This window comes from Acomys russatus, chromosome 19, assembly GCF_903995435.1.
Source record: "Acomys russatus chromosome 19, mAcoRus1.1, whole genome shotgun sequence".
NCBI classification, from domain to species: domain Eukaryota; kingdom Metazoa; phylum Chordata; class Mammalia; order Rodentia; family Muridae; genus Acomys; species Acomys russatus.
Genome location: NC_067155.1, coordinates 32,207,611 through 32,262,181, shown reverse-complemented (window position 1 = coordinate 32,262,181; position 54,571 = coordinate 32,207,611). Strand labels below are relative to the sequence as shown.

General features: G+C 48.6%; 1 protein-coding gene across 1 annotated transcript; it reads right to left on the bottom strand.

Moving 5' to 3' along the window:
• Positions 1 to 27,176: 27,176 nt before the first annotated feature.
• Positions 27,177 to 52,277, bottom strand: Tmem130 (transmembrane protein 130). Its single transcript, XM_051162975.1, has 8 exons — positions 52,094 to 52,277; positions 42,516 to 42,821; positions 39,338 to 39,497; positions 37,723 to 37,889; positions 35,467 to 35,551; positions 32,370 to 32,572; positions 27,723 to 27,827; positions 27,177 to 27,335 (listed from the first exon to the last, which is right to left on the bottom strand). Exons 1-8 carry the CDS (start codon positions 52,182 to 52,184, stop codon positions 27,184 to 27,186), a joined length of 1,269 nt encoding a protein of 422 aa, XP_051018932.1. The 5' UTR covers positions 52,185 to 52,277; the 3' UTR covers positions 27,177 to 27,183.
• Positions 52,278 to 54,571: the final 2,294 nt, after the last annotated feature.

Here is a 54,571-nt window from a genome sequence, read left to right as displayed (position 1 = left end):
CTAGAGGATTCTCTTTCAAAGGCTGTCCTAGTTTTCCTTCTGTTGCTGTGATAAAATACCCTGACAAAAAGCAACCTAGGGAGGCGGGGCTTCATCCTACTTACAATTCCAAGTAACAATTCATTGGTACAGGGAAGGCATAGAGGCAGGAGTTTTGAGACAGCTGGTCACAACACAGAGAAATGAAGACATCCATGCTCCCTATTTGCTTGTAAGCGTTATTTACCCTTATATACTGTAGGGGCCAGCCTAGGGAATGGTGTCACCCAAGATGGACTGGGTCTTCTTACATTAATTAACTGTTAAGACAATCCCTCCCACCAGCCAACTTGATCTAGACAGTTCCTCAGTTGAGGCTCTCCTCTTGGATTATTCTAAATCGTGGCAAATTATTATTTTTTTTTTTAATGTCTATGTGGGGCTGGAGAGATGGGTCAGAGGTTAAGAGCCTTGTCTGCTCTTCCAAAGGTCCTGAGTTCAATTCCCGGCAACCACGTGGTGGCTCACGGCCATCCATACTGAGTTCTGGTGACCTCTTTCGGTGTGCAGGCACACGTCTTGGTAGAGTACTGTATAAATAATAAATAAATAAATCTTTTTTTTTTTTTTTTAAGATTTCTATTAAGAATGTGTATATGCGCATGATGCATGCCTTGGAGGCCACAAGGGGGAGCCAGAGTCCCTGGAGGAGAGTTATAGGCAGTTGTGAGTCACTTCATGGGCACTGGGGACTGAACAAGAATCCTCTACAGAAACAGCACAATGTCATAAGAGCTGAGCCATCTCTCCAGCCCTGCAAGTTGACTTTTAAGACCAACCATCTCAAGTAGGTAGGTCTTTAACTCAGCTCTGGAAGTCTAGATACAGGTTTTTTTTATTCCATAAAACTTCCAGCTGACTCTCAGAAGTTACCACCTTCCCAAATTCAATGGCTGCTTTTCCCGTCACCTAGGCACTAGGGCCAGTGTGTATGTTTTGGCAACTGGTCCCTAGACAGAGCCTGGAGACTCAGGATGAAGGGTGGTGACCAGGCTGCTGAAAATTATGACGGGTGGCCCTAGGGGCACAGGACTTGGCAGGTTGTGAAAAACGTTGAGGGAAATAGGTGCAAGAACCTGGACTGGGTGACAGTTACTCACCAGTCTAGTGGCACACAGAAAAAAAAAAGCTTGTCATTGTCAGTGCTTGGCACAGAGATAGGAATCCCCTCTCCCGAGCTCATTCCAGGACCAAACAGCCAGGGAAACCTTGTGGACAGAACAGTTCAAGGCATGTGTTCCACCCCAGCTGTCGTGGGCCTCGCAACTGTCTGCCTGTCCTAGGGTTAATTTCCAGAGACTTGGTCATGGTTAATGATAATTACAATATTGCTAAAGAGACAATAATGAACCTGCAAACATCTGGAGACAGAGCAGTCGCCTGCCTCAGGGCCTAGCGTGCAGAGTGAATGAATCAAATCCCGTAATTAATACAATTGGATACCAGACATGGCAGAGCAAGCTTGTAATCCTAGTGCCTGAGAGGTAAAGGCAAGGGTTCAAGGTCATACTCAATTAGGTAATGAGTTCAAGACCAGCCTGGGTCACATAACACCCTGTCTTAGAAAAACAAAAACTAGACTGAAGAGTTGGTTCAGCTACTAAAACCTGTGCTGCTCCTGCAGAAGACCTGTTTGGTGCCCAGCACCCACATCAGACAGCTCACAACCACCTTTGACTCCAGCTCCAGGGACATCCGATGCCTCTGGCCTCCAGGGATGCATGCATGTGGTGCATATAACCACATGCACACATACACATAATTAAAAGTAAAATAATAAATCTTAGGGCTGGGGTAATGGCTCAGTGTTTATTAAAAGCCATTCTCTCCCAGAGGACCGAGGTTCAGTTCCCAAAACCGACATGGAGGCTCTTTTATTGTCTGTAGCTTCAGTTCCAGAGGTTTGGACCCCCTCTTCTGGCCTTCTGGGCACCAGGCATATGCACAGTGCACTGCCATCCATGCAGGGAAGACACCACACACGACTGTTTTAAAAGATTTTTTTTTTTAAATGTGCATTGGTATTTTTTTCCATGTGCTCTTGAGAGTGTGTGTGTGTGCGCGCGCGCACGCGTGTGTGTGTGTGTGTGTGTGCGCGTGTGTGTGTGAGACAGCGAGAGAGAGAGACAGAGACAGAGAGACAGAGAGAGACAGAGAGGCAGAGACAGACAGACAGACAGACAGATCCCTCTGGAACTGGAGTTAAAGACAGGTGTGAGATTCCATATGGGTACTGGGAATTGAACCCAGGTCTTCTGGAAGAGCAGTTAGTGCTCTTAACTGCTGAGCCATCTCTCCATATCCACAATTTTTTTAATTAAAAATAAATCTTAAGATGTGCATGTGCATGTTCATGCTTGTGTGTGTGTGTGTGTGTGTGTGTGTGTGTGTGCATATGCATGTGTGTGTGAGATGTACATGTTTGTACATGTATTCATGCTGTGGAGACCCAAGGTCATCTTATTCATTGAGGCAAAATCTCTCAATCAAACCCAGAGCTTATTGATAAGGCTAGTCTCTAATCTCTCTAGCTAGCTTGCTCTGGGGATCTTCTGTCTTCACCTTCTGAGCCTGGACCTCCAAGCAGGCCGCCAAACACACCTGCCATATACATGGGTTCTAGTGATTTGAACTCAGGTCCTCATGCTTTCCCAGTGAGTGTTTGTAACTGCTGAGCATCTCATCAGCCCTGCTACCTTATTTTTTGAGAGCTTCTCTGACCCTCAAGCTCACCGATTTGATGCCTGACCTGTCTGCCTTTCCTTGATGGAGACTCTGGTCCCTGGCATAGCTCTTCCCAGTCCCATGCTTGCTTGGTCATTCTGCGTGAAGGCTACCTCTCCCTGGAAGGAGCTCTTGGAATTCCTCTTGCTTGGGTGACGGGTGAGGTGTGGAGGGGGACATGTGTATCTCCCAATAGCCACCCTTTCTCCCTTCTGCATCCTCAGTATAAGGCTCGAGGGTTTGTTTGTTTTTTTTTTAATGATTCATCAAAAAAGGCCACACAGAATGAGCTCAGCTCTTACTCTGTAGTCAATCTGCCAGCTCACCCTTTAAGAAGCCCACACCTCAGTGGAGGACCCTCAGATCTCCCTGTCCTGAGGCTAAGGATGACTCAACTGTGAGTCAGGCATAAGGCCGGGGCGGCACTGCTGTCCTGAGCTGCACCCTGCCTTCCTGAGCTGTGTGTGAGGGACCAAGCTGGGGATGGTGTTCATCTGGTGAACAAGGATGTACCGAATGCCTGCTGGGTGCCAGGCACCAGGCTGGGACCTCTTGTAGATGCCGTCTGTGATGGTTAGCTTCATTGTCAACTCAGCACAACCTGGGATCACCTGAGAGTCTCAGTGAGGGGCTGTCGAGGTTAGATCAGCCTGTGGACAAGTCACTGGAGCTTGTCTCAATTGAGTTCATTGATTTGGGAAGACTCTGCCCACCATGGACAGCACCATTCCCTAGGCTGGGGGTTGGAGTGGGGCTGCTCCCGAGAGAGGGAAAATTAGGCTGATCACATGCATACAATCAATTCTCTTTGGTCTTGACTGTGAATGTCATGTGACCAGCTGTTTGGAGTTCCTTCCCTGACTTCCCCACAATGATGGGGTGTAATTTGGAATCTCATCAGGGCATTTTATTATAGCAACAGACATGACACTAGGAAAACATATTACATAATTTCCCTGTCAGTGCTGGGAGGAAGATGCCCAACACGTCCATCCTGTAGATATGGAATCTGAGGCACCAGGAGACAATTTCACCCAGCTGGTGCCTGATAATAATCCTCTGATTGTGGACACCTGCCGCCCAAGCTGGTAGGAGGCAGAGGCAAGTCGATTTGGCATTCAGGTCAGCCTACAATATGAAATGAGTTTGAGGCCAGCCTGGGCTACATGAGACTACCTCAAAATAAAACAAACAAGGGAGGGCAAGGTGGCCCAGCTAGAAAAATCACTCACCGCCAAGACTGGTGGCCTGACTTCAGCCCCTAGAACCATGATGGAAGGGAAATAAACAGCTCCCAAAAGTTTTCTAGTTTGGTGAACCTACGAATTTATTGAACGGGTACTTATAGTAGCGTGGATGAGGGCTTACTTCCAGGGGTGACCCCCCCCCAAAAAAGACCACTGAAAAGTCCAGACTCAAGAGAGGACTCCTGGAAGCAGCCGATATATTTTTAAATTTTACATGTGTTTATTTGTTTATTTATTAGTAGCAGCAGCAGTGGTGGGGTGGGGGAGTGGGGGGTTGCATGTCATGGCAGCCAGGTGGCAATCACAAGGACAACAACTTGCAGAAGTCACTTCTCCCCTTCCATCCTGTAGGCTGGGAAGACTGACTTGGGTCCTCCAGCTCGGAAGCAGGCGCCTTCACTCAGAGCCATCTTCCTGTTGAATTTCAGAGGGGACAGTCTCTCCTAACAGAATTCCACATCCCAGTAGACCTGAATCCACAGGCCTTCGAGAACCAGGCACCATGCTGGGCCCTAGAGCTACAACCGCTAGCCGCTCCCTTGAGGCCATTTCTCTCACGGAGAAACATGATAGTTCAAGGGGCACAAGTCTATTGTGACCCACCTCCACCCTGGTTCTCCACCCCTCAGCCAGAGGCTCTGGTCTGGCCAGGCGCTTGGCTATTCTAGAATACAACCCACTTTGTCCTGGAGCACGCCCTACCTGTTCTGGATTGGGCTCCGCCTCTTTTGGAGCCAGGCCCTGGCTTCCACCGCGTGTGTGCTCGAGGAGGCTGTCATGTTGATGAAAATCCCAGGGAGCCATCTGCAGGGCTCTTCCCCTCTCACTTGCTTCTCTGGAGCCTGAAATAAACGGAAAAGAGATGTTTCTGGCAGGGCCGGCTGAGGAGTTTCACGGCACGAATGAAAATTGGCTGCAGTAGCAGAGAAATCCTGGAAGCGAGAGGGATTTCTAGGCTAACACACCTCTAGGAAAGACCGCGTAGGCGTGAGGTTGCGGAGGAGGTGAGCCCACCGCCCCGCCCTCCCCCACCCCCACCGCCGCTGCAGGTCTGCATGTGCCTGCTGTGTGCGTGCAAATGGGAGCACACGCACCAACACTCACACAGGTGTGCGCACCTGCCCGCCACAGGCAAGTGTGAGCACGCGTTTGAGGAAGCCAAGAGACATTCCCACCTAGATTTCCTCACACCGCTCGCAGCCTCTCCCGTCACTTTCAAGCCCACCTAACATCTGCAGTCACCTTGTCCTGAAATATTTCAGCCAAACCGGGCTCGGCACCCATCCAGAGCCTGGGAGGAAAGCCAGGTTCTCCCCCCGCCCCCCCCCGACTCCCTGCGAGCTGGCGTGGCTTCAGGCCCACCTGGCAGCATGTTCTGGCTCCCCTCCTGTGTCCCCCATCTGCCCTGTGATGTGGCATGCCCCAAGGCCAGCCAGTCCCTCCTCAGCCAGATGCCACATCCAGCAGAGTAACGGACTCAAAGCAGTTGATAGGTGGCTTTTGCCAGGTTCTGTCACAATCTTGACCATAGACAAGCTGAAAGGAGAAAACCTTGACTCTAAATGTGCCCCTCAGCCAACCCGTTCCTACTGACCCTTTCTCCTCCCAACAGAATCTGGCCTCAAGGCTTCTTGAACCAGCAGAACATTGCTTAGTGATACAATGTGACTCCAGCATTCAGGAGTTGGGGGCAAGAAGATCAGAAATTCAAGGTCATCCCTCGCTACAGAAGCTCTGTCTAGAAATAACAACAAAATGGATGGCCCATCAAGGACTTGATAGTCCCTTCCTCCGTCCCTTGGGTGGAATCTCCAAGGTCCTGCTCTGGGTTCCCCCCCCCCCCTCACATTCCAAAGGGCAGTAGATCTCTGGGCCCTTTTAGAAACCGTAAGCCCGATAGCCCCACTGGTATTTGGCTGGGAAGTGCTGGCCTTCAGCTGAACTGGCAAGGATCCAAGGATTTACAAGCCGAGGCATACAGATCTGAAACGCCTGGTCTCACAGAGGGAAGGCTGAAGTCAGAAAGCACAGCACGTGCCTGAGGCAAGCCGTCCGTCAGTGTGTTTGTTGTTTGTTCATTTGTTTGTTTGGAGAGATACGGTCTCAAGCAGTCCAGGCTAGCCTTATATATAGGGCCAGGATGACTTCAAACTTCTGGCCTTCCTACCTCCACCTCCTGAGGACTGGAATAGCAAGTGTACCCCACCCCACCACCCTTAGCTTATGGGCTGCTAAGGATCTGGTTCTGGAAAACCAGAGTCTATATCTGCTGAGGTCTTCACCCCAGTCCATAGGACCAACAGAGCTTAGGGGTGGGGGGAGGGGGCTCTCCACACCTCAGAATCCTGCATGGACAGGGCCCTGTTGTAGCTAGAGGTTCGCAGTTCTGCAGAAAATAACCTCCCTGAACACTTTAGATCCGAGGACACTGGACCATGAGATGGACAGAGCTTAGTACCTTCCCGGTCCCTTCTCTCGGCTGCAACCTGAAAACCCATTCCCCTCCCCCTCACAGGAAGCATCTTTTTTTAAAACTTTATTTATTTAATTTATGCATATGAGTGCTCTACCTGCATGTACACCTGTAGGTCAGAAGAGGCCATTAGAGGGTAGAGATGGTTGTGAGCCACCGTGTGGTTGCTGGGAATTGAACTCAGAACCTCTGGAAGAGCAGACAGTGACAGGAAGCATCTTTGCTTAAAAAAAAAAAAAAAAAACCCACAGCACTGTTAAGAGTAGAACCCCTGTGCCCTCTTCCCAAACTCACATGCTAGAGACCTAACCCTCAGTGGAGCTGTAGTTTATACAGAGGTATAAGAAAGGTTAAATAAAGGCTCTGGTCCCAGGTTCAATTTCCCAGCACCTACATTGCAGCTCACAACCACCTACAGATCCATTGTAGGAGATCCAGTGCCCTCCTCTCACCTCCAAAAGTACCAGGCACACACACACACACACACACACACATATGTACAAACATATATGTAGGCAAAACACTCACATATATAAAATAAAATAAACAAATATTTTTTTAAAAAATTTAAGTTGGAGCCGGGCATGATATCACACGCCTATAATCCCTGCACTCTAGGAGACAGAGGCAGGCAGATCTCTGTGAGTTCAAGGCCAGCCTGGTCTAAAAAGTGAGTCCAGGACAGCCAAGGCTACATAGAGAAACCCTGTCTTGGGGAAAAACATTAAGTTTGTAAAAATAGTGTAGTAGAACAGGCCATGAAATTAATTTTTTTTTTTTTTTTTTTTTTAGATTTATTTATTATATAGACAATACTCTGCCTGCATTACACCTGCAGGCCAGAAGAGGGCATCAGATCACATTATAGATGGTTGTGAGCCACCATGTGGTGGCTGGGAATTGAACTCAGGACCTCTGGAAGAGCAGTCAGTGCTCTTAACCCCTGAGCCATTCTCCAGCCGCCAGGAAATTAATTTGATGGGTCTCACCAAACACGTTTGTGTATTTGTGTTCATGTGTGTACGTGTTTTGTGTAGGAAGGTACACCTGTGTACAAAGACCAGCGGTCAACCTCAAGTGTCATTCCTTAAAAGCCATCTGCTTTGTTCTGGGGGACAGTATCTCTCTCCAGCTGGCAGGCTGGCCAGCAGGCCAGAGGGACCCATCTGTCTCTGGCTCCCCCAGACTGGAATCACGAGTGTGCCCACCCCCCACACCTGCCTGTTTACATAGATGTCAGGGGTAGAATGCAGGTTCTCCTGTTTATACAGCAAGCTTTCACCTCTATGCTAAATCTCCAGCCCCACAACCAACGTCATTTTACAGATTTGTTTTCTTTCGTGTGTGTGTGTGTGTGTGTGTGTGTGTGTGTGTGTGTGTGTGTGCGCGCGCGCGCACGCGCGCTCGGAGATGGCTTATGATGCCCTGGAGGCAGAGTCACAAGCATCTGGGTTCTGAGAACAGATCTCACACCCTCTCTAAGAGCAGCACAAATGCCCTTAACAGCTGAGCCATCTCTCCAGCCCCAGCATTTCTTAGGAGGTAGAATAAGAGAGAGCGGTATAGACGAGACCACACCAGAAGGTATGGCATGTTATTATATAATTGAAAGTTTATAAAACTTTCTTTGGTGTGTGTGTGCATGTACATGCACTCACATGTGAATCTGAGTGTTGGCGAACTTCTCACTACAAGGCCGTGGTCCAAGGATCTGGAAGTTCGCCTTTCACAGTTGTTTTGACCATGGCCTTTGCCACCAGATTATATGATTCTAGCTCTGCCACTGACTGTGAGCAACTTTCTAAGCGTCTCTGTGCCCCGATTCCCTCTTCATCGTTAAAGCTAGCGATCACAGCATAGGGGGTTGGTGTGCAGATTAAGTGAGCCAAAGCCTAGGAAGCCGCTCCAAAGAAGTCCTTAAAACCCACCCCCGCAGTGACACACTTCCTCCCACAAGCCCACACCTACTCTAACGAGGCCACACCTCCTAACAGTGCCACTCCCTGTAGGCCCAGCATTCAAACAGATAAGTCTACGCCCCCCGCCCCCGGCTCCCACCCCCGGCCCCCGCCCCCGGCCCACAAACCTATTTAAATCACCCAGGGTCTTATTTATACCTTTCCCAGGCTGAACTCCGATCCTCATATCATCTCAAGTTCTAGGACTACAGGTGTGCACCACCACATTTGACTAAGAAACTCAACTTTTTAAAAAAATTATATATATATATATAATATATATTTATATATATATACACACATATATTTTTTTTTATATATAAAATCTTGGGTTTTTTAAAATGTATATGACTGTTTTGCTTGCATGTATGTATGTGCACCGTATGTGTACCTTTTGAGGCCAGAAGAGGGCATCAGCTTCCCTGGATCTGGAGTTGCAGGTGGTTGTGAGCCTTCAGGTGGGTGCTGGGTATTGAACTCAGGTCCTCTGCAAGAGTAGCCAGTGTTCTTAACTTTTGAGCCATCTCTCCAGCCTCAGAAACTCCATTTTAAATTTTATTTCACCTTGTGATCCCTGCCACCTTCTCCTCTGTCCCCCTCCACAGCCTCCTCCCTCTCTTCTCCTTCTTCCTCCTCCTCCCCCCTCCTCTTCTTCTGTTTTAATTGTGAAGGCCATAGTCTCACTATGTAGCCCTAGCCTGGCCAGAAACTCACAGAGATCTGCCTGTGCCTCCCAAGTGCTGGAATTGGAGTCTTGATTTCTTAATTGGAAGATTTAATTCTATTTGAAACAACTTAGGTTACAGTGTGTCCTTTCTCAACTGTGTATCTTATGGAGTTTAAATACAGATCAAGCTGCAATATACTGTAAGGAGAGAATACGCCAGATGGCAGGGACATAGCATTAAGGAAGTGAAAGAAAACATTAATAAGTTTTACCCTGAGGGTTAGCAAGATGGCTCAGCAGGTAAAGGTGCTTGCTGCCAAACCTAATGACCTGAGTTCAGTCTCCAGGTCTTACCTGATAGAGGAACACACACACATTAATTAATTATTTAAAACACTTGTGGCCGGGCGTGGTGGCGCAGGCCTTTAATCCCAGCACTTGGGAGGCAGAGGCAGGTAGATCACTGTGAGTTCGAGGCCAGCCTGGTCTACAAAGTGAGTCTAGGACAGCCAAGGCTACACAGAGAAACCTTGTCTCGAAACCCCCCCCCCCAAAAAAACTTGTAAAAAGGAAAAGATAAAATTATAGCCAGGCTTGATGGTATAATCCTGGAATCCCAGCATTCAGAAGATGGGTAGACAGTGAACTTGACAGCTCTGAAGGTTTCAGGGGCTGATAGCCATTTGAACTTCTTTCTTAGTGATGGGGAGCCATAGGAGATAGCCGTGCGGAGCAATGGCAGTGTCAGCTGTCGATACTTGGAGTATTTCGCTGGCAACTTCAGAGAGAGTGGCTTTGATTCGGAGAAGACCTCCAACCCTCACATGGCCATCGCACTGTGTTATGGTAAATATAAAAACATAACTAATAATGTTTATTATTAAATACCTATAATTACTGCGGAGGCATTATCTACCCTGCTATTATCATCAATAAAGGCAGATATCTGTTGTATTTGAGAATAGCCTCATTTAACCTGGGACTGGGCAGTAACCCTCTAAATGATCCTGATCACCTCCCCAGCCCCCAGCCCAGGCTATCTGCTTTAATTATTCTATCTGGGCTGCTTCCCACTCATGATCCCAAAACACTTGCTAATCTTCTCCATCTGGGTTGCTTTCCTCCATCCATGCCAAGCTAGCCTTGTGCTTCTCTCCATGGTAACCCATTACGACCTCCTCTTTCTTTTTTCCTCCTCCTGTACCTGTCTCCTCTTCTCCTCTTCCTCCCTCCTCCACCTCCTTCTCCTCCTCCTTCCTGCCCCCCCCCCCCCTACCCACTTCTCTCTCTCTCTCTCTCTCTCTCTCTCTCTCTCTCTCTCTCTCTCTCTCTCTCTGCCTTGTGGTTCCCAGACCCCAGGCCTGCCAACCCAAGCTTCAGCATTTTTTATTAACCAATCAACTTTAAGTAGGTAGAGCAAGGTTTGCACAAGAAGGACATGTGTATGTGAGAATGTGCCTGTCTGGGCAGCAACTAGAGTAGTAATTAGCATCAAAATACATAGCACCAGACCAGCCCCCAACAGGCCTGGTCTGTGGAGGAGAAAGTCAGTACACTTGCTGGTTATTGGTGAGGCGACTCCAGGAAAGGGGGACACATAAAATGGCAGAAGCCTGAGAATAAAGACCTGAGACATTGAAGTTCTGCAGATGTTGTTTAGTGGTAGAACACCCACGTAGGATCCCCCAGTGGAGGGCTGCAGGTGTGGCTCCGTGGTAGAGGCCCTGTCTAGAATCCCCCAGTGAGGGCCTGGGGTGTGGTTCAGTGGTAGAGCCCCTGCCTAGAATCCCCCAGTGAGGGTCTGGGGTGTGGCTCAGTGGTAGAGCCCCTGCCTAGAATCTCCCAGTGAGGGGCTGGGGTGCGGCTCAGTGGTAGAGCACCTGCCTAGAATCCCCCAGTGAGGGGCTGGGGTGCGGCTCAGTGGTAGAGCCCCTGCCTAGAATCCCCCAGTGAGGGGCTGGGGTGTGGCTCGGTGGTAGAGCACCTGCCTAGAATCCCCCAGTGAGGGGTTGGGGTGTGGTTCAGTGGTAGAGCCCCTGCCTAGAATCCCCCAGTGAGGGTCTAGGGTGTGGCTCAGTGGTAGAGCACCTGCCTAGAATCCCCCAGTGAGGGTCTGGGGTGTGGCTCAGTGGTAGAGCACCTGCCTAGAATCCCCCAGTGAGGGGCTGGGGTGTGGCTCAGTGGTAGAGCACCTGCCTAGAATCCCCCAGTGAGGGGCTGGGGTGTGGCTCAGTGGTAGAGCACCTGCCTAGAATCCCCCAGTGAGGGGCTGGGGTGTGGCTCAGTGGTAGAGCACCTGCCTAGAGTCCCCCAGTGAGGGGCTGGGGTGTGGCTCGGTGGTAGAGCACCTGCCTAGAGTCCCCCAGTGAGGGGCTGGGGTGTGGCTCGGTGGTAGAGTACCTGCCTAGAATCCCCCAGTGAGGGGCTGGGGTGTGGCTCAGTGGTAGAGCACCTGCCTAGAGTCCCCCAGTGAGGGGCTGGGGTGTGGCTCGGTGGTAGAGCACCTGCCTAGAGTCCCCCAGTGAGGGGCTGGGGTGTGGCTCGGTGGTAGAGTACCTGCCTAGAATCCCCCAGTGAGGGGCTGGGGTGTGGCTCAGTGGTAGAGCACCTGCCTAGAGTCCCCCAGTGAGGGGCTGGGGTGTGGCTTGGTGGTAGAGCACCTGCCTAAATTATTCTCAATGTCTCAACAGATGTGGTTTCAGATTGAGAAGCTAGAGGCCCATAGTAGCCAGAGGACACACACATGCATGCACACTTTATATATGAGTCTCAGCATCCAGTATTAACCATTCTTTTCCTCATGATACTGAAGTTGGAACCCAAGGCTTCACACACGTCATCAAGGTCTTTACCACCGAGCTACAAAGCCAGCTTTGTTTCTTTGTCTTTATTTTGAGATGCTCTGTAGCCCAGGCTGGACCTGAATTCATTCTGTGTTCTACAATAGTCTTCGACTTGTGGTCTTCTTGCCTCGGTCTCACAAATAGCTGGGATTACAGACCTGCTTTTTGTTATCTTGCTTGTTTGTTTGTTTACTGTGGGAGGCTCACATGTGCCTGTGTGGAGGTCTGAAGCTAAGTTTCAAGAATCAGTTCTCTCCCTCCTTGCACCGCTGGGTCCTGGTGACTGAACTTGGGTCACCAGGCCTGGCAGCAGGCACCTTCCCCCTCTGACCTACCTTCCTGACCCTTATGCCTTATCAACTGTTAGTCCCAAAAGCATTAGCAAAAAGTCAGGCTCAGAGAAGCAGAATGGCTGTCCCAGCTTTGCAAAGCCTGCCTTTTCCCTAGGCTACCACCCACCTGGGCTCCCATCGCCTTCCCTCCTCCCTGCCTGCCCTCCCCCCTCCCATCCTCCTGTTTTTGTCTTTAATGAGCCGAGTTCTTTGATAATAGCAGTGGGCCTTTTATGAGCTAAACAAACTAAAGCTGAGGCTCTTTTTTTTTTTTTTTTTTCCTCTCCCCCTTTCACAAAAGAGCTCATTGAATAAGCAATGGGCTTGTCTGCAACTATTTTTAAAGATGGAGCTGCAGGCGAGGCAATGTGGAAAGTCACAGAGAGCCAGTCCACTCTTGAAGGTCAACCAGAATTCAAGGATGAGAGCGAGGGTTGGTAGCTACCCTGTGAACCCCATGTACCGGGTTGTATTACAGCATCTTCTCACCGTCCCTCAGTCTCCTTGGAACAGCTGTGGCAGTAGTGCCCCTCCATCCTCTACAGTGTCCCCCAGCCTGGTCTCTTGGAGCCAAGGATTTTGTGATTCTTAAACATTGGTCTCCTTGCCTCCTCTGTCCCTCGGGACATTGCACTTGACTTCATAAAGCACCAAGCTGTGGCCACTGTTGCCACAAGCAAAGCTTTCCCACCTCTCCTTCTTGGCTACTTCATTTTACTTGACGTGAACACGTCTTATGTGGGAGTATGCGCACATGAGTGCAGTGCTTACAGAGGCCAGAAGAGGGTGCTGGAGTCCTTAAAGCTGGAGTACAAGAGGACCCGGATGCTGGTCCTCTACCAGAACAAGTGCTCTTAGCTCCAGAACCGTCTCTTTATTCCCTAATTCTCAACTACTTTTAAGGCCTCATTCAGGGAAACTGAGGCCAAGAGAGCGCCACATACCTATGTTTAGTCAAGATACTGGCAATCAAACCTGGGGTTCTCTGCTTCATTGTGGCTCTAGCTTTCAACATTGCTCTCTAGCCTACTATAAATTACTTGAAAAAGGTACTGGAACTTTGAAAGCCTGTCTGGGCCATGCCGGTAGCTGACGTTTTATTCTAAACTGGGTGGAGAAATCTTACTTGCTGTATACCAGTTACCTAAGATCCCTGATCTGTAGATTGGATTGTTGTTATAAAGAAAGAAAATCTCAAACATTCAATTTTACCAGTGAAGACTCAGGAGCCAGATGCTGGGGTGAAAACCTACTAGCTATGATGGGCATGGTGGCGCACACCTGTAATCCAAGCACTCGGGAGGCAGAGGCAGGTGGATCTTTGTGAGTTCGAGGCCAGCCTGGTCTACAAAGCAAGTCCAGGCCAACCAAGGCTACACAGAGAAACCCTATCTTGAAGACACCCCCACCACCACCCCCAAAAAAGAAGAAAAGTAAAAGAAAAAATCTACTAGCTCAGAGAGGCAGAGAAAGCACCCAGATGATTTTCCTTGTCAGCTGACATCCCAGAAGGAAAAAGCCAAAAGCCCCTTCTTCTTTTCCACACTACCTTTGTTTATTTGTTTGAGACAGGGCTTCTCTGTGTAGCCTTAGCTATCCTGGACTTGCCTTGTAGACCAGGCTGGCCTTGAACTAACTCACAGGGAACCGCCTGCCTCTGCCTCCCTGAATGTTGGGAATTAAAGGCATGCACCTCTGTGCTGGTTCTCCATGCTGTCTTTTTTTTTTTTTTTTTTTTTTTAAAGACACGGTTTCTCTGAGTACCCTTGGCTGTCCTGGACTCGCTTTGTAGACCAGGCTGTCCCTGAACTCACAGCGACCCGCCTGCCTCTGCTTCCCAAGTGCTGGGATTAAAGGCGTGCACCACCACACCTGGCTCTCCATGCTGTCTTAAATACGCTTCTCTCATTGTTGCCCCCACCCTTCCCTTTCTGTTTTATCCCTTTTAGCTGGTTGCTTGCTATGCCTCTTGACCCAGGGTTAACTTTACTTAATTCTGTTTATAGAAAGCTCTTGGATTACAGGTGCGTGCTAGAGATGAGGCACACCACAAGTACTTGTTTACAGTAAACAGAAAGCTCTTGGCTTAAAGGTGTGTGTGTTAGGGCTGAACCACACCAAACAAGAAACAAGTTTTTACCGTTCCCTTTCTCAGGGATCTCACAATGGGACCAAATAGCCTGCAACATTGAGTTGAGAGTAGCAAAAGTGACATTTACTATTTTCTGAGTCCTCAGCTCATAGCTCACAGAATCCACTAGAAGGCGTCTTTGTGGGCTGTCCAAAGTCACAGGGCTTACAGGGGTGTGAGCCCAGGCAGCCCTGCTGGCTTTACATACATGATTGTTAAGAGCACATATTTTATTATAACATTTATTTATTTGTGTATGTGCTGGGGCATGCACATGCTACAACATCGAAGTCAGAGCACAGTGCTCAGGAGTGGGCTCTCTCCTTCCATCGTGTGGGGATTGGACTCAGGTCACCGGACTTGGTGACAAGGGCCTTTACCTGCCAAGGCATCTCACTGGCTCTTGAACCTGGATTTAAAAATAAATCAGTGTCTTCCTCTGTCATTCTTCACCTTATTTTAAAATAATTTTTTATCATATTTTGGTTTTATTTTAATTTACTCTGTGTGTGTGTGTGTGTGTAAATGTGCATGCTGTGGTACGCTTGTGGATCAGCAGGCAACCTGTGGGAGTCACTTCTGTCTGTATGCCATGTGGGTCCAGCCTCAGGTTGCCTGCCAGCAGGCACCTTTATCCATTAAAAAGTAAGTGCCAGCCGGGTGTGGTGGCGCACGCCTTTAATCCCAGCACTCGAGAGGCAGAGGCAGGCGGATCGCTGTGAGTTCAAGGCCAGCCTGGTCTACAAAGCAACTCCAAGACAGCCAAGGCTAACACAGAGAGACCATGTCTTGAAAAACCAAAAAAAAAAAAAAAAAAAAAAAAAAAAGCAAGTGCCACTATCCTCTAAGCTATCTAGACAGCTCCGCCTTATTCTTATTTAGCCCTCACTGAAGCTGAAGCTTGCAGTTCTGGCTAGGCTGACTGACAAGAGAGCCCCCACCCTCTAGAGTTTTACAGGGGTTCTGGGGATCCGAACTGAGGTCCTCAACAGAGAGCCATCTTCCCAGAGTTTGAATCTGGTATTTCCACTGGAAAGTCCTTCTTCCTACTTTGGAACCTTGATGCCCCCTGGTGGTCACAGACAACCCTGACTTTTTTGTTTGTTTGTTTTTGTTTTTCGAGACCTGGTTTCTCTGTGTAGCCTTGGCTATCTTGGACTCGCTTTTTAGACCAGGCTGGCCGTGAACTCACAGCGACCTTCCGGCCTCTGCCTCCCGAGTGCTGGGATTAAAGGTGTGAGCCACCACGCCCAGCTTTAGCCATTTCTGGATCCGGCTTCCACCTGGCTACTCCCAGCACAGGTGAGCCTTAGGCCTGTGAACTTCCGGTCGCTCTGCGGAGCACTGGGGAAGGCCACCATGAGGGTATCGAGGAGGAATCCAGAGTTAATCTCAGCTGTGCCATCCCCGGCTCTCCTGCTTTGGTGAGATAGATAGGTAAGAATAAATCACCACCACCACCGCCCCGCCGTCATCTTCAACGTCGTCATCTTCCTCGTCTTCTTCCTCATCCTTGTTGTCATCATCATCATCACCAGATAATGTGTGTGTTTTAATGCAATTCTCCTGTCAACTTTCATGCAGAGACAGGGGGCGGGGGGAAAGCAGTGTTGAGTGGCCTCTGTGTCTTTGAATCAGACAATCCCTCTTTCCTGACAAGTATCTTTCACAGCAACCTCCTGTTAATGGGAAAGAGTATTCCCCTGGCGCGGGGGCCTGGGGGGGGCGGGGCTACAGAGCCAGCGTCTCTGTGTTGGTGGGACCTCTGTGCTTTTGTAACTGTCCCGGAAGGAAGGACGAGGTTCTAAAGAGACACTGGTACACCCTCCCCGCCACTCACTTATCAAACTCATGAAACAACGGACCTCCAAGAACTAGAACGTTCCACCAGGAATCTCATGCTGAGGAAAAAGCAGGCTGAGGCCGGGTGATGGGTAAAGCATGTCTCCCAGGAAGAGATTTTACACAGTCGGACCACCTTGCCGGAGAGACTGTAGTAGAGACCATGATGGACAGGTGGCTGTCGGGGCATGGCCACACCTTAGGCCATGGCTACTTAATACCTCTGTTAAACCTAAACCTCTGTAAGTGCCCAGAGGTGGGCTGTGGGCTTGGGAGGAGGTCACTGTACTTCTTTGTTCCTCTTGTTAATATGGCCACTTTGAATAAACACACACACACTCACACATCTCTCTCCCTGCCTTGCAAATCAGGATGTAGCTCTCAACTACTTGTCCAGCACCTTGCTTGGCTGCCACCATGGGGGAACAGCACTTTGTCTGTAGAGTGGGAACCTCCCACCCCACCCCCCACCCCCATCCTCATCCCCCTGGCTCTCTCTTTTACACAGGGCCTTGCTTGGTGTATCTGCTATGTAAATCAGTCTGGCCTGGAATGCTCTGCCTCTCAAATGCTGGGATTAAAGGTGTGTGCCATGACACCTTGCCTTGGCCTGGCTTTTTTTTTTTTTTTTTTGCCTGTACCTTTAATTGTTTTATTGAGACGCCAGCTGAGCCTGGTTCATTAAGGTTTGCCAGGGCCCAGGCTCTGACCCTAACAATTCTGGTAACAAGAAACCCCTTTGTCTCAACAACTTTGGGACCCCTGTGCTCCCAATTCTTTGGGGGGCTGGGGGAGGGTATGGGGCAGAGTCATTAGGCATCTCAAGGCACCTGCTGGTCTTTTGAAACCTAATTCATCCTGGTACTCTCTGAGAGACAATGAGAAACAAATCCGGCTTAGAGCAGAGAGCTTTTTACAGAAAGATCGTTGCCTAGGACCTATGCCCTATGGAAAAGAAAGGGGCAGCTGTCACAGGGCCAGCCTCGCACTATGAGATTGGCCTGTGGCTCAGAAGCTAGACACACACAAACAGTGTGGGGTTTGTTCTGTTGTTTTATTACATACACTTATTTATTTATTGTCAGAGAGGCAAACATACAGAGGTCAGAGTACAACTTTCAGGCGTCGGTTTGAAGAACCAGTCTTCCTCCATTGTAGGCTTAAAAGCCATCTTATGCTAAAGGCAAACTAGGCTCATTCCTGTGTTTTTTTCTTAATTTATTTATTTATTAATTCATTCATATTACATCTCAATTGTTAGCCCATCCCTTCTATCCTCCCATTCCTCCCTCCCTCCCACCTTCACCCTATTCCCCTCCCCTATGACTGTGACTGAGGAGGACCTCCTCCCCCTGTATATGCTCATAGGGTATCAAGTCTCTTCTTGGTAGCCTGCTATCCTTGCTCTGAGTGCCATCAGGCCTCCCCATCCAGGGGACGTGGTCAAATATGAGGCACCAGCAGAGTTCATGTGAAAGTCAGTCCCCACTCTTCACTCATCTGTGGAGAATGTCCTGTCCCTTGGCTAGATCTGGGTAAGGGTTCGATGTTTACTGCACATATTGTCCTTGGTTAGTGCCATAGTTTGAGCTGAACCCCTGGGCCCAGATCTGCCCATCATAATGTTCTACTTGTAGATTTCTAGGACCCTCTGGATCCTTCTATTTCCCCATTCTCCCATGCTTCTCTCACCTAAAGTCCCTCATTCCTGTTTTTAATTAAATCTCTGTTTCTTCAGGATTGGACTAGGCCTCACCTGTAACCTTAACTGCAAACGGTGCTGTCCTGCCTGCTCCAGGAATGCCAATCATGTCTTCATTTCAAAAGTTATTTGTAACCATCTTGCGGCCTATGCCCGCCCTGTTATGACTGCTACATTCTGACCACCTGCTAATTAACGTTTGCTCCTGGAACCCTGCCTGTTTCCCCCATTTGGAACCCCACCCCCACCCCCCGCCTCTGAGCCCTGCCTTCCTTGTCTTTGTTAGTGTACAGGCAATTCTACTGGCCTGCCCCTCAGAGACCTAGCAACATCTTACGACACCACCTGCCACCGCCGCCAGCCAGGTGTGGGCTGCTGGGTAAAAGGACCCTCTGCCACCCCAATTCTCTCTCTCTCTTTCCGGCTCTCTCTCTCCCCCACTTTTTGTCCTTCTTTGTGCCCCTGCCTCCCATCATGGCTCTATTCTCATTTACCTGCCTGTGTACATGGCCACTCTCCTGCCTCTACCCCTTCCCCAAGCCCTCCTTTCTCTCCCCCCAGTAAACCTGCTTATACCACAGCCGTTGCACGGCAGAATTCCTCAGGGGCATAACTTGGCATGGGCCCGCCATGGTACCCTCTTGCCACATAATTATATTTCATAGCAGTCTTCCTCACAGCCAATGCTGACTTCTCGAACCCTGCCTTGGGGGAAGGCAGCCCATGTACATGAATTTAAAAAAAAAAAAAAAAAAAACTTGCTTTAATTAGTTTGTCCATGGTGATTTGTGTCAGTGGTCTTTCTCCTCCAACCTTTGGGATTAATGGGTTCTCTCCCTCTGCCATGTGAGACCTGGGGACTCACCCACTGAGCCTTCTCCACGGCCCTGCTTTTTGGTTTCTAGTTAGGAAGAAGTGAAAAATGATAGGACAGACAGGGTACTTTGTCCCTAGCCACCCAGATGTTACCAAGACACACGAGCTCCACCGAAGGGCTGAACGGGCCAGCTGTGCCTGTAATTTCTGCACTCTAAGAAACAGAGGCAAGAGGGTCGCTACAACTTAATAACTAGCCTGGTCTACATAGCAAATTCCGGGCTAGCCAGGGCTACTTAGTGAGTTTTGTTTAAACACATATGCACACACATGCATGCGCGCGCGCGCGCGCGCACACACACACACACACACACACACACACACAAAGGGGGTAGGGTAGCTAGTGAATATTTGTTCCAATCGGCCAGTGGGACAAATCATTTATTTAACCTCAGCACATACCTCATCTTCTTCATTTCTGTATTATTTGCAACAGCCTGGGACTCTTAGGCCCCACAATCCTTATGCCTCACTCTCCTGAGCAGCTGGGATGACAAACCTGTACCACTGTCCCCAGGTTAGTCAAGCATTTCGGAGGCAAAGAAAGAGAAGTTTGAGGGATATTGTGATCTGACCTTGTTCTTTTTTTTTTTTTTTTTTTTTTAGATGTATTTATTTCTAATTATGTATACAGTGTTCTATCTGCATGTGCACCTGCAGGCCAGAAGAGGGCATTAGATTTCATTACAGATGGTTGTGAGGCACCATGTGGTTGCCGGGAATTGAACTCAGGACCTTTGGAAGAGCAGCCAGTGCTCTTAACCTTTGAGCCATCTCTCCAGGCCCCTGATCTTGTCTTATAAATGAGGTGAAGAGGAACCTCCATGAGATTTTTTTTTTTTCTAAGTCCTGCCTAAGTCCTTGCTTCCTTTCCTGGGCTACACAGTCAAGGAATTTTTTTTCACTTTATTTTATGTGTATGAGTGCTTGCCTGTGTGTGTGTCTGTGAACCACAGGTGGCAATGCCCACAGAGGCCAGAAGAGAGCTCCAGCTCCCTTGAAACGGAGGTTACAAATAAGTGTGAGCTGCCATGAGTGCTCCGGAAACCCCAAATTCCTTTACCTTCAAGTATTTACTAAACAGAGGTGATGTCTGTCCTGTATCACACACCCTGAGTGCCATCACTGGCAATCTGTTGCTGTCTCCATACCCTTTTGGGAAAAGTGGGGACCTGCAGAGTGAGGAACCACCTCGTTAAGAAAATCCTTGTGGGGGCTGCAGAGTTGGCTCAGAGGTTAAGAGCACTGACTGCTCCTCCAGAGGTCCTGAGTTCAATTCCCAGCAACCACATGGTGGCTCACAACCACCTGTAATGAAATCTGGTGCCCTCTTCTGGTCTGAAGGTGTACATGCAGGCAGACCACTGTATATATAATAAATAAATACATCTTAAAAAAAAAAAAAAAAAGGTTGAGAGGTTTGAAATCTGTCAATAATGAAAACATTGATTAAAGAAAAAAAATTAAAAAAAAAAAATCCTTGTGGAGCCCAGTGCCTCACTTGCTGCCTCTCCTGCGGAGCCATACACCCAGCCTTCACTGGGACACCCCAGGCAGGAGCTCTGCCATCGAGCTACACCCCACCTTCTCTTTACTTCTTATTTTGATGGATTATCATGGGAGTTGCTGGACTAGAACTCATTCTATTACCTTTTATTTTGAGGCAGGGTCTCATTAAGTTACCCAGGCTGACCTTGAACTCACTCTGTAGTGCAAAGTGTGGACCTCCTGCCTCAGTTTCCCCAAAGCCAAGAATGACAGACCTGTGTCACCAGGCCCAGGACCTTGTGGCTTTCTGCCCAATAAGGCTCATATAGTTAAACGTTTGGTTCCTAGTTGGTGAACTGTTTGGAAAGGATTAGAAGGATTAGGAGGTGTGGCCTTGCTGGAGTAGGTGTGGCCTGGCATTCTCTCTCTCTGTCTCTGTCTGTCTGTCTGTCTGTCTCTTTCTCTCTGTCTCTTTCTCTCTTTCTCTCTGTCTCTCTCTCTCTTTCTCTCTCTGTCTCTCTCTCTGTGTCTCTCTCTCTCTGCCTGCTGCCTGTGGTTCATGATAGAGAGCAGAACAATAGGACAGTGACTAAGACAGTCACCAAACCTCATTACAACTGTTGGGGCCAGTGAAGAAATTTGGTCTTTTCTGTGACAGCCTTCAAGCTGGTTACTGGTCAAACTTCGGTCATGTTCCCCCAGGCAAGACAAAGAAAAGAGGCCTAGGACCCATGATGCTCCCAAATCCTGAAACTGTATCTGTGTGGGGATGCTGGCCCTGCTTCGCTGTCCATTGCTGTGATTAAACACCACAACCAATAACAACGTGAGGATGAAGGGTTTACTTCATCTCAGCGGCTACTGTCTGTAACAATCAGGCTTCTCTAAAGGAAGAAGCGATGGATGAGCAGGCATTAAAAGGCTATCTGTTGGGTCTGTATACGGGATGCAGTCCAGGTGGTCCACCAACGGCTGCCTCGTGCTGGAGAGGCAGAGAATCCTGTAGTCACTCAGCCTACAGGCTAGATGGCTTAGCAGTGTCAGTCTGGGGCTGAAGGCCTGGGGTAGCAGTTTCCCAACTGTCCTTTTAATAGAGCTCCTTATGCTGTGGTGACTACTTCCTCCAACCATAAACGTACTTTGTTGCGATGTCATCACTATAATTTTGCTGCTGTTACTAATCGTGAGGTAAACATCTAATATACGGGATATCTGATAAACGGCCCCTGGGAAAGCTTGGGGTGTGGTCAAGTTGACAACCAGGCACAACAGTGAGGGAAGTCAGGGCAGGGCTCCAGACGGGGCTGGAACTTGAAGCAGAAACTTGGAGAGAGGCTGCTTGCTGCCTCATTCTCAGGCTCGAGGTCCCCGCTCTTTCTGATATAGGCCAGGTCTACCTTGGAGTCGGGGAGGACCTCTCACAGTGGACTGGGCTTTCCCATATCGATTAGCAATTATGACAGTCCCCGCGGCAGTTATGCCCAGAGGGCAGTGTGATCCAGGCAACACTCCCAAAATGAGACTCCTTCATATAACTGCTGGCCTATGCCAAGTTGGCAGCTGACCATTATTAACCAGGAGAGGTGGGAAGATGTTGAGGCTACCCTGGCTTTGCTCACTGTTGCACCCTCAGTGTGGGAATCAGGAACATCTCCCCGAACGGACGAGGGATAAACTGTGACGCCAAATGCTGTGTTTTGTGCAGCTCTGTACCCTGGGTGTCAGGTGTCCCTCAAGACCCACACTTGTGGGTTTTGGAGGGGAGGTTTGCTTTGATTTTTTTTTTTTTTTCTATTTTCATGTATGGTCAGGTATGTACTTTTTTTTTTTTTTTTTTTTTTTTTTTGCATGTGTGTGCCTGTGCACGTGGAGGCCCCAGGCCAATGTCCAAAATCATCCTCTACCACACTTGCTTTTTTTTTTTTTTTCAGTGAGACAGAGTCTGGGTCAAACCAAGAGCTCATCAAGATGACTAGCTCCCTAGACACCTGGCTTCAGGGATCCTCTATCCAGGATAACCCTGGTGCGTGCTTTAACCACTGAGCCATCTCCTTTGCCCTCGTTTGCTTTTTGAGATAGAGTCTCACACATCCCAGGCTGGCCTCAGACTCAACTACGTTGCTGAGGATAACCTTGAACTCTTGATCTGCCTAACCTCCAATCTTGGACTGGAGCGTCCAAAACTCAATGTTGGATCCTGGGAACTTAAACTAGTGCTGAAGGCCCAGGGAGTCGTTGGGGGGGGGGGGTTTGAAAGAGAATGAATTGATCGATAGTTTTAGAAACAGCATGGCTGCAGTTAAACCAGACTATGGCCCCAAAACCAAATGCTCAAGGACCTAAGAGTGAAAGACTGGTCACCTCCTACTTCTTGCAAAAGCTTGTAGCACCCTCTGGTGTCCATTATTTGAATTGCACTGGGATTTCATGGAGGGACCAGGCAGTGAGAAGTTTGGCTATGGTAGAAGATTTCAACTTAAAGGACAAGTTTAGGGTAGACTGGAAACTAGTTCTGGACAGGGAAGAGGTGAGAACTCAAAAAAACGGGCCACAAATAAATAGGCTCATCATGGGCTTGGTATAGTCTGAGCTGGTCATTTCGATGGAAAGTGTGCTGGCTAATTTTATGTTCACTTGACACAAGCGAGAATCATCTGAAAAGAGGGAGCCACAGTTGGAAAAAAATTCCCCCAAAAGTTCGGACTGCAGAAATGCCTGCAGGATATTTTCTTAATTAGTGATTGACAGGAGAGGGCCCAGGCCTTTGTGGGTGATACCATCCCTCAGCTGGCGGGCCAGGATTCTATAAGAAAGCAGGCTGAGCAAGGCACAGGGAGCAAGCCGGCGCGGCGCCCCTCCACGGCCTCTACATCAGCTCCGGCCTCCAGGCTCCTGCCCTCACGACTTTTGATGATGAACTGTTATATGAAAGTGTGAGTAAGATAAACCCTTTCCTGTCCAAGCTGGTGTCTCATCACAGCCATGGGCTGTCTGCAAGGGGCACCTTCCAGCACAGAAAACACGGAAAAAAGCTGGAAATAAAAATAAAAAAAAAAATAAATAATAAAGATAGAGTTCTGTAAGAAGAGCAAGGCAGAAGTCAGAACATCCCTGACCCTTGTGGGCATCTGGGTTACAGACAGGGTGACAGAAAACCCACCGTGAGCAGGCTGTCCCACAGAGGCATGAGGAGAGATGTCCTCCCTGTCTGGGCCATACCTCTTGCCTCTCCTGGAACCAGTGTCCCATCCTCTGCTGTTGTGTGCGTGTTCATGTGTGTTTGTGGAGGCCAAAAAGGAAGCCGTCGGGAGCCCTGTGCTACCACTCTGTTTTACTCGTTTGAGTCAGGGCTTCTCTCTGAACTTGGAGTTTGGGCGGCAGCCAGCAGCCAGCCTCCTGTGGCGTTTTGGTTATAGGCCTGTGTGCAGCCATGCCTGGCCTTTCGTGAGCGTGTTTGAAGCTCTAAATGGTTTTGTGCTGGAAGGGGCTGAATGTTCTCGAAGCTGATTGCCAAACTGGCTGTCTCAGCTGTAAGAATGTGAGCATGCATGTGGCATGTGTGTGCGCTGCAGCTGTCGGGGTGCCATGGGAGTCTACACCCCTCTTGGACTCTTGGGCTTGGCCAATGCTTGGCAAGAGAAACTGCCAGATAGGGCACGCGGCCAAGTGAACACTGCCACCTGCTGGAAATATTGGGAAGTTCAGGCTGGCACAGGCTCTCCTGGATTCCAACTAACCTGTTCTGTTCAGCAGTAAAAAACAGGGTCCTCCCCCACACCCTGTGGTCTCCAGGGACCTCTCTACATAATAATTCACAGAGGCGTAGTTTTTCAAAAGCATAACAATAGTATTGCAAAGGAAAACAATTGTATTAAAATTCTAGTATGTGCTTGTTTACCTATGTGAGTGCTTGTGCACGTGTGTGCACATACATGTGGATGCTAAAGGTTAACCTCAGGTGCCATTCTTCAGTCACTCTCCCCACCTTGTGTTTGATTTTTGGTTTTTGGTGGTGGTTGGTTTGCTTTTTTCGAGACAGGGTTTCTCTGTGTAGCCCTGGCTGTCCTGGAACTCACTCTGTAGACCAGGCTGGTCTTGAACTCAGAGATCCACATGCCTCTGTCTCCTGAGTGCTGGGATTACAGGTGGGCACCATCACGCCTGGCCCACCTTGTGTTTTTTGAGACACCATTTCTTGCTGGCCTGGAGATTGCTGACTCAGCTAGTATAGCCAGCCAATGAGTGTGTCCCAAGGATCCTTTCTGTCTCCCCAACCACCCTGCCTGGCTTTTTGTTTTTGTTTGTTTGGGTTTGTTTGTTTGTTTGTTTAGCAAGACAACAATAACAGCAAAGAAACAAAAAAACAAGCAAACAACAAGCCATGGGCTCTCAGAATCCAACTCCCGGCCTCAAGGAAAACACTTTCCCAGTTCAACAGGTGGGGGACCTGTAATGGGTAATCTTTTTGTTGTTGTTGTTTTGTTTGTTTGTTTCAAGACAGGGTTTTTCTGTGTACCCTTGACTGTTCTTTGTAGACCAGGTTGGCCTCCAACTCAGCAATCCGCCTGCCTCTGCCTCTGGAGTGCTGGGATTAAAAGCGTGTGCCACCATCACCCGGTTTGGTTAATCTTGATTGTCAATTTGATGGAACTTAGAAGCACCTAGAGAGATTTAGCAAAGGAGGGAAGAGCCTCTCTGAATGTGGGCGCAGTTCCACAGACCCATGGACTAAACTTAAAAAAGAAAAAGTGAGGCTGGAGAGATGGCTCAGTGGTTAAGAGTGCTGCCTGCTCTTCCAGAGGTCCTGAGTTCAATTCCCAGCAACCACATAGTGGTTCACAGCCATCTATAATGTGATCTGATGCCCTCTTCTGCAGCTAAAACACTCATGTACAATAAATAAAGAAATTAAAAAAAAACTTTGTTAAAAAGAAAAAAGAAAAAAGAAAAGAAAAAGTGGCCAGCTAGCGACCTGCCGCCGCGTGCTCCTGTTGCCATGGGCGCCCCTCTGTGATGGACTGTCTGCCTACATACACCAGGAGACAAAACAAAGCCTCCTCTAGGTTGCTTCGGTTGGGAATTTTAATGGTGATGAGAAAAGGCGCTGACACTCCTGGGTCATGCCACCTCTGAGGGGTTAGTCCCCATCACTGCAGAGTGCCCCAGGGACAGCCTGCTGCTGCAGAGCTCTTACGAAGCTTCATTGGCACACAGGGAGAAAAAAAAAAAGCCACTCTGCCACACAGAGTGTGCTTGGTGAAGCTTTTATTCAGGAATGATGGCAGTACATCATAGGGATGAATGGTACGAGAACACTATATCAGCAGGATCTCCAAGGGCCAACAGTCACAGTGACAGAGATCTAGACAGTCTTGACCATCCTTAGCCAGCAGGTGCAGGCTTCCTTGGCACACCTGGATGTGTGCACCTGGGCCTAGTCATCCAGCAGGTGCAGGCTTCCTTGGCACACCTGGATGTGTGCACCTGGGTCCAACCATCCAGCAGGTGCAGGTTTCCTTGGCAACCTGGATGTGTGCACCTGGCCTAACCATCCAGCAGGTGCAGGCTTCCTTGGCACACCTGGATGTGTGCACCTGGGCCTAACCATCCAGCAGGTGCAGGCTGCCTGAGTATGCTAGGTACCCAGGTAAGCCTGGATGCTTCTATCTGTACCTACTTACCATCTCTCTCTCTCTCTCTCTTTTTTTTTCCTTTTCTTTTCCTTCCTTCCCTTCTTCTTTGTTTCTTCCTTTCTCTTGGCAGAGGAGGGGGAGGGAGTTGTGTGTGGGCTAGAACTCCCTATGTAGCTCTGGCTGTCCTGGAACTCACTATGTAGACCAGGCTGACCTTGAACTCTGATCACAGATCTGCCTGCTTTGGCCTCCTCAATGCTGGGATTAAAGGTGTGGACCACCATGCCAGGCTTCTACTTATCTTTCGGGGCATCCTCTGCCTCCAGCTTCTTTCTTCTGCTACTTTGGGAGCAACTGAGTAAGCAAGGTGTCACAGAAAGAAGGGGGAGGGGGAGGCAGGGAGAGAGAGAGAGAGAGAGAGAGAGAGAGAGAGAGAGAGAGAGAGAGAGAGAGAGAGAGAGAGAGAATATCCAAGTCCTTGCTAGACTAACCTTCCTTTCAATTCTCTTTTTTTCTCAGTGGACATTGATCTTAGGGGTTTCAGTGAAAAAGAGTCCACTTATAAAGCATTCCACACTCACAGGGTGTTCATTCTGCGCCCCACCCTCACCCCCGTCCCCGGCCTAGCTCCCAGCAAGCAGGCAGAGAATAGAATTGCCTGGTTATAGAACTGCAGAGATAAAAGACAGAGGTGAGGCTACACTCATGTGCCCTCGTGTCCTAGTTCAGGTCCGTCACAGCCACAAGCTTTACAGACACACAGCAAATCATCTGAGATGCTCCATCCTATCCCTGTATATCCTTCCTTGCTGTGGGTGTGCCCATCTGAGCATCCTTACCCTCTGGGACCTCCCTCCTAGTTTCTCTCTGGTTGGGGCAGAACTGCATTGCTGAAGGCCTCACGAAACCCCAGTAAACAACAGACGCGAGAGGCAGCCCGGCCCACTTGGGAGACTCTTAGACAACACACCAAATGCCAGAATCCTGCTTGGTGGAGGGGTGGGAGGGCAACCGAGGAAAGCTTTACAGAGGTAACTAGACTGTACAGATGAGTGGGTGACAGCTGGGAGGATGACACAAAGGACGGATGACAACAGTTGGACTGTACAGCTCAATGACCAGTCTGGGCAAATGGTCACACATGGGTAAACCCCTCCTGCTCACTAGCCTATGCCACCCTGCCCGGAGCTCCCAATGGGTGATCAGCAAACACTGAGAGGTGGGGAGTTCACACGTTGTAAGTTTTCACAGGTTTGTAGAGGGGCGGAAGCAGCCCGTGGTTCTCTCGGACGATTTCCAGGTACTCGGATGGTGAGTCCAGAAAGAGGGAGCCGCAGCACACCTGGCAGCAGCACTTGAGGCCGGTGGCCTCCGGGCTCTTGTCAGACGCGGGAGGGGGAAAAGTTAAAATCAGCCACCAATGGTGACTAAAACCCCACGGGTCAATTACCACCCCGTCCCCCCCCCCCCCCCGCCCATGGGAGACTCCCCCCCCCCCCAGCCCACTCGGTGGGCTTGAGAGCTCGGTGGAAAGGTGATGATGAGTCAGCTAATTCTACACCGTCTAGCCACGCCTCTTCGGTGCATCAGTCCAAGCTTCCGGGTTTAGCAGGGCTCCGCCTGTGGAATTCTGGTCTGCTTACCATACCCTCTCCTAGCTAAGGCTCAGTGGTCCAGCCTCCATCCTACAGAGTACTCAGTGGTCTAGCCTCCATCCTGCAGAATACTCAGTGGTCTAGCCTCCATCCTGCAGAGTACCTACCTCCACGTCTTTCTGGTTAGTGGCGTTGCGCACAGTCATGTACATGGTGAAAACCAGCAACACGGTGATCAGCGTGGCGCAAGGGAAAGCAAAGACAAATGGCTGGAAACCTGAGAGAGAGAGAGAAAGAGAGAGAGAGAAGAGAGAGAGAGAGAGAGAGGAGAGAGAGAGAGAGAGAGAGAGAGAGAGAGAGAGAGAGAGAGAGAGAGAGATTACAGGATTGGATAGCCGGGGTTGAAACACTGGTTCGTGGGGAAAGGCAGGTTCTGCTAAGCCCGAGGACCTGAATTCTACCCCAGGAGCGGACACAATACTGGAAGGAGATAAGTGACGCCCCAAAGTTGTCCCCAGGCCTCCACGTGTGGGTCATAGCCCTCACATATAAGTACGCACAGTAGCCAGGTGGTGGTGGCACACGCCTTTAACCCCAGCACTCGGGAGGCAGAAGCAAGCGAGTCTCTGTGAGTTCGAGGCCAGCCTGGTCTACAGCCTGGTACAGAATGGGTTACAGGACAGCCAGAGAAACCCTGTCTCAAACCAAACCAAATGAAACAACAAAAACAAATACACACAATAAGTAGGTTTTTTTGTTTTGTTTTGTTTTGTTTGGATTGGTTTTTTGAGACAAAGTTTCTCTATGTTATCTTGGCCTGGAACTCACAGCAATCCGCCTGCCTCTGCCTCCCGAGTGCTGGGATTAAAGGCATGCACCACCACGCCCACCTTTTGCTAGCATTCTTACACTGCCCTTACCCTAAACCTCTCCCTCCCAGGGCCTGAGCTTCCACTTCCCTTCTCCCAGCCTGATCCATCTATAACAGCTATTTTGGCTATACCAGTCTCTTGGTCTCTTGGCCCAGGCCATCTTTCTTTCTTTCTTTCTTTCTTTTTAATATTTATTTGTATGTATGAGTGCTCTATTTGCATGTACACCTGCAGGCCAGAAGAGGGCTCCAGATCCCATTATAGATGGTTGTGAGCCCCGTGTGCTTGGGGGGAATTGAACTCAGGACCTCTGGAAGAGCAGACAGTGCTCTTAACCACTGAGCCCCCAGGCCACCTTTCTTACTCTCCCTTTCTCTCCATCTCTCTTCTTCATGGTCTGGTTTAGTCTGGCAGCCGTGTTCATCCTGGGCTCTTCTCTCTGCCTTCTTTCTCCTTTATATCAACCATTTAAAAAAAATCTTCTCCATAATTTAGGAGTAGTCATGTCCTCCTTTTATTTCTCTTAATAAAGTCATTCAATAGTATCTTCTCAGGGGCCCCTGGTGTGTGTGCTGGACTCAATGAGTAGTCGTTAAGAGTGAATGGCGTGACTCCAACCCCTACATCATAAGCAAGGGAAGGACCCTGTCATAGTTAGCCCCTATGGCAACTGGATTGGACTGGAAGATGTGCCAAGTACATCTCTCTGGGCATTCCCGTAGATGACGAGCTTCTGAGTGCTCTGGCCTAGTCACTGGATTAATCTTTTGATAGCATCACAACTGGATGGCATTGTTGGGAGACCGTAGGAGGGAAGCGGGAGGGGCTTTGGAGAAGATGTGATGGTTAACTGTGAATCTGTCATGACCTAGAATCAGTCTCCGCTGAGGGACAACCCAGATCAGGTGACTCGCCCACGGGCCACGATGACTGGCCTCCGTGTTCTCGGAGCTAAGCAAATAGGGAATGAACTCTCGGAATCCTTCCTCTCAAAGCAATTTGTTGGTTTGGCCAGGTATTTGGTTAACAGAGATGTAGAAATAACTAGCGCACCCCCCTGCTAATCAGGGCTGGGCCTCCGCCCCAGCTTCCCACCACACGGCAGCCAGCTCTGGCCTGACTCACAGAGCCTCTTGCCGAGGAAAGCATGGTGGAGTGGAAAGAGGTCGGTGTCTGTAGTGAGGAGGTCATGGGTTCAAATCCTGACTCTGTCTAGGCCATGGATGCTTATGCTGAGCTGTGAGGCTGCCAAGGGAAAGTGATGAAGTAAAGGAGGGATGTGAATGTGCTGGCTCACGGGTGACCACTCTTGCTACCCCAGCATGAGGCTGCTTCCCAAGAAAAGGCAGTGTACATGAGTGTATGTGTGTGTGTGTGTGTGTGTGTGTGTGTGTGTGTGTGTGTGGTGTATTGCCCTGTGCCCGCATGTCATGGAGGCCAGAGGTGGACACCAAGTGTACATTCTCTACCTTGTGTTTCAGTGGGCTTGTTTTGTTTTGTTGGGTTTATTTTTAATTGTACGTATGCATTATCTATTTATTTACATCCTTACTTGCGAGTATGTGGAGGTCAGAAGACAACTTTGTAGAGTTCGTTTTCTTCTTCCGCCATGTCCCTCCCTGGGGCTAGACTTCAGACTGTCAGGCTTAATGTTAAATACCTTTACCCACTGAACCATCTTGTCAGCCCTTTTTTTTTTTTTTTTTTTAATCTTGGGTTGTTTGTTTAAGAGAAGGCCCCACATGGTAGCCCTGGCTGGCCTGGAACTTCAACATAAACTAGGCTTGCTTTGAACTCACAAAGCTCTGCTTGCCTCCGCCTCCCAAATACTGAAATTGTAGATATGCACCACCACACCCTGCTTCTACCTTATTTTTGTTTAGACAGGGTCTCTTACTGAATTCCGAGCTCACCAATTTCGCTAGAATGGCCTGCCGGGGAGCTGGAGGAATCCCCCATTCTCCACATCCCTTCCCCTTGTACTGGGGTTACAAACACAGGCTGCTGCATCCCACTACTTTTTTTTTTTTTTAATGTGTATGGGTGTTTTGCCTGTCTGTCTGTCTGTCTGTGCAGTGTGTGCATACAGCCTACAGAATCCAGAATAAGGCATCAGATCCCCTGGAACTGGAGTCACAGACAACTGTGAGCTGCCATGTGGGTGCTGGGAATTGAACCAGGGTCCTATGGAAGAGCAACCAGTGCTCTGAACCATTGAACAATCTCTCCAGGCCCACACCCTGTTCTGGGGATCGGAACTCAGGTCTTCGTCCTAGTACAGCAAGCACTTTACCTACTGAGCCATCTCTCTAGCCTGGGACCACTTTCTCCTCCATGGAATTCACGGGCTTCTGGACACTCACCAGAGCCTGCTGGAGCCAGCAGAGACCAAGGTACCCAATGAGGCCCCTGAGGTCATCCAGGGCCTGGATTGGGATAGAGCATCTTCTCAGTGTTCAGAAAGGGACCAGAGAATAGAGGGAGCCGTAAAGATGATGGCAATGAGTTGGGATCATGTGGGAGCTTCATCGTTACTCTTAATGATGCTGATGTTCATGAGGGCGTTGGGAGAGCTGATGGGTGTGTTACTAGGTTGGCAGAGTGTTAAGGATTGTATTGCAGAGTCTGGTGGGTAGAGTATTGTAAATATTATTTAGTGGCGGTGATGAAGTTGGTAGACTGTCAGGGATGGTATTGATGGAATTCGGTGGTAACACTGGAGATGATAAAGTGTTGGTGGTGGCCCAGGCATTGGTGGTGCAGTCCTTTAATCCCAGCACTCAGGATGCATAGGCAGGTGGAACAGAGCAAGTTCCAGGATGGCCAGGACTAGACAGAGAAACCCTGTCTCAACCCCGCCACCAAAACCAAAGTGCTCATAGTGGTAATTAATGGAGTTTGGTGGTGGTAATGAAAGGACCAGACAAACTCCATTTTGAAAAAGAAACTCCATTTTGTATTAAACCTAGCCAAGGGCTGAACCCAGATTCCAGAAAAACCACAAACAAGTCTAAAGAGAAAAATATTCCCTAGCAACACAATCAGCTCACCTTGGGAAAGTCCAAATATACTCTTTGCTGGTCAAGCTGACCAGCAGGGGGTCTGGCACATAGCAACAACCAATTAGGAGAAGCCAGGCCAAAGTTCCTAACGCCCCCATGACTGCTTCAACCAATCTTCTCTACAGGCCAACTTGCCCTTACACCTATTACCCAACCATGGAATGCCAAGGCTCGTAACTCCCTGCTTGCAAGTTTTCTGCCCAAATGTCATCCAATCATACACTGTAAAAACCCATTTCTTTGCCTAAAACCTATTTTTAAAAATCCCTCTCAATTGAGGTCACTTCCCTGTATCTGCTGTGTCGAACCGGTGTCCTTGGTTCGAACCTGCAACAAAGACTGCCTTGCCATTGCAGTTGGACTCGGCTCTTGGGTGGCCTGTTCGGGGAGTCTCTCAAAATGTGGGCATAACAGTGTAGAAGTCTGTACGGCATGATGACCTTGGTAGAGTTTGGTAGTCTGTTAAGGATGATTCTGGTGGTGTTTGGTGTTGGTGCTGAAGTTGACAGGGTGGCAGAGATGGCACTGGTGGGGTTGGTGGTGGGGCTGAAGTGTGCCATTGATGATATTGGTGGAGTTCATTATTGGTACTAAGGTTGGCAGGGTGCCCAGGATAATAATGGAGTTTTGAGTTGGTGCTAAGATTGGTAGAGTGTTGGTTGTTGGTGGAGGCTGGTGATGACGGTGTGGATGCTGGTGGGAGCCTTACCATTTGGTCATTGCAATGTGAGTTGTTTCTTTCCCCAGGAGAACTACTCACGACCTTAGTGCTGGTGGGATCAGTTCTTGATGACCTTGGTAGGATCAGGCTACCAAAGGATTCAGCTGGTCACCGGAGGTGGGGGACAGGGCTTTGATGCCTGTGTGTGGCAAGGTGTCACTTACTGGAGGGCCACACCTGGACCCTGTGGTACTGGTGAGTCTTGCTGATGGCATTCTCCGCACGGAAGGTGAAGCAGTAGTCCCCAGGGTCCTGGAAGATGTGGGTCAGGTTAAAAGACGTTTGCGTCACCAACACAGGATGGCACTCTCTGTCCTCCAGTGGGAGACATTCCGGCTTGAGGCCCCAGCACACGTGCAGAGGCGGGCTACAGAAGAACAGAAAGAAAGCATTTTTGGAAGTGGTTTGGTCAGGGGCAGGAGCCTAGAGCAAGCCTAGAGTAGGGCAGAAAGTTCGAAGTCCTTTCCATACAGGATACTAGGCTGCCCCGTTCAATGAATCGCCATGGAAACAAACCGGGGTATGGGTGTGGGAGGGGCATGCTTGTGCCAGGGTTTCTAGGTTAGGTTAATTAACGTGGGAAGACCCACCCTGAATGTAGGCAACACCGTTCAGTGGGTTACAGTCTTGGGCTAAATAAAAGGAGAAAGATAAGCACCTGCACTCACCTCTCTCTGCTTCCTAACTGTGGACGCCATGTGACCAGCCATCTAAAGACCCTTGCGCTATGCTTGCCCACCATGGACTGTTAGCCCAAACAAGACCTTTCTTCCTTCCTTCCACTGCTTTCATCAGGGCTTTTGTCCCAGCAATGAAAAAAATTAGCTAACACATCTTAACATCAAACATGCCAGATGCCAGAACTCAAAAGCACAAAAGGGTTGGCCTGGGACCCTCAGGAGATCCCGGGCTAATGAGGCAGAGATGTGTCCACAGCACCAGACAGCGGCGGCAGGGGACAGAACAGTGTTCAGATGGCTCAGATGACAGGGGTGGCTTCGTGGAGGAGGTGACAGTGAAGCAGCATCTGAGAAGCTATGCAAACTTTTGCTAGGGTAGAAAGGGTAACAGGTGTCCCATTATCCACGTGCCACCATGGAGGTCAAAGTGCCAGTCCGTAACTTAGCTTCTCTCCCGCTGTCCTTGGCCTCTCTGCTCACTTTTCTTTCTTTCTTTGTTTTCTAGACTGAAGAATCAAATCTATAGCATGCTAGACAAGCACTCTGTCATTGAGCTATACCCTCATGGGGGGATTCTAGGCAGGTGCTCTACCACTGAGCCACCGCACCTGCCCCTCACTGGGGGATTCTAGGCAGGTGCTTTATCACTGAGCCACAGCACCTGCCCCTCACTGGGGGATTCTAGACAGGGGCTCTACCACTGAGCCACACCCCAGCCCCTTACTGGGGGATTCTAGGCAGGGGCTCTACCACTGAGCCACAACCCAGCCCCTCACTGGGGGATTCTAGGCAGGTGCTCTACCACTGAGCCACAGCACCTGCCCCTCACTGGGGGATTCTAGGCAGGTGCTCTACCACTGAACCACAGCACCTGCCCCTCACTGGGGGATTCTAGGCAGGTGCTCTACCACTGAGCCACAGCACCTGCCCCTCACTGGGGGATTGCAGGCAGATACAGACCAAGACCCACGTCATTCACAGAGGGCTCTGCACAGGATGGAGTCCCCTAGTGTCTTGCTAATTCTCATATTGCAGACAACCTCAGAAGACCCATCATCACTCCCCAGGGCCTTGAGAATGGAGGTCAGGCAGGCAAGTATAGAAGACAGCTTATCCCAGGACACTGCTTGGTTTGGGTTATATACCCCACAATACCCTTTCTAATGATGCATTTGGCAGCATAGCTCCCTCACTTGCATACACTATGCACATGTGCACACACACACACACACACACACACACACACACACACACACACACCTCTATACAATCCACCTAGCAACCTCAGAACCTCCTAAACCCTGTTCACAAGGCTATGTAAACTCCCATCTCTAAACAAAAGTATGGTTTCCCTGTCCCAAGCAATAATCAAATACAGTTTCTATCCAAGTGTATCACTGATGAATTGGGGAATGAGGAATAGAAAAGTCAATCCAGCAACAGTTTGGGGTGCACGGCTGTAAATTAAAACTGTGGCCTCTAGCAATCCCTTAGGAAGAACCCTTTGTTTATCGTCTTCTGCCGATGTACCATGGGCTGGAGCGACGGCTCAGTGGTTAAGAGCACTTACTGCTCTTGCACAGGGCTCAGGTTCCGTTCCCAGCACCCACACATCAGCTCACAAACCATTTGTAACTCCAGTTCTAGAAGACTGGATGTCCTCTTCTGAACTCCCTGGGCATCAGACATTCATGTGGTACATAGACAAACGTGTGGGCAAAACACACATACATGTAAGAGAAATAAATCTAAAATAATTTTTAAATTAAAAAAAAATTGCATGAGAGAATAATAAATAAAAATTGAAATATATATAATTTGGTGGACATACAGTTAAAAATCAGATGCATTGTGGGAAGGGGTATGTGTGTTGGGAAAAATGAATATACGATCTAGCCTATCAGTTGAAGTAGAGAACCATCCAAACTGTGCCTATTAATAACCAGGCCCTCCTGCTTTTAAACTTCATAAACAGAGACTCTAGGCTGTAACCTGGGGGCCCTTGAACACTCTCACTCGTGTTGCCTGCCATCCATCTTGACAACGTGTCACTCTACTCTAACCCAGGGCTCTCAACCTTCCTAATGCTGCGACCCTTTACACACAGTCCCTCATGGTGTGGTGACCCCCAGCCATGGAATTGTTTTCATTGCTACTTCATAACTGTAATTTTGCTATTGTTAGGAATCATACTGTAGATATCCCATATGCTAGATATCTGACATGTGACCCCCTGTGAAAGGGTCATTCAACCCCCTCCCGAGGGGTCTCGACCCACAGGTTGAGAACCAAGGCTGTGATCTGTATGGCTGCTTAGCTCTGAAGTACCTTGCTTCTTTTTAGAAATCTGTGCCAGCCCTTATTTTCAATCATTTGGCTAAGAGACCAAGATCCTGGAAATCTCCGGTGCAGGTCCCTAACAGCACAACTATGCCCACAGTTCTTTCCAGCTCACAGTCACAGGACAGAATGGTATCATCTTTTCCCTGGGCTCCTTAAAGGACACGGCAGGCTCTGTGGCATCACTGGTAATGGAGAGAGGCCACAGAACACCTGTACAACACTCTGTGTGTTCACTCACCTCCCGAAGAAGTTCATGGTCATTGTCAACTTTTGGAATGTCTGCATTAGGGTGGGGCCCAACACCTGCATGCCTTGAAGCATCTCTGTAAGAAAGGAGGGACCCGTTAGACCCAGTGGCTAAGGAGTGACACAAAGCGCACTCCCCTTTAGGCTGTGTGGTCATCTCTGTGTCCTTGACTCTGTTCCTGGTGCTGGGTCAGAGGGAGGCAAGTGGAGAAGCAAGCAAGAGCCAAGTCTTTGAGACACCGTCTTACCCACTGTCACTAAGCCACTACCTATGCCACAAGAAATGCATCAGCCATTACCAAAGACAATAGCTCACAAGTGCATGCTGGAGAGTCCTAGTTAGTTGGCTCTGTCAACTTGACACAGCCTAGAGAAGAGAGTCTTAACTGAGGGGTTGTCCGGATCAGATTGGCTTGTGGGGTAGGAGGAACCAGTCCACTGTGGGCAGCACCATTCCTTAGGCAGGAGGTCCTGGGCTGTGTAAGAAAGCTAGCTGAGCAAGAGCTGGTGAGTGAGCCGACATGCCTCCGTAAGTTTCTTTTGTTCTTCCCTGACGTGAGTTCCCTGGCTGGAGGTAATGTTTTGGGGAATAGCAAGCAGTTGGGCTTTCAGGTTCCCACCTCGGGCTCTTGCCCTGACTTCCCTCAGTGATGTGCTGGGACCTGGAGTGCACACCAGATAAAACTCTCCCTCCCCTGAGTGGCTTTTGGTCAGTTAGTGTTTAATCACAGCAAACAGAGACCAAAATAGAACAGTTGGTAAAGTATAGAACTGAATTCCACCCTCGGCACCTCAAAAAAAAAAAAAAAAAAAGTTGGGTATGATGACACCTGCTTCAAATCCCAGAGCTGAGGTGGTGGAGATTTGTGGATCCCTGAGAGTCACTGCCCAGCCAGGCTCAAATATGAGGTGAGTTCCAAGCCAGTGGCAAACACTTATCAAAAGAAGGTTGTTGAGCCAGGGCTGATGGCTCATTCCTTTTTTCTTAGCACTTGGAGGCAGAGGTAGGGGGAAATTTCTGTGAGTTCCAAGCCAGTCAGGGCTACACTGACAAAAACAATTAATTATTAGTTTTTTAAAAGGTGGGTCGACATCTGAAAATTCAAGGCTTTCCTCTGACCTCCACATGCAAACGCACATATGGGCATACCCACCTACACACATGTGTTGAATGTGGACTCAAGGTGCACATGAACACCGTGCATATCTGCTTGCCCCCACATATACACACATACAAAGAGATCTCTGAAAACTGCCCAAAGCCAGGCAGCTAGACCGAGGCTTCCCACCCTCCATAGCCAGCTTTGACCTGAACTGAAATGTTGCAAGCTATTTGATCCCAATGTGATCCATGAGACTGCGAACTGTGAAAACCCGTCATGAATCCCATTGCGGTCCCTGAGACTGAACTGTAAGTCCCTGTTTCTTGTGGCTTTGAGCCCTTAACACACCTTTGATCCAAAACCTTTCTGTTTATTGTAAACAGGTGGTTACGGTGTGGTTCAGCCAGCCTTACACACACCTTTAATCCAAGAACTTTCTATACACAGGATTTAATAAAGTTAACCCTAGGTCAAGAGGTAGAGCAAGAAGCCAGCTGACAGGGAGTAAAGAGCAGGAGGGACTTTGAATTGAGGGGGATTTAAGACAGTATGTAGAAGTAGAAGGGGTCTTTGGCACTTTAGCTTGGGATTATAGCTTAGCTTTTGAGCTCTTGAGCTCCTTAGCCCCTTGGCCTTTGGCTTTTTGGGCCTTGAGCTAGCAAGCCTTTGGCCTTAGGTTTTCTGGCCTTTTCCTCCTGGGCTTGCTAGCTGAGCTAGCAAGCCTCTGGGCCTTCTCCATCGGGACGTGAGCTGAGTAGGAAGGTCAGCTAAGGTGCTTTCTCTGCCTCTCTGAGCTAGCAGGATTTTCCACCTCAGCATCTGGCTCCTGAGTCTTTATTGGTAAAATAGGATGATCTGGGATTTTCAATTAAAACAACAACCATGGAACAAAGAGCATCAAAGACCAGCTCCCTTGTGACAGGTGTCTGGTCAAGGTCAGGCTCTGGGGGTTCAGGGTGGCCTGAACTCAAATGCCAGCTCTGCTATAGAGTGGCTGCCTGTGGCCTTTGGCAGACTCTCTGAAGCAAACAGGGCAGTGGAGATGCTTCTGAGAATACCCATTCAAGAGCAGCCGGATTCTAGCTGGAGAAACTTCAATCTGGAAGGACAGTTGTTGGATAGAGCCAATCTGGCGGGAGACCTACCCCGCAGTCTTAAGGATGCTGAGAAGTCACCGGTCCTCTGCAGGATGCCCTTTCCAGCATCTGGCTTTATCTGCTCCCATTCTGCCACCACCCTGACTTTCGCCGTGAAGGTTCCGGCACTTGAATAGTTGTAATACACCACAGGGTTGTCGGTTATTGACAAGGTCCTATCAGATGACAAAGAGAAGGGACATAGTCATCACTGTTCCCCCTTCTGGTAATCTGCAAGGGAACCCAGCAAGGCATCATGGAAATGCCTGTAGTTACAGCACTGGAGAGGCTGAGGAAGGAGGAACTTTTTTTTTTTTTTAAAGATTTATTTATTTGCCTCTTACCTCTCTCACTCTCTTCCTCTCCTTTCTCTCTTCTCACTCTTGTTTCTCCCTTGCTGTTTCTGTCTCTTTCTCTCTGGGGTGCCCCTCTCCCTTTCCTGCTCTCCCACATTCCTACAGTAAACTTTTTCATATATATACATATAAAAAATTAAAAAAAAAAAGAGCAGGGCAGTGATGGCACATGCCTTTAATCCCAGTACTCGGGAGGCAGAAGCAGGTGGATTGATGTGAGTTTGAGGCCAGCCTGGTCTACAGACCAAGCTCCAGGACACAAAGAAATCCTGTCTCAAAAACAAAAACAAAACTATTTATTTATTTTATGTATATGAGTGCTTTGTCTTCACGCCATCAGAAGAGAACATCAGACCCACTACAGATGGTTGTGACCCACCATGTGGTGGCTGAGAATTGAACTCAGGACCTCTGGAAGAGCAGCCAGTGCTCTTAACCTCTGAGCCATCTCTCCAGCTCCAATAGGAAGGAGGATCTTAAATTAAAGACCATCCTGGGCTACACTGACAAACTTTGTCTCAAAAATCAAAACAAAGATCCGTAGCTTTTCCATTTGAACTTGTTGGTTCTAGCTTTCTACGTTTGTTTGGTTTTGTCTTTTGAGGTAGAGACTTATAAGTCCAAATTAGCCTTGGTCTGGCTCTGTAGCCCAGGACGACCCGAATGCACACACCTCTCGAGTGCTGAAATTAAGGCCTATACAATGATAACAGGTTTTCCTTCTTTCTTAAGGTTGGAAAGATTTTCCCCCCCAGTGGTTAAGACCATGTACTGCTCTTACAGAGGATCTGAGTTCTGTTGGTTCCCAAAACCCATGCTGGGCAGCTCATAACCAACAACCCTAGGGGATCTGTCTCCCTCCTCTGGCCTCCATAGGCTCCTGGCACTCAATAACACATATCCACAGACATGAACACACGTTCACGTGATTAAAAAGAATAAAAACAAGTCTTTAGGTGGCGGGGAAGGCCAGGCAGTGGTGGCACACACCTTCAATCCCAGGACTTGAGAGGCAGAGGCAGGCACATTTCTGAGTTCAAGACCAGCCTGGTCTACAGAGCTATCTCTCTTGCCCCCAGGAAACATCTTTTACAAGAATAAGTAGCTGGTTACAGGAGCCCACACCTTCAGTACTTGAGAGGCACCTGGTCTGTATATTGAGTTCCAGGGCAGCCAAGACCCTGAGACCCTGCAAAGAGAGAGAGAAATGGAGGGAGGGAAGAAGGGAGGAAGGGCGAAGGGGAGGGAGGGAGAAAATAAACGCATACCCGTCTCCGAAGTCCCAACGGTAGAAGAAGGTAGCCGACTTAAAGAAGTCGCTCGGGTCATGGAGGAGAAAGGCGAGTCTAAGGCTTCTCTTGGTAATGTAGGCGTTCGGCCAAGTCACGGAGGTGTTTTGGGTAATGACTAGGTTCCCCACAAGGGACTCTGGGAAAGACAGAGGGAGAGTGAGTTCTCAGAGGCACAAGGCAGAAAGAGCCTGTGTGTGACCTTGAGCTGGAGCAAAGCAGGTATTCCCTGGCTTGGCCTCCTGCCGCCGGTGCAGAGCCATGTAAGATCTGAGGACCCCAAGGATCCTTCAACGCTGAGACATCCCAGTCTCTGGCTGCTGGCAGTGACTCACAGTAGGTGTCAGATGCTCCACCTGGGCCTCTCTCCCCGCCTCCTCTCACAGGGATGCCCACCAGGAAGAAACACACAGACTGAAGCAGGTTGTGATGCCCACACTTGGCATTCCAGCACCTGGGGGTTGGGGGTAGGGGGCTGAGGCGAGAGGATCAAGAGTTCAAGGCCATCCTTGGCTACACAGTGAGCGGGAGGTCGGCCTGGGGCTACAGAGGACAAGCCTCAAAACATAAATTTGTGTCAGAACTGAACACACACAGACTATTCCTGCTGTTCTTAGTCTCTAGGCAATAAAGTCTAACAGTTACTCAATAGTGTTTACATTGTATCTGACACTGAAATGCAGTAGGAGACATTTAAAGGAAACAGGAGCTGGGAATGTGGCTCAGTGGGGCAGCAAATGCTTAACCCTCGGGAGGCTTTGAGTTCCACCCCCAACACACACACACACACACACACACACACACACACACACACACACACACACACACACGCAAGTGATGGAGGGGTTGAACTGGAGAGATGGCTCCAGAGGTTAAGAGCACTTTGTGCTGTATCATGAGGACCAGAGTTCAGATCCCAGCATCCACAGTGGACGACCCACAGAGCATCTGTAGCTGTGCCTTTGAGGTACCTGACGCCCTCTTCTGGCCTCCAATGGCAACGCATACATTTACATTAGCCAAGTTTACGGAATTAGTTGCATAAGTCTATGCTTGCTTTCCTTTCTATATAATTTTACAGGCATGAGAATTTTAAACTCAGGACATTATAAACTCACTGTAAGGATCATGATTAACAATTACAAACACTGGGGCTATTGAGCTGGCCCCTACCATCTCTCTCTCTCTTTCTCTCTCTCTCTCTGGTTTTTTGAGACAGGGTTTCTCTGTATTATCTTGGCTGTCTTGGACTCGCTTTGTAGACCAGGCTGGCCTGGAACTCACAGAGATCCACCTGCCTCTGCTTCCCAAGTGTTGAGATTAAAGGCGTGCGCCACCATGCCTGGCAGCTCCTACCATCTCAATAGGTAAGACACCTACCATCAAGGCTGATGATATGAGTTCAATCCCCAGGTCCTACACAGTAAAAAGAGAAAATCAACTCTTGCAGGCTGTCCTCTGACCTCCACATGGCCCAGGAACTCACAGGCATAAACACCCTCCCTCAATTAATTAAATAACTAATTAACATAGTGAAAATGTAAATAGTTCCATAAATTAGCTGTGTGTCATAGCATATGCCTATAATCCTAGCACTGAGGAAACTGAGGAAGAAGGATCTTCTCCAGTTCAAAGCTAGTCAGGGCTCTATAGCAAGACTCCCTCCCATCCCCCAACCCCCCAAAAGGCACATAAATTGCTGGGCATGGCGGTGCACGCCTTTAATCCCCAGCACTCAGAAGGCAAAGACAGGTGATCTCTGTAAGTTCAAGGCCAGCCTGGTCTACAAATTGAGTTTCAGGACAGCCAAGGCTACACAGAGAAATCTGCCTTGGAAAGTTATTTTCCATAAGACTCATAAATTATTTCAGTTGTCTTTAGTCAGTCCCCTAAGGGTTTCGTATTTCACTTGTTTATACATTTTTTTTTATCACCTTGTGCCTAAAGCATTGCCTAAATAAAGGCTTATTTCCTGAATAAAAAAAAAAAAAAAAAAAAAAAAAAAAAAAAACCCTCATTTTTGACTGTAAGGCCTGCGTGGGTGATGGGATTCGAACTCTGGTCCTCTGCAAGGGCATCAAGTGCTCTTAACTGCTGAACCATTCATTTCTCCAGTCCTTGATTCTTTATTTTATTTTTGTTGTGGTGTGTGTGTGTGTGTGTGTGTGTGTGTGTGTGTGTGTGTGTGTGTTTTGCCTGCTTGTATGTATGTGCACGGCATGTGTGCCTGCTGCCTTAGGTCAGGAAATGGTACAGGGTCGCCTTGGGCTAGAGTTCCAGGCAGGTGTGAGCTGCCATGCGGGTGCTGGGAACTGAATCAGGATTGTCTTTGAGAGCAGCATCCACTTCTAAGCACTGAACAAACTCTCCAGCCTTTCTTCTTCTTTTTAAATAAAATGTTTTGTTTAGATTTCTTTATCTATTTATTTATTTATTGTGTGTGTGTGTGTGTGTGTGTGTGTGTGTGTGTGTGTGTACCCCTGCCATGCTGTAGGTGTTCAGGTCAGAATATAACTTTGAGGAGTGGGTGCTCTCTTTCCATCATGTAGGTCCTGGGGTTTCAAACTCAGGTCATTAGGCTCTGCAGCAAGCACCCTTACCTGCTGAGCCATCTTGCCAACCCTATTCTCTGACTCTTTTTAACTTAATGAGCAACCAAGAAAGAATCCATGCTTATAATTTGCGTCTATTTGTTTACTGTCACACATCAAGGCTGGATATTTTTCTCTGTAGAGAGCTTGACAAGGCAGGAGATGGCTCAGTCGGTGAGGCGCTTGCCTTGAAAGCATCAAAACCTGATTTTGATCGCAAGAAGCCAAAAAACCCGCGCACAGTAGCGGATTGCATTTGTGATCCCAGCTGGAGCTGGGTCCTGTCTCAAACAAAACAAAACAAAACAAAACCAGTGGGTGCTGCCTGAATAGCAACCCCAGGGGCTGTCTCCTGCTATAAAAGCACACATATGCACACACTCACATGCATACACACAAGAGACCACGTACACACATACACACATACACAAGGTTTGATTAGGCAGGCCTGCTGTTGTAGCTCAGTGGTGAAGCGCTTGCCCCGTTTGTTGGAGGCCCTGGGTTCCACAACGTGAAAGAGCTTGAAGGCAAACAGGTAAACGAGAGAGGCCCTCAGACACCCTCACCTTTGATGGGGACCACCAGAGAGCTCCTGGCTAACGGCTTGCACATCCAGCAGTCGACAGCAGTGACCCAGACAGAGACTGCGAAGTCCCCAGGTGCGCTGCCTACCACTCGGATGGTGGAGGTTAGATTCTTTTCGGTCTTGGCAGTGAGGGTCAGTGGCGTGTGGATCCAGTGGAAACGGTAGAGGTGGGTGTCCACAGGCAGAGGCAGGCTGCTGTTGTCCTTGACCACCAGGCTGGCTGAGATGGTCACTTCCGTTCCCATGGTAGCAGGAGCATCAGTAGTGAGACTGAGATTATAGAGACCTAGGAGACACACGCAGGCCAGGGTTCAGGAAGACGGCAAGGACCCCTTCGCTTACCTTTCCAGTCATCAGTTACAACAGTGGGGCCAGCAAGATAGCTCAGCACACCAAGCCTGATGACTTGAGTTTGATTCCCTTGTCAAAGAAGAAAACAAACTCCCCCAAATCTTCCTCTGAACCCCTCTCCTCCCCACCCCCCCACACAAAATAAGTGTAACATAACAAAATGCCCCCCCATGGTAAGGGGGTCCTACTAAGACCCCCTACTTGGTGTCTGAAATCAAATGAAAGAAAGCTCCTGACCCAGTATATCCTGTGGGTTTTCTTTTTTCCTTGTTCACTCACTCTCCCTCACTCTCCCTCCCTCCCCTCCCTCCCTCATACAGTTCATGGTAAAGTTTAAATCAGGCAGAGTAAGAGATTAACAATAGTAACTAATAATAAAGTGGAACTAAGAGTGGTGGTATCCACCAGTAATTCCAGCACTGGGGAGGCTGAAGCAAGGGGATTAAGAGTTAGAGTCCACCCTGGGTGTCATAGCGACTGAGTTCAAGACCACTTTGGACTATACAGTGTGACTCCACCTAAAGAAACAAAACGTGAGCCGGGCGTGGTGGCACACGCCTTTAATCCCAGCACTCGGGAGGCAGAGGCAGGCGGATCACTGTGAGTTCGAGGCCAACCTGGTCTACAAAGTGAGTCCAGGATGGCCAAGGCTACACAGAGAAACCCTGTCTCGAAAAACAAAAAACCAAACCAAACCAAACAAACAAAAAAACGTGGCGGGCGACAGGGCTGCAGAGATGGCTCAGCAGTGAAGCACATGTACTGTTCTTACAAAGGAGTAGGGTTCAGTTCCCAGTACCGACATCTTGCAGCTGACAAACCACCTTTAACTCCAGCTCTGGATGGATCTGATGCCCTCTTCTGGCCTCTTCTGGCACTGCACTCATGTATACAGACCACACGGACACCCATATATATATATATACACATAATTAAAGTAATAATAATTGTTCCAGTTGGTTTTATGTCAACTTGAAACAATGGAAGAATCATCTGAGAGGAGGGAACCTCAACTGAGAAAATGTCTCTATGAGGCCTGGCTGTAGGACATTTTTTTTTTAATTGGTGATTGATGGGGGGAGGGCCCATTATGGGTGCTGCCACCCATGGGATGGTGGCCCTAGGTTATATAAGAAAGCAGGAGCCAGGCGTGGAGGTGCACGCCTTTAATCTCAGCACTTGGGAGGCAGAGGCAGGTGGATCTCTGTGAGTTCAAGGCTAGCCTGGTCTGCAAAGCGAGTCCAGGCCAGCCAGGGCTACACAGAAAAACCCTGTCTCAAAAAACAACAACAACAACAACAAAAAAAAAAAAAAAAAAAAAAAAGAGAGAGAGAGAGAGAGAGAAAGAAAGCAGACTGAACAAGCCATGAGGGCAAGCCAGTAAGCAGCACTCCTCCATGGCCTCTGCGTCAGTTCCTGAGCCCAAGTTCCTGCCCTGTTTTGAGTTCCTGTCCTGACTTCCTTCAATGATGAACGGTGACAAGGAAACACAAAGGAAATCCCTTCCTCCCCACGTTGGTTTTGGTCATGGTGTTTCCTCACAGAAATATTAACCCTAACTAAGGCAATAACAATATGAGCCAGGCACGGTGGTGCGTACCTTTAATCCCAGAACCAGGGAGGCAGGAGCAGATTGAGCTCTGTGAGTCTGAAGCCAGCCTGGTCTATATAGTGAGCTCCAGGCCAGTCAAGGCTGCATAGTGATGTTCTCGGTTTATTTTTTTATTTTTTTAATATTTGTTACTTATTTTATGTATGTGAGTGCTCTATCTTGAGTTACCATGTGGTAGCTGGGAATTGAACTCAGGACCTCTGGAAGTGCAGCCTGTGCTCTTAACCGCTGAGCCATCTCTCCAGCCCGATGTTCTTGGTTTAACCCCAAGCATTTCATAAACTAGGTGTGGTAATGCACGCTCAGACTCCCAGCATGCAGGAGGTAGAGATAGGAGAATCCGAAATTCGAGTTCATCGTTGATTTTATAGCGTATTCAAGGCCAGCTCTCACTAAAGGGACCCCGTCACAAAACAAAGGAACAAACAAAAACAAAAAGGCCTGATTCCTCCTACACGGTCCAGGCTGGTTTTGAACTTGCAGCAGTCCTCCTGCTTCTTCCTCCGGAGTACTCTACACCCAGTTTGACTCCACTCATTGCACTTAAACCCGCTCTCCCAGGCACAGTCCCTGCTCATGGCTCCGGTTTTCCTAGGCATCGATGCAGCCAGCGGTGGGTATTCCCTGTCTATTCTCTCTGCACTGCGACTGCATGCAACTAGGAATAAACTATACCCCTAAACGTGATTTCTTACATTTACTTAAGTGAAGCATTCTGTTTCTCAGTTGCTGCAGCCACACCCCAAGTGTTTTTAACAAGGTTGTGGGGGTTCGTGGTCAATCATCGACAGGCACACAGAATATTTTTATGTTCTGCCGGGCATGGTGGCGTACGCCTTTAATCCCAGCACTTGGGAGGCAGAGGCAGGTGGATTGATGTGAGTTCGAGGCCAGCCTGGTCTACAAAGCAAGTCCGGGATAGCCAGGGCTACACAGAGAAACCCTATCTCAAAAACAACTATATATATCAAATATATATATATATATATATATATATATATATATATTTTTTTTTTTTTAAAAAGAATATTTTTTGTTCGTCCAAAGCTCTATTTCCCATGGGTGATTGAGTCTCTCTGAATTTTTGTTCCTTCTTCACTTCTTGTCAAGATAAAAAGAGTTAGCTGGGGTGGCATGGGGTGGGGTGGGGTGGGGTGGGGCTGGGCAATGTAGCTTGGTAGGTAAAGTGCTTGCCCCAGTGAAGGAAGCTCTGGCATCCCATCCCTTTCATTCCATAAACCTTGATGGCAGACACCCATTATCCTAGCGCTCAGGAGGAAGAAACAAGAGGTCCACAAGTTCAAGGCCACCCCTCAGCTGCATAGTGAATTTGAAGCTAGCCTATGTTATACCAGAGTGTTTCAAAACAAAACAGAAAAGGAAGAAAAGAAGTAAAAAAAAAAAAAAACAAAAACAAAAACAAAAACAAAAGCCAGCAGTTCCAAGCACCAGACACAGGCTTCCAACTTTCTCTTTTCTGGGCACACCTCTCTCTTCTGGAGCATCAATCACACTATCCCACTTAAAGGGGCCCCACACACATCTGGATTTCTGTTCCATTCTGGCCCTGACTCTGTGCACCACCTCTGGTTGCCACAAGCTTCCAGTAACGATCCACTCTAACCGGAACCCTCTTATGGTGTCTAGGGTCACACTTGGGAAACTGTCATCTGGGAGCCCGTCACTTTAACTCTTGCAGTTCCAGCAAGGGCATAGTAGTACACGCCTTTAAATCCCAAGACTCAGGAGGCTGAGGCAAAGAGATCTCTGAGTTTGTGGACAGCCTGATCTACATTGTAAGTTCTAGGCTAGCCAGGGCTACATAGTGAGACCCTGTCTTAAAACACACACACACACACACACACACACACACACACACACACACACACACACACAAGCCAGTTCCCAGGATGCTTTGGTCCTTATGACTTCAGGACCTTTGTATGTGCTGGCTCAGTGGGAATGGCGCTTGGTGCCAAGCCTGAGGACCTGAATTTGATCCCTGGGTATGCAAACACTCTACTGTAAACAAATTGAGTCAAAAAAAAAAAAAAAAAAAAAAAAGACTGCCTGTTCCATCTTCTGGGCCACAGTCTTTCAGGAAGCTTTCCTGTGCCCTGATCCCTCAGTGCTCTCCCAACAGGTTGGAGACACCATTGTCACTGACACACTGAACGAAGACTTTTTCTCCTCCCCCACTGTCCTTTGAATCCCTTGAGGACATGGGTTATATGCTTCTCTGCTGTGCATAGCAAAATGCTTACTATATAGCGAGGAGCTGGGGACATGGCTCCGTGGGTAAGAGTGCTTGCTGCATAGGTAGAGGACCCTCAGACCCACGTCAAAAAGGCAGGCAGTGCCGTTGCAAGCCTTTACTCCCAGCACTTGGGAGGCAGAGGCAAAGGCGGGCAGATCTCTGAGTTCAAGGCCTGTTTGGTCTATGGAGTGAGTTCTAGGACACCAGGATAGCCAGGGCTACACAGAAAAACCCTGCCTCAAAAAAAACAAAACAAAACAAAACAAAACAAACAAACAAAAAAAAACCATAGAAGGGCTGGAGAGATGGCTTAGTGGTTAAAAGCACTGGCAGCTCTTCCAGAGGTCCTGAGTTCAATTCCCAGACACAAAGTAGCTCACAACCGTTTATAATGGGATCCAACATTCTCTTCTGGCAAACAGACTCTATATGCAGATAGAGCACTCATACACAGAAACGAAATAAAGAAATCTAAAAAACACAAAAGCAGCTGGCGAGATGGCTCAGAGGTTAAGAGTACTGACTGCTTTTCCAAAGGTCATGAGTTCAATTCCCAGCAACCACATGTTGGCTCACAAGCATCTATAACGAGATCTGTATACATAATAAATAAATATTTTTAAAAAAAACACAAAAGCAAAATTGAACCAAGCATGTACCCATGTCCTGAACTTGGGTGGCAGGGACAGGAGGCTCTTTGGAGCTTGCTGGCCAGTCCATCCAGTAGAATCAGCAAGCTCCAGATTCTACTGTGATGATTTCAATTTAATTAAAACCAAGAGTCAGGCCTCAAGATCACATTAGCAAAAACCCAAGTGTTTAATCACAACCATATGTTGTTAGTGGCCAGTATGAGGCAGTGACCACTGTGGAGACAATCTGAGGAACACGTCCCAGGGCGGGCTCTCACCTCCACACACTGGTGCGTGCACGTGAATGCATGTGCACCATCGCAAATACCCATGTGCACACATGAACTGTAGGGTAAGTGTTCAGTGGTACTTCTGTGCCACGTGACACTTGTAGAGGAAAGCATAGCACAAGGTCCAGGCCACCTGGCCCTCTCCCAGAAGACTACTCACCTGGGGGTTACTGATTGAACCCCTTCTGTGTTCCCCACCCCCACAGGTGCTGGGGTTTTCCATAACTGAAGGACATGTCCCTTCTCTGATGGAGTTCACAGGAAGGCGGCTAGAGTCTTCAGCAAACCTTGGAGAGGAATCCATCTGCAAATGTGCCCCCATTTATCTCATAAAGTCATTCCCTGTCCCTGTTGGGGACTTCGGTGGCTTCAGTACTTTCTGTCACTCTGCCTCATGTTCCTACGAATCCCTTTCCTTCTAATTCACTTGTTGAGCTATAAAGCTGTTTGAGGCAAGATGCAAAAGGCATTAGCCACTCCTAACTTCCAAAATACCATGGGTTTGAGAGTTAATACAGTCAACATGGTGGGATTTGGTTTAACTTAGGGGTTTTTGTTTGTTTGTTTGTTCATTTTTGTTCCGTTGTGGTTTTTTTGTTTTTTTGTTTTTTGTTTTTTGGTTTTTCAAGACAGGGTTTCTCTGTGTAGACTTAGCTGTGCTGGACTTGCTTTGTAGACCAGGTTCGCCTTGAACTCGCAGAGATCCTCTTGCCTCTGCTTCCCCAAGTGCTGGGATTACAGGCATGCACCACCCTGCCTGGCTTAGTTTTGTTTTTGAGACAAGATCTCTCTATTTAGTCCTGGCTGTGCTGGAACTCCCTATGTAGACCGAATTGGCTTTGAACTCACAAAGATACAGTGTGATCAGTTTCCATGGCTCCTTTTGCCATAACTTCCCTGATGTAATCAGCTGTATTTGAATTGTGAGCCAAAATAAACCCTTCGTTAAGTTGCTTTTGTTGGGCATTTCACACTATTTATTTATTTATTTATTTATTTATTTATTTATTTAGTGTGTGTGTGTGTGTGTGTGTGTGTGTGTGTGTGTGTCTGTGTCACAATGAGCATATAGCAGGGGTCAGCTTTCCCCATCTACCATATGGGTTCCAGGAATCAAACTCAAATTCAGGTCTTCAGCTTTGGCAGCAAGAGCCTTTACCCTCTGAGGCATCTACACAGCCCCATGTCCAGCTATTTTGTCATAGCACCCAGGCAAGTATGTAGTACAGAAGGCACGGGCTACTATGGCTATTCGTTGAGGCGATTTTCTCTCCCTTTTGTTGGCAGGCATTACCTCCCTCTTCTTGAGGGCTCTCTCGTCTGTCTCCCCGCTCCACCACCACCCGCCCCCCCCTTCTTCCTCCCACTCAAGCTGAGGAGGGAGCAAGGACCAGAATGAGGCGCTGAGGTGGCGGGGGACATTGAGCTGCATGTTAACTGCCATCCTGCATCTGCAGTGAGATCGGCTGACGCAGATCTGTTGCCATGGAAATGCAACTGCTGGCTGGAGAAGAAGGAGGGCCCACTGATGATGCTGTTGCAAGCGGTTGCCCAGCTCCCAGGAACTCCCACCAGCCCTGCCTAGAGGAGACCATAATAGTCTTTTTTTTAAAAAAAAATCAGAAGCTGGACTAGAGAGCCGCCTCTGTGGTTAAGAGCCCTTGCTGTTCTTTCGGAGGACCTGGGTTTAGTTTCTAGCATCTACTATGGACAGCTCACAACTGTCTGTGGCCCCAGATCCTGGGGCTCCATTACCTTCTTCCACCTTCTACGGGCGTTTACACACCCATGTGAACATTACATTCACATAGATAAATGTGCACACACATAAAGAAAAATAAATGTCGAAAAAGTAAAAGGAAATTAAAAACAGAAGCTGCAGCAGGCATGGTGGTGCATGTGCTTTTTTGTTTGTTTGGTTTTTGGTGGGTTTTTTTTTTTTGTTTTTTGTTTTTTTGGTCTTTTGAGACAGGGTTTCTCTGTCTAGCCTTGGCTGTCCTGGACTCACTTTGTAGACCAGGCTGGCCTCTCTCAAAAGCACAGCAGTCTGTCTACCTCTGCCTCTCCAAGTGCTAGCATTACAGGTGTGCACTTGGGAGGCAGAGATCTGCAGACCACTCTGAGTTCAAGGCTAGTGTGGTCTACATAAATGAATTCTGCGCTGGTTGGCATGGGATGCCATGAGACCCCGTCTTAAACAAAACAAAATACCACCCACAGCAAAAACCATCCGAGCCAACAAATAGGAAGCTAGGGCCGGGAGTATAGCTCAGTGAATGACTACCTAAAACCCACAATGCCCTGAGACATGGTACTTCATGATGACCCGGTACTTCATCCCACAGAGTGTGGTGGTACACGCCTGTAATCCCAAAACACTGCAGGTAGGAGCACGAGGACTAGAAGGTCAAGGTCATCCTTGGCTGTTGGAGTTTGAGACCAGCTCTCAGGCTACATGAGACCTTGTCTTTAAAAAAAAGGGAGGGGGACCTGGACTCCTCTCACTGGGTCCATGTGACAGTACCTGTCTTCCTCAGGGCTTTTGGGAAGGGACAAGGGTATCCAGGCTAAAGTGGCCAGTGAAGACCATTGCCAAGCGTGGCTGAAGGAACCAGGCCTGTGCATCCCCTGCTACTCCATTCATCCAGGCTCATCTTTCAAGTTTGGGAGCCCAGATGAATACAGAACCTAGAAATACAGAGTACTGCCACTGAGGCAAAGGGCTTGGAGCCACCCCCTAGTGCCCTCGAGTGACACAGAACTAAAGGTGTCAAAAACAGGAAGAAGGGACAGCTGCCTCAAAAAACACAGCCCCAGTTTCCTGCCAGGTTCTCAGGACTCCATTGTTTCCCCGTGGTACATGTGGGGCTTGGAACATTCTAGAAAGTGACTACTGTGGCCTTTTCATATAGCACATGTGCGCACCCAAAAGCACCTGTGGTGGTCTAAGGAACACCCAAAATCTGCTTTCCCCTGCCTTCCAAGTACTAGGGGGATCAGAGGTTCAAGGCCATCCTCAGCTATATAGTGAGTAGTTCTAGGCCAGCCTGGGCTACATAAAGCCCTATCTAAAAAAAAAAAAAAAAAAAAAAAGAGAGAGAGAGAGAGAGAGAGAGAGAGAGAGAGAGAGAGAAAGAAAGAAAAGAAAAGAAAGAAAGAAAAGAAAGTGACTGGCGTGGTAACACATGCTTATAACCCCAGCACTAGGGAGGAGGGTGCCAGTTAGAGGCCAGGTTGGGCAATTCATGAAGACCTTGTCTCAAAATAAATATAGCCCAATGTGGTGGCACATGCCTTAATCCCAGTGATTGGGAGCCTGAGGTTGGTGAATCTCTGGGTTCGAGGCCAGGAAGCTCCAGAGTGAGTTCCAGGACAGCTGGGGCTATACAGAGAAACCATGCCTAGAAATAAATAGATAGATGATAAATACATACATAGATAGATAGATAGATAGATAGATAGATAGATAATTTAGTTGGGTATTTCTTATAATTTAAATACATAACTTCCAGACATATATAACCTACGGACCAGAGTGACCATTTCTAGATGAATTCTATGTTGAATTTCTAGGAGCGGGGGAGGGTGCAGGTGATTTTAAAAAATGCAAAAATCCCACAAAATCCCCTAATTCGTGCCCCAAACGCAGGCTGTCCTTTTATTTTTAATTTGCTTCGTGGCTCTGCTGTTCTCACGAATCTGCACCAGGTCCCCTCTCCCCTCCCCCACTCCTAATGGGCGGATATGCTGTGAAGAATGATGGCTTTTTTTTTTTTTCTCCAGCTGTTCGCAACCCACCGGTCTCAGATAATTCTGGAATCAGGGTCTTTTGTTACTCCTAAAATGGGGTAGGAAGGTTGGTGTTGGTCTTTTCATCACGAAGAGATGGATCCCCTGGTAAGCCTGGGGAAAACCTGTCGGCTCAAGGTCTCATTAAAATAAATAAATAAATAAATAAATAAATAAATAAATAAATAAATAAAATCATTCCCAGGGAGGAAATGGCAGACTTCTGGGCTGTAGACTAGAACCCGCCATCCCTTAGCCAACGCAGTCGTGGTGGAAATCTCTAGAAAAAGGTGACATCTTAAAGCAAAAACGCTACCCCATGCAGGCAAGGGGGCGGTTCTTCCTTGGGGTGGCTGAGGTGCGGTGACCTCTCCCAGCCCGCTCGCTGGTGCCTCCCTGCATGCATCCTATACCTCCCCTAAGGAGCACCAGTCTCAAGCATTGGGATGGATGTACTTCCCAGGGCAGAGTGATGGAGACAAGCCATCGGTGGGTAACAGGACGACAAACCAAGCGCCTGGGCACTCTAGGCAGTAGGATGCCCGGCAGGGGCAGAGCGCACCGAGTCTTTTCGGTAGCTCAGATTCCGGAACGGTCCTGGACAGCTCTAGGTAGGCTCTGGCTTACCTGCGGCCACCCTCGCTGGGCCCAAGGGCAGGAGGAAGGCGAGGCAGAAGACGAGGCCGAGGTGAGACCAGGCATCGGTGGCCTTGGCCATGGCGCAGCGTGGATGCGAAGGGCGCCGCGCAGATGAGCTGGGAGCTGGGCAGGAGCTCCGCAGTGGCGGCTCCGTATAGCTGTGCGTAGAGACGCAGCGCTCGCCTGTCCCCGCCTGCAGCCACCTCCGCCCACACAGCCCTCCTCAAGAGTCCCTCCCCTCTAGGGACCACAGAGACCATCCTTGCTTCACCAGGTGCGCATGCTCCCTGCCAACATCCTGCTTGTGTTGGGTCCAGAGCCATCTTTCCAGCCTGAGACAGGGTCTCTTTACAGAACCTATAGGGAGCCCCAGGAATCTGCCTGTCTCCATTTCCTCCGAGCGCTGGGGCTGTTACAGAGCCTTCACCACGACTGACTTTTACAGGGGTGCTGGCGATTGGACTCAGATCCTCATCCTTGAGCAGCAAACAAACCACCAGGTCCTCTCTCTATCCCTTAGTCTCTCTTACTGTCTTAAGTTTTCACTACTTGGTATACATTTTGCATTTACAGAACATTCTCCACTCAAACTTAGCACAGTTCCTTGGGGATAGCCCTGATGAAGAATAACGCACAGACTCAATCGACGTTGACTAATTTTGTTTTTGCTCTTCAAGACAGGCTTTCTGACATACATACATACATACATACATGTACCCTGTTTTTCAGACAGGGTTTCTCTGTGTAGCCTTGGCTGTCCTGGACTAAGTTTGTAGACCAGGCTAGCCTCGAACTCACAGCGATCCGCCTGCCTCTGCCTCTGCCTCCCGAGTGCTGGGATTAAAGGCATGCGCCACCACCGCCCGGCCTGATGTCTATTTTAAGCTGGCCCGGAACTCACTTTGTAGCTGTTCTACAATTTCCGGGCAACTAGACACTGGCTACGTCCCTCCTCCTATGGTCCAGCCAAAGCTTTCCCTTGCATAGATGGAGTTCCCCTGTTTCTGTTAAGCTTCTGCAATGTTTACATTGTAGTGCTAGCGGAGAGGTGCAAGGCGGAGTAGTTGAAGCAGGAAAAAGGAGGTCCGGTGACCTTCCTCATAATTCTTCTATGAGGGAAACTCAACTGCCAGTAGGCCCAGTTTTGAAGGTCCCTGGCAAGTAGTTGCAGCTTCTCCGATGAAGATAATGACTATTAAGATCAGAGGATCCAGCCTGGAGAGATGGCTCAGAGGTTAAGAACACCGTCTGCTCTTCCAGAGGTCCCGAGTTCAATTCCCAGCAACCACATGGTGGCTCATAACCGTTTATAGTGAGATCTCCGGTGATTTCTTCTGGCATGCAGGTACACATACAGGCAGAACATTGTATACATAATAAATAAATAAATCTTAAAAAAAAAAAAATCAGAGGACCCAGGGGTAGACAATAGGTTATGGCTAATAGAACCTCATTCCTTTTAACACTGGCCTGTTTGGACTAATTTAAATTTTCTGAGTTATTAAGGTATCTTTTATTGCCCTGACATACTTGTTGTCTGGGAGGCTTACTGACTCCATCTGATAACCTAGGCCTAGTCCTGGAAGCTTCTAGCCTCTATATAGTCTAATGTTGGCCTAGAATGTGTTTAGCCTCTGAGACTTACTTCTCAATAAGCTCCTCCCTTCTTGTTCTTGCTGAGCTCTGGGCTGGCTGGTTCAACCCAGCTGTTCTGGCTCAGACTCCTCTCCAGGCTGACTGATTCGACCTGGCTTCTCTCAGTTTCTCACCGAATTGCTCTGCTTGGCCTCAAACGAAGTGTAGCAATCTGTTCTATCTTTTGGCTCCTTCACATTCTCTGACTCCTTCTGTCTTCACCTGGGTCTAGTTTGTTCTCTCTCTTTCTCTGCAACCTTCCTCTGTACACCTGTCCTGGTAAAACTGCCTCTGAATTCCACAAACTGAACTGTCACAAACTCAACTCCACTGCACTGCCCCTCAACTCACTGACTCAACCAACTCCCCGAAGGGAACTCAGATCTGCATGCCTTTGTATCCTAAGTGCTGGGGTTAAAGGCATGCCTGTATTTCGGGCGGACCGCACTGATCTAGAAAGTCTTTGGATGTGATCTCTTGCCAGAGCAGCCATTACTACATTGGGTAATAGAAAGTTTATGTTTATCATCTATCTATCTATCTATCTATCTATCTATCTATCTATCTATCCATCCATCCACCTATCTATCTCTGTAGATTTGTACGTATATATGTGTACTTGATGCATGCTACAGTATGTGTGTGGCAGTCAGAAGATAGCTTGCAGGAGCTGAGTCACCCCTCTACCACGGGGCTCCAGGGGATCAAACTCAGGTCATTAGGTGGTTTGGCAAAGCCTGCCAACCCATCTTGTTGACCCCTCACTGATTTTTGTTCATTATGACCTTTAGAAAGCAGGTTATTCTGCCTGTTGGTCCTAGCAAGGTAGTA

Coding starts and splice junctions, on each gene's coding strand:
- Tmem130 (XM_051162975.1), bottom strand. CDS start 52,184: ATGGCCAAGGCCACCGATGCCTGGTCTCACCTCGGCCTCGTCTTCTGC. Junction 39,498..42,515: donor TCTGGTGGTCCCCATCAAAG/GTGAGGGTGTCT, acceptor TGTCTTTCCCAG/AGTCCCTTGTGGGGAACCTA. Junction 32,573..35,466: donor ACCATGAACTTCTTCGGGAG/GTGAGTGAACAC, acceptor GTTCTTCTGTAG/CCCGCCTCTGCACGTGTGCT.